Here is a 70854-nt window from a genome sequence, read left to right on the forward strand (position 1 = left end):
CTCGAGGAGTTTACAGTCTAGTGGGAGGAGACATCAAGTAGGGCAGAAAAAGGACAACTGACCGGAGACCCCGCTAGAGAGATGGAGCCTTTAGCAGAGCTGAACACCTTGACCCCACTCCCCACTGACTTTATTTAATCAATCAATGGAATCTATTGATTAAGAGCAATAATGACAGCTGTGGTATTTGTTAAGCTCTTATTATGTGCCGGGCACCGTACTAAGGGCTGGGCAGATACAAGCAAATCAGGTTTGACCCAGTTCCTGTCCCACATGGGGCTCATAATCTTAACCCCCATTTTACAGATGAGGACGATGAGGCCCAGAGGTGAAATGACTTGCTCGAGGTCACTCAGCAGACACGTGGCAGAGTCGGGATTAGAACCCAGATGCTTCTGACTCCCAGGCCCATGCTCTATCTACTAGGCCATGCTGCTTCTCATGTTCCCTGTCTACAAGGAGTTTATAGTCTTGAGGAGGATCTTGCAGTCTAGAGGGAATGTAAAAAAAGCCTCCTCCCTCAGACCAGAGCTTGCGGGACTTCCAGCTGGTAATAATCAATCCGTGGTATTTATTGAGTGCTTACTGTGTGCAGAGCACTCTACTAAGCACTTGGGAGAGTACAAAACAACAAAACTAGCAGACATGTTCCCTGACCTAACGAGCAGGGGAGACAGATATTAATATAAATCATTTACAATATACAATTTAGTAGTTATCATTACCTCTTTACATTACAGAAGCGTCATGGACCAGTGGAAAGAGTAGGGACCTGGGAATCAGAGGTCTTGGGTTCTAATCCCAGCTCTACCACGTGTCTGCTATGTGACCTTGGGCAAGTCATTTAACTTTTCTATGTCTCTCATTCCTCATCTGTCAAATGAAATACCTGTTTTCCCTCCCCCTTAGATTGTAGGACAAGGACTGTGTCCTACCTGATTATTTTATTGCTACCTGACACTTAGTGAAGTGTTTGACCCATATTATGCGCTTAACAGACACCACTATCATTATTATTAATAACCTGGCCTGTTTGGCACCCAATATTGTTTCCTGTAGCCGCTGGCCCAGAGTCCTATCCTCTGGGATGAACACCATGCTTGAAAACCTGCTTTCTCCCCTTCTCTCCTATAAAATTAATTCATTCATTCAGTCGTATTTATTGAGACCTTACTGTGTGCAGAGCACTGTACTAAGCGCTTGGGAGAGTACAAGATGACAATAAACAGACACATTCCCTACCCACAATGAGCTCACAGTCTAAGGGGAAGACAGACATTAATAGAAGTAAATTACAGCTTTGAAAATAAGTGCCGGGGGGCTGTGACGGGGGATGAAGGGAGCAAGTCAGGGTGATGCAGAAGGGAGTGGGAGAAGAGGAAAGGGGGAACTTAGTCAGGGAAGACCTCTTTGGGAAATGAAAACGAAGCAATTCCACCAGGCACACCAGGAAACGGGGGCATGAGGCAAAGCTAATTTGTGGCTATGAGGTGTGAATGGAAAAGTGCCTAGGACTGAAAATTCCATTTCAAGTTGTCTTAACACCATTATTATTATTATAGTCAGCTAGGCATGTCATAATTTCATCTGGGTACTAAGCTTGCTGGACCCCTTGCCCAAGTTTTTGTTTTTTTCGAAACACAACTCTGACAGGAGAGTGGGGTTGGGGCCGCGGGGAAACGAGCTCCATGATGGCAGAGAGACCGGCCCCAACTTGCTCAAGGTCCCAGATGCAGCAAAAGAATAGAGGGGTCTGGCCTGTGGATTTGATCCGGATTATCTTTCCTACCTTATTGCCTTCGTCCAGAGTTGGGCAGAGCTGACATCCTATCTGGGCTTGTTAAATGTTCTAGTTGCCAAATGTTCTAGTCGCCAAATGTCTGACTTCTCCTCTTTGTTATTTTATTGAATTAACCCCGCAACTTTCAAAAGGAAAACCTGAGCATATAGTGCCCTAGGGAACCCCTACACGGGAGGTAGCTGTTTCCTGATCCTAGGGGCAGAGGCGCCATTGATGAAGCAGGTGATGCCAGCTGCCCGGTGTAAAATGCAGGCCCTTTCCACTGGGAACAGGGATTTGGAATGATGGTGGGAAAGGACCACTGTGAAGGGAATGCTTTAGCCTGAGGAGCTGGGTGAAAGGTAGCAGAGAAGCAGTATGGTTCAGTGGATAGACCAGGGGACCGGGAGTCGGAAGGACCTGGGTTCTAATGACCATCTGCCTCTTCTCCGCCATTTCATTCATTCATTCATTCAATAGTATTTATTGAGCGCTTACTATGTGCAGAGCACTGTACTAAGCGCTTGGAATGTACAATTGGGCAACAGGTAGAGACGATCCCTGCCCCCATTTCTGCTGTGTGACCTTGGGCAAGTCACCTAATTTCCCTTTTGCCTCAGTTACCTCATCTGTAAAATGGGGATTAAGATTGTGAGCTTTACGTTGGACCGGAGCTGTTTCCAACGTGATTAGCTTGTGTCTATCCCAGGGATTAGTGTCTGGCACATAGTAAGGGCTTAATGAATACCCTTAAAAAAAAGGTTGTAGACTCTAATAAGAAAAATGATGATATTTGTTAATCTATGTGCCAAGCACTGTACTAAGCACTGGGATAGATGCAAAATAATCAGTTCTGTCACTATCCCTGTCCTCATGAGTGTTCACAGGCTAAGGAAGAGGGCGAAGGTAATAATAATGTTGGCATTTGTTAAGCACTTACTATGTGCACAGCACTGTTCTAAGCGCTGGGGTAGATACAGGGTAGTCAGGTTGTCCCACGTGGGGCACACAGTAAGTCCCCATTTTACAGATGAGGTAACTGAGACCCAGAGAAGTTAAGTGACTTGCCCACAGTCAGCTGACAAGTATTGAAGCTCCACTTTACGGATGAGAAAACTGAGGCACAGAGAAGTGAATTTTCCCAAGGTCACTTAGGAGTTAAGTGGGAGAGCCGGGATTAGAACCCAGATTCTCTGACTCCCAAGCCCGGACCCTGTCCACATTGCTTCGAACTCTGCTGTAGGACCGTGTTATAATAATCCCAGCAAGATCTGAAGGGGAAGGCAAATTTCAGGGGACACGTCAGATAGAGAAACACCTTGTCCAGTGGATAGAGCATGGGCCTGGGAATCAGAAAGACCCGGGTTCTCGTCCCAGCTCCACCACCTGTCTGCCGTGTGACCTTAGGCAAGTCACTCACTTCTCTGAGCCTCAGTTACCTCATCTGTAAAATGGGGATTAAGACCACGAACACCATGTGGGACAGGGACTTCATCCATCCTGATTCGCTTTTATCTACCCCAGTACTTGACACATAGTAAGCGATTAACACCAGTACTATTATTATTATTAATATTGTAGGCTTGGCAGGTCATAATCTCCACCAAGTACCAAGCATGCTGGATCCCTGGCCCAACTCTTTTTGGAAAACAAGACTCTGAAAGGAAACAGGGGTGGAGGCAGGGGGGATTCCAGATCCGTACTAGGAAGCAGACTGGCCCCAACTTGCCCAAGGTCCCCCAGCAAGTGAGTAGCGCAGCTGGGATTTGAACCCAGATTCTCATGGAGAAAATGGACAACACGAAGTCTTGGGTTAGCTTTCTCCCTTTCCCTTGTCTTCTTGGGGTGGCCTGAAAGCGAGTCCTGAAGGGGTGTGGGTATCAGCTGGTTCTGAGCAGCATCCCTCAGACCAGAGACCATGGAACCTATTCGGGGGAAGCAGCAAGGCCTAGTGGAAAGAACCCGGTTCCGGGATTCAGAGAACCTTGGTTCTGATCTCTGCTCTGCCACATGTCTTTCTGTGTGACCTTGGTTTTAGCTTCTCTGTGCTTCAGTTACCTCATCCATAAAATGGGCTTAAGACTGTGAGCTCCACATGGGACATGGGCTGGGCCCAAACTGATTACCTTGAATCTACCCCAGTGCTTAGGACAGTGCTTGACATAGTAAGCACTTAACAAATACTACCATTTCTGTTGTTATTAACAAATACCGTTTTTTTTAAAAAGGGGGAACGAAGCAGGTGTTGCTTCTAGGGCCCTGAAAGAGTCATGCAGCTTCCAGTGGCCACTTCCTCACATCCAGGGGTGAACCTAGCTCAATAGCCAACACCTGGGGAGCTGACCCTATGTGACCCTGTGACATCTATCCTGCAGAAAGTGCCTGCCACTCCTGAAACAGGGGTAACTGCCGTGCAAAGCTGGGCAATCGAGCTGTGCAGACTCTGGATTTGTGGGAATGTTTCACTGAATAATAATAATTGTGGTATTTATTTGTTAAGGATTTACCACGTGCCAGCCACTGTACTCAGTGCTGGGGGTGGGGGAATTCAAGCAAATTGGGTTAGACACAGTTCCCGTCCCACAGTGAGCTCACAGTCTTAATCCCCATTTTACAGATGAGGTAACCGAGGCATAGAGAAGCAAAATGACTTGCCCGAGGTCACACGGAAGACAAGTGGTGGAGCCGGGATTAGAACCCATGACCTTCTGACTCCCAGGCCATGGGCCATGCCACTTCTCTATGAGAGATCTGCTTTTTGCTGCCCCTGGGCTCTGCCCTCTGGGACCTAAGAGTCTAAGATAGTCCAGAAATCAGAATCTAAAGCTGTATCCGTACAAACCTCACCTGCACGGAGTTTACAGTGTTGATTTTTTCTTCCTTTGAATTCAGTTTGAGCTAGTTTGTTATCAAGTGTGGTGGGTATCTTGGGGAAGGATATTATGGTCATCATCACCACCATTATCACCCTCATCCTCCCCATTATCTGTATTAACAGATACAGATAGGGAAGCAGCGTGGCTCAGTGGAAAGAGCCCGGGCTTCGGAGTCAGAGGTCATGGGTTCGACTCCCGGCTCTGCCACTTGTCAGCTGTGTGACTTTGGGCAAGTCACTTCACTTCTCTGGGCCTCAGTTACCTCATCTGTAAAATGGGGATTAACCGTGAGCCTCACGTGGGACGACCCGATGACCCTGTATCTCCCCCAGCGCTTAGAACGGTGCTCTGCACATAGTAAGCGCTTAACAAATACCAACATTATTAGCAAGGCCTGGTAATCAGTAAATATAAAGAACAATGGACTGCAATTGACCGTGTTTATGTTTGAGGCCAGCCTTTCGGGAACCTCGCCTGGGTGGAGGTCAAGCTGCCCAATCCCTAAAGCCGATTGGGTAGTCGGGGGTCTAATCCCACGTGAATAAGGACATTCAGGGAGGCGCCTCCCTTGTTTAGAAGGGCATGAAGATCCAGCCCTGCAGGGTAGCTTGCACACAAACAACCTCTAATCAAGCAAAGCACCACTACAATGGTGTTTGTATTTACGGCCCAAGTGAAGCCACAGAGAGTCAAGGCCAAGCCATGACACCATGAGTCACTGAGGTCTCTCCCACCCGCGGTAGCCAGTTTTTGTTTTTATTTGTTAAGCACTCAGTCCGTGCCAGGCACTGTTCTAAGCGCTGGAGTAGATAGAAAGTATTTGCTATATTTGCAAATATTAAAACAATATTTGCTATTGTTTTAATGAGATGTTCTTGTCTGTCCGTCTCCCCCGATTAGACCGTGAGCCCGTCAAAGGGCAGGGACTGTCTCTATCTGTTACCGATTTGTACATTCCAAGCGCTTAGAACAGTGCTCTACACATAGTAAGTGCTCCATAAATACTACTGAATGAATGAAAGTAATCGTTTTGGACACAGTCCCGTCCCACACGGGGCTCACAGTCTTAATCCCCATTTTACAGCTAAGGGAACTGGGGTAGAGAAGTGAAGTGACTTGCTCAAGGTCACACAGCAGACAAGCGGCAGAGCCGGCATTAGAACCCAGGTCCTTCTGACTTTCAGGCCCGTGCTCTATCCACTAGACCACGTAGCTCTTCAGTTGAACCTGCCCCCACATGTGATGCCCATGGGGATTCTTTGGTTGGAAACTTTTACCAACGAGGGCATCACCCTAGCAGGTACTGTCACTGGCCAATGCAGTCCATTACTTTCAGAGGTCATGGGTTCGAATCCGGGCTCTGCCACTTGTCAGCTGTGTGACTGTGGGCAAGTCACTTCACTTCTCTGGGCCTCAGTTACCTCACCTGTAAAATGGGGATTAAGACTGTGAGCCCCACGTGGGACAACCTGATTCCCCTGTGTCTTCCCCAGCGCTTAGAACAGTGCTCTGCACATAGTAAGCGCTTAACAAATACCAACATTATTATTACTTGGGAACGTACTGAGTGCCACCTTCTCCACCCTACCTCAGGGGCCTGACATCGCATGCCTTTTTTATGGTATTGGTTAGGCGTTTACTATGCACCAGCCAGTGAATTAAGCACCGGGGAAAATACAAGCTAATCAGGCTGGACACAGTCTGTGTCCCACATGGGGCTCGCAGTCTTAATCTCCATTTTACAGAGGAGGGAACTGAGGCACATAGATGTTAAATGACTTGCCCTAGGTCACACAGGAGACAACGGTGGAGTCAGGATTAGAACCCAGGGTCTTCCGACTCCCCGGTCCGGGCTCTATCCACTAGGCCATGCTGCTTCAAGTCCAGGGAGTGTCAATCAATCCATCTTTCGGTGGTATCTATTGAGCACTGTACAGAGCACTGTACTCAGAGCTAGGGAGAGTACAACACAAAAGAGTTGGAAGACGTGGTCCCGCCTCTCAAGGAGCTCACCAAACTCATAGAAGAGCCCCACCTTCGAACCGTCACAGACTCTGTCACAGCTCTTCTGAGGAAAAGGTTCCAGAGTTTCCTTCGGTCATTTTTTTATGGTATGGGTTAAGCACTTACTATGTGTCAAACACTGTTTTAAACACTGGGGTAGATACACGCGAATTAAGCTCGACCGAGTCCCTGTCCCACACGGGGCTCAGAGTCTACATAGGAGGGAGAACAGGAGAACTGAGCCACAGAGAGGTGAAGTGACGTGTGCAAGGTCACAGAGCAAACAGTCGACCGAATCAGAATTAGACTGACTCCCAGGCCTGTGCTCTTTCCACTAGGCCATGCCTCTTCTTACAGTTGGGAAATACTTCTTTGGGTCTATCTGAAATCCTTCATGCTGTAGTTAATACCTGACTATTTTTTTGGATACTTGATGAGTAGCAGGGTTAGTTGAAATACTGTTATTCATTTCTCTTCTCCAAGCTGAGTAATCCCAGGTCCTTTACCTTTTGGTCCTGCTGGCACCATCTAAAACTGAATATATCTTCCCTTTCCAATCCACGCCAGCCTCTAACTTTTCCATCATAGCAGCGACTTCATCTTCCCTGTCTCTGAAGCCTGCAACCTTGGCATTATTCTGGATTCATCTCTCTTTCTTTCTCAAATCTCACATTCAATCTGTCTCTAGATATTGTTGATTTTTTTTTGTCCACATTTCCTGAAACCACCCTTTCCTCCTCCATCCAAATGGTCACCACCCTGGTCCAGACAAGTAATATCCCGGCTAGACTCCTCTCTCCAGTCCACACTTTACTCTGCTGCCTGGATCATCTTTTTAAAACCTAGTCCTGCATGAATCTTCCAACTCCTCTGGAGCCCTCGGTGATTCGCCATTCCTCTCCACATCACGCAGAAACTCCTGTTGCTTTCAAAGAATTACATCACATCTCTCCCTCTCACTTATCCACTCTTTTCTCCTAATGAACCCCAGCTCACACTCTCCATTCTTTCCAAGATCTCCTTCTTACTGTACCTCTTGAGTCTCCCTACTTGGTCCCTTCCTTCTATCATTGCCTCCTTCTTCAAATCTACCAGACCTCAGCTCTCCCCATCTTCAAAGCCTTTCTGAAATTCCATCTGTTTCATGGGATCTTCCCCAATGAATTTTTCTTCTCTCCAAGTGTTATCCTCCCAAATGTTATGATCTCAAAACTTTTAGTTGCACTTTTGTCGGTATCTAATTACACATTCCACAATTTAAACAATCTTTCTCCCAACCGCACCTTATTTTGGGTCTGTCTCCCCCGTTAGTTGAAAACTCCTTTAGAGCGGTGATCATGCTTTAGACTTTTACTGTACTTTCTCCCAAGTGCTTAGTTTAGTGTTCCGTACAGAGTAGTTCTCAATAAATCCTCTCGATCCATCGATTGATCATGAATCTGATTTCCCAGCCCTTTCATCAGCTCTTTAGGTATCGTGGCAGTCAAACAGGCTTTCAGAGAAGGGAACAGGGTCTCAACAAGCAGATTTTGCAGCGATCAGATCCAGTGGGGAGTGGGAAGGGGGGAATGATGCCATTCAGATGATGGGGTGGGAACTGCATGAAGTGGGCAGATCAAAAACCAGTGTACTGTACTCTCCAAGTGCTTAGAACAGTGCTCGGCACACAGTAAACCCTTGAGAAATACCACCGATTGATGACGTTGGTAGAATCCAAATATTAAAAGACGTCCCATAGCCTTTCATTTTCAAGGGTGTCAATCCAATCTCAAGATCGTGGGCTATTTGCAGCACTGCTGAGTTCTCCCCGACTCCCTGGAAGGTGCTAAAGTGCTGGAGAGGGGTCCAGAACAAACTGTCCATGAAAGCCTCCGGAAGGAACTCTGAAGTTTTCTGGGAAACTCCGGGCAGGGCCGAGGTCATGAATGTGTCTCCGGGAAGGCACTGGGAAGAGTGATACATTGTGGTCAGTGATGTGAGCGCATATATGTCCTTCATGCTCAAAAACCCCCACATCAGCAATTGTGAAATTCACCCATGAGTGCATGTAAGACTGAAGCAGCCAACGTGGGAGCCTCAGTCCCAACCGCACTGGGCAAATTATGACTCCATCGGGCAGATCAGGCTTGTTGTTTGCAACTTCTGGGGCTGTTTTTATTCTATCATAATAATAATTATAACAATTATGGTATCTGTTAAGTGTTTACCATGTGTCAGGCACTCAGTCAGTCAATTGTATTTACTGAACATTTACTGGATGTAGAGCACTGGAGTATTTGGAAGAGTACAATCTAACAATAAGCAAATACATTCCCTGCCCACAGTGAGCTTGCCGTCTAGAAGGGGAGACAGACATTGATATAAATAATAAATAGGCACTGTACTCTGCACTGGGAGAGATATCGGATTGGACGCAGTCCCTGTCCCACATGGGGTTTATAGTTAATCCCCATTTTACAGATGAGGTAACGGAGGCACAGAAAAGTGAAGTGACTTGTTCAAGGTCACTCAGCAGACAAGTGGTGGAGCCAGGATTAGAACACAGGTCCCCCATGTGTCCCACATAGGGCTCACTGTCTAAGCAGGAGGGAGAACAGGCACTGAATCCCCATTTTGCAGATGAGGGAACTGAGGCACAGGGAAGTGAAGCTCGTTGTAGACCGGGAATGTGTCTGTTTACTGTTATATCGTACTCTCCCAAGACCTTAGTACAGTGCTCTGCACACAGTGAGCACTCAATAAATACGATTGAATGAATAAATGAATGAATGACTTACTCCAGGTCACCCAACAGGTACACGGCGGAGCCGGGATTAGAACCCAGGACCTCTGACTCCCAGGTGAGTGTCCTTTCCACTGGGCCACGATGCTCCCTTAGTGGAAGGAGCCCTTCCTGTGGGCCGCTAGGTGCTCTGAGCCCCAGGTGTCCTTCCCTTTTCCATTCTGTTCCCTGGACATCAGGATTGGAGGGAGCCACCTGACTGGGTTGGGTAACAGCTGCAGGAAGGAGCAAAAGTCCCTGGAAACCCCAGAAAGGGGAAGAACCAAAGTTCTCTTAGTCACAGCGATCCTTGACGAGAGCTAGGACAGCATAAAGGCGGCCGGGACGGGGCCGGCCTAGCTGTATAAAGACGCTGGTCCCCACCACGGCGGCCACGAGGGACTCCGGGCCCGGGGAAGAGAGACCCACCCAGGTGAGAAGGCCCTTTTCTCTTTATCCATCTCTCTGTCTCCCTCTCAGGAGAGCTTGAAGGAGGAGGGAGGTGCTCCCTAGGACCTGAGAGGTTATTTCAAATCATTCTCCATCTTGGGGACCGCAGGGACTCACTCTCTCCATCTGGCGACTGCTCTCTTGACAAGTAGCGTAGCATAGCGGATATAGAGAAGCAGCGTGGAAGCAGCGTGGCTCAGTGGAAAGAGCACGGGCTTTGGAGTCGGAGGTCATGGGTTCGAATCCCGGCTCGGCCACTTGTCAGCTGTGTGACTGTGGGCAAGTCACTTCACTTCTCTGGGCCTCAGTTACCTCATCTGTAAAATGGGGATTAAGACTGTGAGCCCCAAGTGGGACGACCTGATTCCCCTGTGCCTACCCCAGCGCTTAGAACAGTGCTCTGCACATAGTAAGCGCTTAACAAATACCAACATTATTATTATTAGTGGAAAGAGCCTGGGCTTGGGAGTCGGAGGTCGTGGGTTCTAATCCCGGCTCCTCCACTTGTCAGCTGTGTGACTTTGGGCAAATCACTTAACTTCTCCGTGCCTCAGTTACCTCATCTGGAAAATGAGGATTAAGATTGTGAGCCCCACGTGGGACAACCTGATAACTTTGTATCTATCCCAGCGCTTAGAACAGGGCTCGGCACATAGTAAGCGCTTAACAAATACCGTCATTATTATTATAGCATGGACCTGGGAGTAAGAAAGACCTGGGTTCTAATCCTCAGTCCACCACGTGTCTGCCGTGTCACGCTGGGAATGTCACTTCCCTTCACTGTGTCTCAGTTACCTCATCTGTAAAATGGGGATTAAGACTGTGAGACCCATGTGGGACGGGGACTGTGCCCAACCCGATACCCAAGGTGCATCTACCCCAGCGCTCAGTACAGTGCCTGGCACATAGTGAGTACTTAACAAATGCCATAAAAAAATCCTAACTCGGATTAAGAGATTGCAGCATGCAAGGGGATGAGGAGGCTCAGGAGGATGAGGGAAGGGTCAGCAGAAAGAAAATCCTCCCCTACCTTCTCAATTCTGACCCCGAGACTTTTTTTAACAGTCTTTGTTAAGCGCTTACTTTATACCAGGTACTGAACTAAACTCCAGCAGCCCGCAGCTCTTCCCATCTTCAGAGCCCTTTGAAATCACATGTCCAGGAAGCTTTCCTCAATTAATTCTTATTCTCTCCTATTCTCCCAATTAATTCCTTATTAATTCACTGAACTCTTCAGTATTTCTGTACTACCCAAGTACTTGTGCACTCATAACCTCCTGTAGCACATAAGTACGTATTTTACTTAATCTACTAAAGCACTAACTCATTTACATAACACTTTTCCCCTCTTCCTCCAATTTGTAAATAATAATAACGATGGCATCTGTTAAGCACTTATTATGCGTCAAGCCTCCTCTCAGGGTCGCACCTGGTGAGTTTCCAGTACTTTACCCATCTCGATTCCGGGAGGGAGACTCAAGCCAAGGTATAGCCATTCCATTCCTGGTTTGAGCAATGGCTAGAGAGCAGAAAGCAATCTGCTACAAGTCAAAACTCAACTATGCTGGGCAGCAGCGGCAGGGGAAAGTTTGAGGGCAAAGACTCGAGTTTACCGTGCGGAAGGCGGTAAATCTCTTTCGCATTTTTACCAAGAAAACTCTATGGATACGCACACTACCAGAATGATTGCAGGTAGAGGTGGGGTGATCTGGGAGAGATGTGTCCATGGCGTCGCCATGGCTCGGAGATGACTCGACAGCATAAGACATGTCAAGCACTGTTCTAAACGCTGGGGTAGATACAAGCTATTCATGGTTTCAGTGTCTGTCTCCCCCTCTAAATTTTAAACTGTTCCACAAAGCTATGTCCTAAGTCTTCTCTTCTTGCCGTACCCCATCTTCCTCAGGGAACTCATCCATTCACATGGCTGTGTTCAACCCAATTGGCTTGTATCCAACCCAGCGCTTAGAACAGTGCAGAAACACTCTGGGCATGTCAGTCCCCTTCTTAAAAACCTCCAGTGGTTGCCTATCAACCTCCGCACAAAACAAAAACTTCTCACTCTAGGCTTCGAGGCTCTCCATCACCTTGCACCCTCCTACCTCTCCTCCCTTTTCTCTTTCCACCGCCCACCCCACACGCTCCGCTCCTCCGCCGCCCACCTCCTCACTGTCCCCCGTTCTCGCCTGTCCCGCCATCCTGGAATGCCCTCCCTCCTCACCTCCGCCCACCTCCTCACTGTCCCCCGTTCTCGCCTGTCCCGCCGTCCTGGAATGCCCTCCCTCCTCACCTCCGCCAAACTCATTCTCTTCCCCTCTTCAAAGACCTACTGAGAGCTCACCTCCTCCAAGAGGCCTTCCCAGACTAAGCTCCCCCTTTTCCCTCTGCTGCCTCTGCTCCCCTTCTACCCCCGCTTCACCTCCCTTCAGCTAAGCCCTCTTTTCCCCCCTTTCCCTCTGCTCCTCCCCGCCCCCTCAGCACTGTACTCGTCCACTCAACTGTATATATTTTCATTACCTTATTAATTTTGTTAATGAGATGTACATCACCTTGATTCTATTTACTTGCTATTGTTTTAATGAGATGTTCATCCCCTTGATTCTATTTATTGCCATTGTTCTTGTCTGCCCCTCTCCCCCGATTAGACCGTGAGCCCGTCAAAGGGCAGGGACCGTCTCTATCTGTTACCGATTTGTACATTCCAAGCGCTTAGTACAGTGTTCTGTACATAGTAAGCCCTCAATAAATACTATTGAATGAATGAATGAATGAATGAACAGTGCCTGGCACCTAATAAGTGCTTAACAAATACCATAATAATTATTATTATTATGGCTTTGACTATGACCTCTAGAGAGATGATCTCCAAATCTCCCTCCCCATCCCCTACATCTCAACTAACGTACATCTCTGCATTTCCTCTTGCCTCCCAGCCTTAATCCTTTCAGATGTCCAAAACCTCAAATTTAGTTTGCCTAAAACTGAATGACTCATCTTCCCTCCTAAACCTCTCCTCCTTCCAACTTCCCCAACCCTATCTATGAGACCACCATCCTTCCCATTCCAGAAGACACCAAACTCAATGTCATTCGCCTCTCCTCGTGATCCTTAATTCTCCCATTCGAGCTACTTCTACATCCTACCAGTTCTTATTACGCAGCATATCCCACATCTGCCCAGTCCTCGCCACCCAGAAGGCTACCACTCTGATCCAAGTTCTTGTCATATCGTGACTGGACAGTTGTACCGGCTTCCTTAACTGTTTTCCTTACGTCCAGCTTCTCCCCGCTCCAATCCAGTCTCTAAATTGCTGCACGGATCAACTTCTTGAAACGTAGCTCATCGTGCATCTCCCCTCTCCTCAATCCTTCCAATGGACGGCATTTCCTCTTTGGACCTCTTTGTTTATTTGTAGACTCCCGTGGCTCAGTGGAAAGACTCCGGGTTTGGGAGTCACAGGTCATGGGTTCAAATCCCGGCTCTGCCACTTATCAGCTGGGTGACCGTGGGCAAGTCACTTAACTTCTCTGTGTCTCAGTTCCCTCATCTGTCAAATGGGGATTAACTGTGAGCCTCATGTGGGGCAACCTGATTAGGCTGTATCTACCCCGGCGCTTAGAACAGTGCTCTGCACGTAGTAAGCGCTTAACAAATACCAACATTATTATTATTATTATGTATACATGTATAGCAGGTAGTGCTCGATAAATACGAACGACTGACTAAATATTTTTATGAGTCTCTCCATAAGCTCTTTGTGGGAAGGGAACACAACTCAGGCTTCAGTTGTGCTTTCCACTCGGTGGGTTCTCAATAAACACCTATATTATTACTTCTACAATTTCTGCTACTATTCATTCATTCAATCGTATTTATTGAATGCTTACTATATGCTGAGCACTGTACTAAGCGTGTGGAATGTCCAATTCGACAACAGATAGAGACAATCCCTGCTCAATGACTGGCTGACAGCGTGGCACGGTGGAAAGAGCCTGGGCTTCGGAGTCAGAGGTCATGGATTCGACTCCCGGCTCTGCCACTTGTCAGCTGTGCGACTGTGGGCAAGTCACTTCACTTCTCGGTGCCTCAGTTACCTCGTCTGTAAAATGGGGATTAACTGTGAGCCTCACGTGGGACGACCTGATTACCTTATATCTACTCCAGCACTTAGAACAGTGCTCTGCACTTTGTAAGCTCTTAACAAATACCAACATTATTATTATTATTAATAAACAACAGGCTCACAGTCTAAACTACTAGGACTATCTATTGTGGTACTTTTAAAGCATGTACCATGCGCCAGGCACTCTACTAAGCACTAGGGTAGATATAAGCAAATCGGGTTGGGCACAGTCCCTGTCCCATGTGGGACTCACAGTCTTCAGCCTCCGTTTTACAGATGAGGTAACTGAGGCCCAGAGAAGTGAAGTGACTTGCCCAAGGTCACACAAAAGAGAAGCGGTGGAGCCGGGATTAAAACCCAGATCCTTCTGACTCCCAGGCCTGTGGCCTATCCAGTATTAATTCATTAATTCATTCATATTTATTGAGCGCTTACTGTTGCAGAACACTGTACTAAGTGCTTGGGAAGTACAGTTAGGCAACAGAGACAATCCCCACCCAACAACGGGCTCAGAGTCTAGAAGGGGGAGACAGACGACAAAACAAGTAGACAGGCATCAATACCATCAAAGTAGATAAATAGAATTATAGATATATATTCATTCATTCATTCAATAGTATTTATTGAGCGCTTACTATGTGCAGAGCACTGTACTAAGCGCTTGGACTGTACAAATCGGTAACAGATAGAGACAGTCCCTGCCCTTCGACGGGCTTACGGTCTAATCGGGGGAGACGGACGGACAAGAACAATAGCAATAAATAGAATCAAGGGGATATAAATAAAATCAAGGGGATAAATAGAATGGAGTAATAAATATGTACAAATATACACAAGTGCTGTGGAGGGGAGGAAAGGGGTAGAGCGGAGGGAGGGAGCAGGGGTGATGGGGAGGGGAGGAGGAGCAGAGATAAGAGGGGACTCAGTCTGGGAAGGCCTCCTGGAGAAGGTGAGCTCTCAGTAGGGCTTTGAAGAGGGAAAGAGAACTAGTTTGGCGGAGTTGAGGAGGGAGGGCGTTCCAGCTCAGAGGTAGGACGTGGGCCAGCGGTTGAGTGAGGAGGTTAGTGCCAGAGGAGTGGCGTGGGTGGCTTGGGCTATAGAAGGAGTTAAGGGAGATGAGGAAGGAGGGGGCCAGGTGTTGGAGAGCTCTGAAGCCAAGAATGAGGAGTTTTTGTTTCACGCGAAGGTTGATAGGCAACCACTGGAGATTTTTGAGGAGGGGAGTGACATGTACAGAGCGTTTCTGTAGAAAGATCATCCAGGCAGCAGAGTGAAGTATAGGCCATGCTGCTTCTCTCTTAGTACTACTAAGCTCCTCGAGGGCGGCTATCGTGCCTAGTAATTCTACTGTGCTCCCACGAAAGCTTAATACGGTGCTCTCCACACTCTAAGCTCTCATCAAAGCCAGTGACTGACTGGTTTAAAAATCCCATCTCCTCCAGCTTCCAACCTCGCAGCACTCCACACCCTCCAGCCTGTGTTCCCCAAGCCTGCAGGGCCCTGCATTTGTTAAGCGCTTACTATGTGCCAAGCACTGTATTGAGCATCGATTTTAGATACAAGATGATCAGGTTGGACACAGTCCTTGTCCAGAAACACACAGAGAATTCGATCATTCCATCGTATTCATTAAGTGCTTACTGTGCGCAGAGCACTGTACTAAGCGTAGAGAATCCTGGTACCAGCTCACTGATCAGGGGCCATAGCCGCAGAACTAGAGAGTCACTTTTCTACCCCTTCCATCCTCCATTTCTGTTTCTCTACCTGCCTGAGCCCTCATTTCCTCTTCTCCCACTCTCTTCCGTGTCGCTCCGATTCTCCCCCTTTATTCACCCCTCCCTCAGTCCCAGAGCACTTACGTACATATCCGTAATTTACTTATTTATATTATTTTCTGTTTCCCCCTCTAGACTGTGAGCTCATTATGGCCAAGGAGCACACCTACCAACTCTGTTATATTATTATGCCCTACTTTCCCAAGCATTTAGTACAGTGCTCCGCTCTCAACAAATGTGACTGATTGACTGATTCTTCCCAGGCTCAATCTGAGGATGGAGGTTTTGCAGGTGTGGGTCATGCTGTTTGCCATTTGTAAGTGTTGCCAATCTCAGGGTTCTCTGTACAGTGGGGGGGGTGGGAGGCGTCTCTCCCCGAGGAGGCTCCCTGCTGATACTAGGAGCCGTCGAACCCATAACTCAGGGACACTTTTTACCTCTGGGCTCCCCTTCCTCCCCGCCCTCTCCCCCAACATGAGAAGGATCATCCTCTGATCTCCCTTCCTTCTCTCTCTCCCCAGTCCAGTCTATTCTTCACTCCGCTGCCCGGCTCATCTTCCCGCAGAAACGTTCTGGGCATGTCACTCCCCTTCTTAAAAACCTCCAGTGGTGGCCTATCGACCTCCGCATGAAACAAAAACTTCTCACTCTAGGCTTTGAGGCTGTCCATCCCCTTGCCCCCTCCTACCTCTCCTCCCTTCTCTCTTTCCACCTCCCACCCCGCATGCTCCGCTCCTCTGCCGCCCACCTCCTCACTGACCCCCGTTCTCGCCTGTCCCGCCGTCGACCCCCGGGCCACGTCCTCCCGTGGTCCTGGAATGCCCTCCCTCCTCACATCCGCCAAACTATTTCTCTTCTCCTCTTCAAAGCCCTATTTAAAGCTCACCTCCTCCAAGAGGCCTTTCCAGACTGAGTTCCCCTTTTCCCTCTGCTCCCTCTGCTCCCCCTCTACCCCCCTTCACCTCTCCTCAGCTAAACCCTCTTTTCCCCCCCTTTCCCTCTGCTCCTCCCCCTCTCCCTTCCCCTCCCCTCAGCACCGTACTCGTCCGCTCAACTGTATATATTTTCATTACCTTATTTATTTTGTTAATGAGATGTACATCACCCTGATTCTATTTATTTGCTATTGTTTTAATGAGATGTTCATCCCCTTGATTCTATTTATTGCTATTGTTTTTGTCTGTCCCCCCCCAATTAGACCGTAAGCCCGTCAAAGGGCAGGGACTGTCTCTATCTGTTACCGATCTGTACATTCCAAGCGTTTAGTACAGTGCTCTGCACATAGTAAGCGCTCGATAAATACTATTGAATGAATGAATGAACCAACCAAGAACCAGGCCCTTCCCCTCAACCCCCAACTGCCCAGACAATAATCGTAGTAAAAACCAAACGTTTCTGTCAGCTTTGCTGTTAAGAGATTAAAGCTGTTAACTGTTGTAGTATATGCTCCCAAGTGCTTAGTACAGTACTCTGCACACAGCAAGCGCTCATTAAATATGATTGAATGAATGAACGAATAAGTAATATCTCATTTATTCATTCACTTGTATTTTTTGAGCACTTACTGTGTGCAGAGCACTGAACTAAGTGCTTAGAATGTCCAGTTTGGAAAAAGATAGAGACAATTCCCGTCCAACAACGGGCTCACAATCTAATCTTTGACACATCCCTGAGAGACAGGGAGAGGCAAGAAATTTTTATCCCCTCTTTCTAGAAGGAGAAATGGCAGTCCACAGAGGTCTGTTGGTTTGCCCAAGGGCCAATGGCATCGGGGCTAGGCCTGAAAAAGGACCGAGTACCCAACCTACTTCTCGGGAAGCGTGCGTTCTCTCGGGATCGGCATTCCCAGTTCACTTTGTCGTTTCTCAGGTGTGATCCCAGGCCAGGGGAATGTGCTGCAGCTTCAGAAAATGATCCGTCAAACCACGGGAAAGAACCCCATCATCCAGTATAGTTTCTACGGATGCTACTGTGGAATTGGGGGGAAAGGTGAACCGAAAGATGCAACGGACAGGTAACCCTCTCTCCTTCCTGACCCCTCGAGTTGGGGAAAATCCACTTTGCCCACTCCAGTCCGGGCTGGCTGCTTTCTGGACTTGGGTTGGGTCGATTTGGGTTGCGTTTGGGTTGGGGTTTCTGTTAAGGGTGGGTTTTGAATTCAGGTTCGGATTTGGATTGGGGTTCAGATTAGGGTCAGGGTTAAAGGTTAGGGTTGAGACTTGGGTTCGGGACCAGGTCAGTCTGTGTTCACTGGTCCTCGAGTTAGAAGGAACCGGCCGATTCTCAGACCTTCCTCGAATGTGAGCCCGTTGTGGGGTAGGGATTGTCTCTATCTGTTGCCGAATTGTACGTTCCAAGCGCTTAGTACTGTGCTCTGCACACAGTAAGCGCTCAATAAATAGGATTGAATAAACGAATGAGAATACTTGTGGGAGTAGAAAGACTTTGACGTCCCAGAAGGCCATTTCCTTGTTCGGAGGGACCTACAGTACAGACTTTGGGGGCAGCACAGACAGGAAAATCACCTTCCGCGACACAGACCTCTATACCTGTCACCAGAGCCCCTAAACAACAACAATAATAATGATGGTATTTGTTAAATGCTTACTATGTGCCAAACACTGTTCTGAGCACTGGGGGTCAATACAAGGTAATCAGGTTGTCCCAGGTGGGGCTCACAGTCTTAATCTTCATTTTACAGATGAGAGGCCTGAGGCACAGAGAAGTTAAGTGGCTATCCCAAAGTCACACAGCTGATAAGTGGAGGAGACAGGATTAGAACTCACGACCCCGGACTCCCAAGCCTGTGCCCTTTCTACTAAGCCACGCTGCTCTCTCAATCAATAAGTCAATCTTATTTCTTAAGCACTTACTGTGTGCAGAGCACTGAACTAAACTACTAAGTACAGTGCCCTGCACACAATAAGCACTTAATAAATATTATTACTACTACTAAACTTCTATTCCTACTCCTACTCTCACTGCAGCTCCTAATAATAATAATAATAAATGTGGTATTTGTTAAGTACTTACTGTGTGGTAGTCACTGTTCAAAGCACTGGGGTAGGTACAAGGTAATCGGGTTGGACGCAGTCCCTGTCCCACATGGGGCTCACAGTCTCAATCCCCATTTTACAGATGTGGTAACTGAGGCCCAGAGAAGTGAAGTGACTTGCCCAAGGTCACATGTCAGACACGTGGCAGAGCTAGGATTAGAAGAGAAGCAGCATGCCTTAGTGGAAAAAGCACAGGCTCGGGAGTCAGAGGTTGCGGGTTCTAATCCCAGCTCTGCCACTTGTCAGCTGTGTGACTTTGGGCAAGTCACTTCACTTGTCTGTGCCTCAGTTACCTCATCTGTAAAATGGGGATTAAGAATGTGAGCCCCACGTGGGACAACCTGATTACCTTGTATCTACCTCAGTGCTTAAAATGGTGCTTGGCACATAGTAAGTGTTTAACAAATACCAGCATTATTATGACCTTCTGACTCCCAGGCCCCTGGCCTATCCATTATTCTAAGTTCTTCCTTAAGTGCCAGGCACTGTACTAAGCGCAGGGCTAGGTGCAAGTTTATCAGGTTGCACACAGTCCCTGTCCCACAACGGGCTCACAGTTTCAATCCCCTTTTTACAGATGAGGTAACTGAGGCACAGGGAAGTGAAGTGACTTTCCTCTGGGGTCACACAGCAGAGAAGTGGGAGAGCAGGGATTAGAACCCATGACCTTCTGACTCCCAGGCTTGGGCCGTATCCACTACGCAGTGCTACTCCTTCTACTCCTATCCTCTAAACCATTTGCTCATTGTGGGCAGGGAACGTGTCTCTCAACTCCGTTGTACTGTAAGAATAATAATGATGATGGTGTTTGTTAAGTGCTTACAATGTGCCAACCACTATTCTAAGCGCTGGGGTAGATCCAAGGTAATCAGGTTGTCCTACATGGGGCTTAATTCCCATTTTATAGATGAGGGGACTGAGGCACAGAGAAGCGAGGTGACCTGCCTAAGGTCACAGAGAAGACGAGTGGCGGAGCCGGGATTAGAACCCACGACCTCTGACTCCCAAGCCCGTGCTCTTCCCACTAGGCCGTGCGGCTTCTCCCAACCGCTTAGTGCGATCACCTGCACACAGTGAGGGCTCAATAAATCCCACTGACTGATTGATTACTACAACTAACTACGATGTTTGTTAAGCACCTGCTACGTGCTAGACACGGTACTAAGCGCTGGACCGTCTTCTACCGCATTACAACTACCACTACTAAGAGCTTGGAAGAAAATAATATAATAGAAGCCGTATTCTTGATCCCTGCCTTCATGGAGCTGACAATCTAGTGGATGGAGACAGACATTAAAATAAATCACGGGTAGGGGAAGCACAGCCAGCAACCAAAGCACCTGGCCACAGTTACCAACCCACAAAAAGGTCTGGGCAGACCCAAGGAGGCTCCTTTCATTCAATCGTATTTATTGAGCGCTTACTATGTGCAGAGCACTGTACTAAGCGCTTGGAATGGACAATTCAGCAACAGATAGAGACAATCCCTGCCCAACGAGGGGCTCACAGTCCTTCTTCCGTGTTGGGTGTCGGCCCCCTCTCTTCCAACACGAGGGCTCTACCTCTCCTCGCTAGTATAGTGGTAAATAACCCCTCTTGTCACACAGGAGACTGGGGTTCGATTCCCCCAGTGGGAGGCAAAATTTTTAATAATAATAATGATGGCATTTGTTAAGCGCTTACTATGTGCGCTGTTCTAAGCACTGAGGGGAACACTAGGTAATCAGGTTGTCCCACATGGGGCTAACAGTCCTAATCCCCATTTTACAGATGAGGTAACTGAGGCCCGGAGAAGCGAAGTGACTTGCCCAAAGTCACACAGCTGACAAGTGGCGGAGCCGGTACCCGTGACCTCTGACTCCCAAGTCTGTGCTCTTTCCACTTCGCTTCTCTGTGCCTCAGTTACCTCATCTGTAAAATGGGGACTTGAGACGGGGACCCCCACGTGGGACAACCTGATTACCTTGTGTCTATCCCAGTGTTTAGAACAGTGCTTGGCACATAGTAAGCACATAACAAATAGAGAAGCAGCGTGGCTTAGTGGAAAGAGCACGGGCTTGGGAGTCAGAGGTGGTGGGTTTTAGTCCTGCCTCTGCCACGTGTCAGCTGTGTGACTTTGGGCAAGCCACTAAACTTCTCTGTGCCCCAGTTAGCTCAACTGTAAAACGGGGATGAAGACTGTGAGCCCCACGTGGGACAACCTGATTACCTTGTATCTACCTCAGTGCTTAGAACAGTGCTTGGCACATAGTAAATACTTAACAAATACCATCATCATCATTATTATTAAATACAGTCATTATCATTATTATTATTATGGAGCAGCAGGATGGGAGCCCATCTCCCCTCTTCCCTGACCCCCTATAGGTGCTGCCAGGCCCATGACTGCTGTTACGGTGGACTCATCTCGCACCGCTGCTGGACCTTCTGGGACCGCTACAGATACAGCTACACTCGCGGGGTGATTCGGTGTGGTGAGTCGCCTTCCTCTCTTCCTACCCAGAGCAGTAGCCCCGGCCCATCTCTTTCATCCGTTCAATCGTATTTATTGAGCGCTTACTATGTGCAGAGCACTGTACTAAGCGCTTGGAATGTACAATTTGGCAACAGATAGAGACAAACCCTGCCCACCGACAGGCTCACAGTCTAATCGGGGGAGACAGACGGACAAAAACAAGACAACTTAATAGCAATAAATAGAATCGGGGATGTACACTTCATTAACAAAATAAATAGGGCAATAAAATATATACAAATGAGCACAGTGCTGTCTCCATTGCCCCCCGCATCCCTTTTCCTCCCTCCTTCCGGATTCTCCGGCTTCCCCGATCATCGCCTCCCTCCCCTTTGGAAGGTCTCCCCGAAGGGTCAACCTCAGCTTCCACCCATTTCTGGGAGGGCTGCAGGGGCGGGCTGGGGCTAGTTCTCGAAACTGGGTTCTAATCCTCTGGACTGTAAGCTTACTGTGGGCAGGGAATGTGTCCATTAATTGTTATATTGGAGTCTCCCAAACGCTTAGTACCGTGCTCTGAAAAGAGTAAGCACTCAATAAATATAATTAAATGAATGGATGAATCCCAGTTCCGTCACTTGTCTGCTGGGCGACCTTCGTCAAGTCACTTCACTTCTCTGGGTCTCAGAAACCTCATCTGCAAAATGGGGATTAAGACCATGAGTCCCTTATGGGACGTGAACTGCTTCCAACCTGATTAGCCTGCATTTACTATGTGCCCGGCACATAGTGAGCGTGTGTCTGTTATTGTTATAGTGTACTCTCCCAAGTGCTTAGTACAGTGCCCAGCGTATAGGAAGCCCTCAATAAATATGATTGAGTGAATGAATTAAATGCCATAAAATAACAACAACAACAAATAACTTACCGGGCTCGGATGAGGCAGTCATGGTTTTGGGCCGGTTTCGGCAGGGAGTCAAATCACGTCTCCGAGGCCTCAGGTCCTGTCGGAATGGCTTCCAGATTCCAGAGTTTCTTCCCCCGGCTTCCATCCGGCAGGCATGTCGCCTGGGCCTGTGGGAGCTGGAGCTCCCCAAAACAGAGACCCCAGGGCTCAGGGATGGCTATCAGCAAAGGGAAACAATTCTAATTCCAGCTTTTTTTATGGGATGGGAGGGACTGAGCCTGATCCTTGAGGATTAGACCAGAAACCTTGGAAACGGGAGATCTTATTTTTGCTAAGCTCCTGCGGAGCAGGGATGGGTCTTTTCTTCTGTTGAGCTGTCCCAGTAATGGTAATATTGCTGTTGGTGTAATAATAATGTTATTTTTTAAGTGCTTGCTGAATATCAAGCCCTGTTCTAAGCCCTGGGGTCGATACAAGTTTATCAGGTTGGTTAAAGGTTTATCAGGTTGGGGAAGCAGCGTGGCTCAGTGGAAAGAGCCTGGGCTTCAGAGTCAGGGGTCATGGGTTCGACTCCCGGCTCTGCCACTTGTCAGCTGTGTGACTGTGGGCAAGTCACTTCACTTCTCTGGGCCTCAGTTACCTCATCTGTAAAATGGGGATTAACTGTGAGCCTCACGTGGGACGACCTGATTACCCTGTATCTCCCCCAGCGCTTAGAACGGTGCTCGGCACATAGTAAGCGCTTAACAAATACCAACATTATTATTACTATAAAGTCCAAGTCTCGCATGGGGCACACAGTCTCAATCCCCATTTTACAGATGAGGTAACTGAGGTAACTTGCCCAAGGTTGCACAGCAGGCAAGTGTCAGAGCTGGGGTGAGAAACCAGGTCCTTCTGATTCCCAGGACCGTGATCTATTCACTGGACCGTACTGTGTGGCGGAAAAAAAGTGCGGCTCTGAGAATCAGGAGACCCAGGTTCTAATAATGAAATAATAATCACGACACTTGTTAAGTGCTCACTTTGTGCCAAGCTCTGTTCAAAGCACTGGTGTAGATACAAGATCATCAGGTCAGATGCAGTCTCTGTCTCATTTTGGGCTCTGATTTTAAGAAGGATGGAGGCCAGGTTTTGAATCCTCATTTTACAGTTGAGGAAAATGAGGCCAGGGGAAATTAAGTGACTCGGCTAAGGTCACACAGCAGGCATGTGAAAGAGTAGACTTTTTTTATGGTAATTTGTTAAGTGCAAAGTCACCCTACTAAGTGCTGGGGTAGATTCAAGCCAATCAGGTTGGATACAGTCCCTATCCCACAGTCTTCATCCCCATTTTACAGGTAACTGAGGCATAGAGAAGTGAAGTGTCTTGCCTGAGATCACACAGCAGACAAGTGGCAAAACTGGGATTAGAACCCAAGTCCTTCTAAATGCCAGGCCAGTTCTCCTTCCACTTGGTCATGCTGCTCTTTATACAGTTTCTGGTTCCTGAAGGATGGAGACTTATCTGTCATTCTCGAAGGGAGACTCTATGATTGCTCTCCCAATCAGTACGGGGATGGGAATGCTACTGTTTGATTAACGCTGACCTGCTGTGTGACCTTGGGTAAATCTCTTAACCTTTCTGTACTTCAATCTTCCCAACTGACACATGAAAGCCTCATCTTTACCATGTCGCCTGCTTATTGAGGCACAGAGGGAAGAATATTTTGGAGGGAATGTCCTTGGAGTGTTCTGAGATCTTCACGGAGCTACAGATAAATATGGGAATAATCCAGACTGTGAGCTCATTGTGGAGCGGGAATGTTGTCGTACTCTCCCAAGCACTTAGTACAGTCTCTGCACACAGTAAGCGCTCAGACTGAATGAATGAATGAGTAAATCGACGGTATTAATTGAGGGCTTGCGGCTAAAGAGAACTGTATCATAGAAGTTGGAGGACTACAGTTTTTTAAATTATTATTATTATATTTCTTTCACCCTAAGTGGCAAGCACTGTTCTAAGCACTGGGAAGAGACAAGGCAATCGGGTTGGACACAGTCCACATCTCATTTAGCGTGGCTCAGTGGAAAGAGCACGGGCTTTGGAATCAGAGGTCATGAGTTCGAATCCCAGCTCTGCCACTTGTCAGCTTTGTGACTGTGGGCAAGTCATTTAACTTCTCTGTGCCTCAGTTCCCTCATCTGTAAAATGGAGATTAAGACTGTGAGCCCCACGTGGGACAACCTGATTCCCCTGTGTCTACCCCAGCGCTTAGAACAGTGCTCTGCACATAGTAAGCGCTTAACAAATACCAACATTATTTAGGGCTCATAGTCCTAGAAGAAGAGAGAACGGCTTTTTAATATCTATTTTACAGTTGGGTAAACCGAGATGCAGTAAAATTCAGTGATTTGCCTAAGGTCACAGAGAAGGCAAAGGGCAGAGCTGGGATTAGAATCCAGGTCCTCTGACTCCCAGGCCCGTGTCTTTTCCACTAGGCCAAGCTCTTCTCCCTGCTCTCAAGAAGCTTACAATCAAAGAGTCAGACAGACACAGGACATTCACAGATAGATGGAGTAGGAGACAACACTACAGTTGTTGATAACAAGTATATGGAAGGATAAAAAGATAAATAAGTTTTAGTTCATGTAAATCAAGAATATGCATAAGCACTTTCGGCAGTTGTGCAAATATAGCTGCTAGTGGAGGCTCCTGGTTGGATAAGACCTGGGAAGGCCTGTTGGAGGAGGTGGGATTTCACTGCTTGGAGAAGCAGTGTGGTCTAGTGGATAGAGTACAGGCCTGGGAGTCAGGAGGATCTGGGTTCTAATTCTGGCTCCGTCATTTGTCTGCTGTGTGACCTTGGTCAAATCACTTCACTTCTACGTGCCTCAATTACCGCATCTGTAAAACGGGAATTAAGACTGTGAGCCCTGTGCGGGACAGGGACTGTGCTCATCCTGATCAGCTTGTATCCATCCCAGTGCTTAGACTAGTGCTTGGCTCGTAGTAAGTGCTTAACAAATACCGTAGAAAAAAATCATTTGTATATATTGAGCGCTTACTGTGTGCAGAGCATTGTACCGAGCACTTGGGAGAGTGCAATCTAGCAGAGATGGTAGACACGTTCCCTGCCCACAGTGAGTTTACAGTCTACAGGGGAGCAGAAGGGCTTTGAAGATGGAGAGAGCTCTGGCCTGGTGGATTGGAAGGAGGAGGGAATTCCAGGCGGAGGTGGGAAAGTTGAGAATGGGGCCCAATGAGAAAGCACCCACCAGTTCCCCAAATCTTTCAAAGAGGGAGCTGAGGCTTAGGGTTCTAATAATAATAATTATTATTATAGTATTTGTTAAGTGCTTACTATATGTCAGGCATGAGGGTGGATACAAGCGAATCAGGTTGGACACAGTTCCTGTCCCGCGTGGGGCTCACCATCTCAAACTTCATTTTACAGAGGAGTAACTGAGGCACAGAAAAGTAAAGTGAGGTCACACAGCAGAGAAGCGATGGAGCCAGGATTAGAACCCATGGTCTTCGAATAATAATAATAATAATGTTGGTATTTGTTAAGTGCTTACTGCGTGCAGAGCACTGTTCTAAGCGCTGAGGTAATCATAATAATGTTGGTATTTGTTAAGCGCTTACTATGTGCAGAGCACTGTTCTAAGCGCTGGGGGAGATACAGGGGAATCAGGTCGTCCCACGTGAGGCTCACAGTTAATCCCCATTTTACAGATGAGGTAACTGAGGCCCAGAGAAGTGAAGTGACTTGCCCACAGTCACACAGCTGACAAGTGGCAGAGCCGGGAGTCGAACCCATGACCTCTGACTCCGAAGCCCAGGCTCTTTCCACTGAGCCACGCTGCTTCGAATCCCAGGTCCAACCTCTATCCACTGTGCTATGAGTTCTGAAGGGAAAGGGGAAAGAGAGGCCGTGACGGAAACCACCTCCCACCTTCTCTGAGGAATCTTAGCTGTGAATCACTCAGTGACCTGTCTGGGAATTTGCTTTTTGCGCGGGTAGGTGCTGGGAGCTGGTGTGAGAAAAACCTCTGTGAGTGTGACAAGGCTTTGGCTCTCTGCCTGCAGCGCAACCTCCGTACTTACCAGCCAAAATTACGCTTTTACTCGCAACTCTCTTGCAAAGGAAGGACTATGCGTTGCTAAGGGAAGGCTTTCCCTCCCCACCTGCACACTTCTCCACACCTGCATGAAAAAGAATCGGATCCAGAAACCAGTTCTGCACCGGGAACACCACCTTTCAAGGAGGTTATTTCTCCCTCTCTTCCACTCCCACTTCATGGTGACACCTGGAGTAGACTGTAAGCTCACTGTAGACAGGGAACATATCTACCAACTCTATTTTACTGTACTCTTCCAAGCTTTAACTGTAGACTCTAAACTCTATTCTAGACTGTAAGCTTGTTATGGGCAGGGAATGTGTTTATTGTTCCACTGTCTCCTCCCAAGCACTTAGTACCGCGCTCTGCACACGGTTAGCACTCAATATATACGATTGACGGACTGACTGACTCTTACTAAGGTGCTCTGCACGCAGTAAGTGTTTAATAAATACCACTGAATGATTGATTTAAATGATTAAGCAGGAGATCTGCAGGATCCGGGGGCTCGGAGCAGAAATGCTATAGCGTGGCTCAGTGGAAAGAGCCTGGGCTTCGGAGTCAGAGGTCATGAGTTCGACTCCCGGATCTGCCACTTGTCAGCTGTGTGACTGTGGGCGAGTCACTTAACTTCTCTGGGCCTCAGTTACCTCATCTTTAAAATGGGGATTGAGACGGTGAGCCTCTTGTGGGACAACCTGATTACCCTGTATCTACCCCGGCGCTTAGAACAGTGCTCTGCACAAAGTAAGAGCTTAACAAATACCAACGTTATCATTAATTACATTTGTTAAGTTCATACTAAGTGTCAAACACTGTTCTGAGCACTGGAGTAGACACAAGTTAATTAGGTTGGACACAGTCCCTGCCCTGCATGGGGCTCACGGTCTAAGTACAGGAGGAGAACTGAGGCACGGAGAAGTTAATGAACCTGCCCAAGGTCACACAGCAAGTGATTGGTGGAGCTGGGATTAGAACCCAGGTCCTCTGACTTCCTGGCCAATGCTCTTTCCATTAGGCTATGCTGCTTCTCTGTTATTCTCCCTTTTTTTATGGTGTCTGCTAAGCGTTTACTATGCGTCAGGCACTTTGCTAAGGGCTGGGGGTAGATACAAGCTGGACACAATCCCTGTCCTACACAGTCTTAATCATTCTACAGATAAGCTAACTGAGGCCCAGAAAAGTTAAATGACTTGCCCAAGGACCTACAGTAGACAAGCTGCAGAACCAGGAATCTCCACTATGCTTCTATCCAAACTGAGCAGACCGAGCTGAGCCCGAGGTTGTCTGTGAAGTTTGGGACTAATGTTCCCCTCAATATCATCACACCATCCTCAGATGTCATCATATCTATTCCCCTGCCTCCACAAGGGGTTACACCTAGAATACCCAGACAGATAGGGGGAAAAGTCTTCCCTAGTCATAAGGTTAGTCATGAAGAGCAGCATGGCCTAGTGGAAAGAGCAGAGGCCTGGGAGTAAGAGGACCTGGGTTCTAATCCCGGCTCCGCCACGTACCTGCTGTCACCTGTGCCTGGGTTCCATCATCTGTAAAATAGGGAATTCGATACCTGTTCTCCTTCCAGCTTAGACCATGAGCCCTCGATGGGACAGGGATTGTATCGGACCTGATCATCTTGTATCTTCCCCAGTGCTTAGAACAGCGCTTGGCACATAGTAAGCGCTTAACAGATTCCACAGTCATCGTCATCATCATCACAAGGCTGGCCAAAGGAGATTCCAAGCCCTCTTTCCATGATGTGTTGGGAAAACAGAATATTTCGAAGTGCCCGCCATTTACCAATTGCCTCTTTTTATGAATTCCAAATAAAAATAGCAAAATCCAAGTGGCTCTGAGTCTGGTTTCAACTGGTTTCAGTGGGGTGGAATGAGTTTTTTGAGAGAAGAGGATGAAATGGGGATGGGAGCGGGGAAGGTGAGCATCTCTGTCAGCTTCCCATCTAGCCCGGGCTTCGGAGTCAGAGGTCATGGGTTCGACTCCAGGCTCTGCCACTTGACAGCTGTGTGACCGTGGGCAAGTCACTTCACTTCTCTGTGCCTCAGTTACCTCATCTGTAAAATGGGGATTAACCCTGAGCCTCACGTGGGACAACCTGATTACCCCGTATCTCCCCCAGCGCTTAGAACAGTGCTCTGCACATAGTTAAATATGCGCTTAAATACCAACATTATTATTATCTAGATGATGCCCGAGTCCAGGGTTCGATTAGCACCGGCAGGAGCAGAGGAGGACTGGGGTTGTTCTGGGGACGGGGGAGTGGAAAGGGAAGAGAAGCAGGTCTGGTGCCGGGGAGGGGGGCTGGGGGTCAGAGTTCCAGGATGTTCAGGGTTGAACAGTCTGGGGGTGGTGGGAGGAAGGAGAGTTCCGGGGGTCAGGCCACCTCTAGCCCCCTGGGTTTGGGCTTAACCTTACCCTGCAGGAGCTCAGTCAGTAGCCCCAGCCCCAGTCTCTGTAGATAACGCCTAGATTGTCCCCTCCCTTCCACTTCAGGAGGGAGGGGGAAACATCCCTCACCAGACAATGGAGGATTATCTCTCCCCTGGGCGTTTCACCTTCTTACCTTGTCCCATCTTTGCTCAAACAGGATGAAATTTTAATTAGGAAACACCAAATCCTTTCTTTGAGTTCATCACCCCCAACTAATTACCACCTCCAAAGATTACTCACTCCCCTCCCCTTCTCCCTTTTCCTGCGCTTCTTTCTCCCCCAACTTTTCAAATCATCATTCCTAGTTTTCCAGTCTCCCCATCACTTCTGTTCTAAATAATTGTGGTATTTGATAACAGCAGCAACAATAATATCTGTTAAGCGCTATGTACCAGGTACTGAACTAAGTCCTGGGGTAGATATAAAATAATCAAGTTGGACACAAGCTGCTCAGGTCCTCTCCTCTCCTTCCTCGCCTCCTTCCATCCCTCCCTTCTTCTCTCCTTCCTCCTCTCCCTCCAACCCTCCATCCCTCCCCTTCCTTCCCTCTCTCCATGGGGCTCCCGATCTGGTGCTGAGGCATGATTAGAACCCAGATCCTCTGACTTTAAGGCCTGTGCTCTTCCCACTAGGTGATGCTGCTTCTGGGTTTGGCTGGGCCCCCCCGTTCCTTCTTTGGAAACCTCAAGACTCTACACTGAGAAGCAGTGTGGCTCAGTGGAAAGAGCCCGGGCTTGGGAGTCAGAGGTCATGGGTTCCAATCCCGGCTCCGCCGCTTGTCAGCTGTGTGACTGTGGGCAAGTCACTTCACTTCTCTGGGCCTCAGTTCCCTCATCTGTAAAATGGGGATGAAGACTGTGAGCCTCACGGGGGACAACCTAATTATCCTGCATCTACCCCAGCGCTTAGAACAGTGCTCTGCACATAGCAAGCGCTTAACAAATACCAACATTATTATTATAATTTACACCGTAAGCTTGTTAGAGGCAGGGAGCGGGTCTGTTAATTCTGTTGTACTGTAGTCTCCCAGGTGCTTAGTACAGTGCTCTGTGCCTAATTGAGCACTTAATAAACACCATCGATCGATTGACTCCTCGGGGCTGAAAATGGGGTATTAGCCGGGGGCAGGGACAGGCATCGAAGTTCCAACTGGCTTCCCGGATGGGTGACCGCTGACCACCTTGCCAGTGTCTAAGGAAGGTGGAGAGGCTGAAATTTGAAGTCCCGGGCGGGGGATCTCAGCAGCCTGGGTGGGGAGAGGAGGGAGGGAGGCCTGGAGTGGCTCAAAAGATTCTTCGAGTCCAGGATTCCTTCTTCTCGGAACCCCCTGCCTCGTCATGTGCCTTTGTTACGCGCCCCCCAGGCCGGACACTGTCAGACCCCCGACCACGCTGTTCGCTGCAGGGGGTGGGGGTCTCTCTCTCTCTCCTGGGGAATGAGGCTGGGATCCTGTTAGATCCGAGAGGGGGTGAATTGGGGGCTCCGCTGCTCGACCTGATTTTCTCCTCTCTGCAAACATGCCAGGAGGCAAGCGTCCACCCACCGGACTCCTGGGGCCAAAAGCTCCGGGAAAGGAGAGCCCTCCCGTCGGGGGGAGAGCAGGACTTGGGACCCCCGCAAGAGGGAGATCAGGCCTTGGGAAGCCCCCAACCGGAGGGAGAGCAGGACTGGGACCCCCGGCAGAGGGAGAGCAGGGTTGGGATCCACCCCCCTCCGAAGGAAAAGCTGGGCTGGGAATCCCCCACAAGTGGGAGAGCAGGGTTAGGACCCCCTCCGGTGGGAGAGCAGGGCCCGGGACCCCCGCTGCAGGGAGAGCAGGGCTGGATCTCTTCCCCTCAGGGGGTCAGTCCTGCAGATACAAGACCCCGGTCTCCTGTCCATCTCACCCCATCCCCCTTGGCCATAAAAGCCATCAGGGACCAAAGCGACTTGGAGAGAGGCTCGTTGCTCCAGGCCCCGCTAGCACTGAAGCTGCTCAGGCCCTCTCCTCTCCTTCCTCACCTCCCTCCCTCCCTTCTCCTCCCTCCATTCCTCCCCTCTTCTCCCCTTCCTCCTCTCCCTCCAACCCTCCATCCCTCCCCTTCCTTCCCTCTCTCCATCCCTCCCCTCTCCTCCCCTCCCTCCCTTCCTTCCTGTCCCCCGTGCCCCCCCCCCCCCCCCCGGGCAGCCCAGCCTGGACTTAGAGTGGGATCCCAACGGCTCTGCATTGGGTTCTTCTCCCAGGTCCAGTCCCAAAATGAGGTTACGGTGGGCGCTGGCGGTGCTGATGGCCTGCTGCTGTGAGTGCCGGGAGCCGGGCGGGGGGTGGCCGGAGGAGGACTGGGGGGTTTGGGGGATCGGGGAGAAGGTGGCCCGGTTCTGACCGGCCTCCACTTCTGTTGCTCTGTGGTCGGCTGGGCCCAATCTGAAGGGAGTCTTGGGGCTAAAGGTCAGGCTGGGGATGCCAGTCCCGCAGGCCCCAATCCAGGCTGGTCAGGTCCCCCCCACGATGAGGGAACCCCAGAAAACCCAGGCCTAAGAACCCCAACGGTTATACTGTGGGGCAGCTGGGCAGTTCTGACCAGAAAGTCAGAGGTTCTAAGCCTGGCTCCACCACTTGTCAGCGGTGTGACCTTGGGCAAGTCGCCTCACTTCTCCCGACCTCCGTTACCTCGTCTGTAAAAAATGGGGATTAAGAGTGTGAGCCCCATGAGGGACAGGGACTGTGTCCAACCCGATTAGTTCGTAGTCTACCCCACTGCTTAGAACAGTGCTTGGCACCTAGGAAGCACTTAAGTATTATAATTAGTAGAGAAGCAGCGGGGCTTAGTGGAAAGAGCACACTCTTGGGAGTGAGAGGACGTGGGTTCTAATCCCGGCTCCGCCACTCGTCTGCTGTGCGGTCTTGGGCAAGCCATTTAACTTCTCTGTGCCTCAGTTACCTCAACTAAAATGGGGATTAAGACTGTGAGCCCTATGTGGGACAACCCCATTACCTCATATCTACCCCCGTGCTTAGCACATAGGAGGTGCTTAACTGCTACAATTATTATTATGACCATTCATTCAGTCTTTTGAGCGCTTACCGTGTGCAGAGCACTGTACTAAGCACTTGGAAAGTACAATTTGGCAACAGAAGAGACCGTGGGGACTGTAGGTGGGGAGTGAGGGGTGCCGGTGGAGGAGGGGGAGGGGGTTTTTACCCTCACCGAGTGGTGGGTGAGGGGCTTCGGCCGAGATTGTGTCTTGCTTTCTGCTGACTCCCCTCTGCTGGCCGGCAGGTGTGATCCGGGCCCTGGGCAGCCTCTATGAGTTCCAGAAGATGATCAAACAAGCCACTGGGAAAGGGGCCTTCCCCCATTACTTCGCCTACGGCTGCCACTGTGGCTGGGGGGGCCGAGGCCAGCCCGTAGATGCCACAGACTGGTAACGCTCTCTTCGGGGGAAGGGGCAAAGGGGCAGCTTTGAACGTCGGGGTGGATAATGAACGCTGACCAGGCACCGGGAAGGTTTGACTAACCTGCCCCACGGCAGGGGAATCAAGTAAATGCTATCAGCTGTGGTGGGATTCCACTGCTTAGAGAAGCAGCATGGCCTAATGGATAGAGCAGGGGCCTGGGAGTCAGAAGGACCTGGGTTCTAATGCCAGCTCGGCTACTTGTCAGCTGTGTGATCTTAGGCAAGTCACTTACCTTCTCTGTGCTTCAGTTCCGTCATCTGTAAAATGGGGATTAAAACTGGGAGTCCCTTATGGGACAGGGACTATGTCCAACCTGATTAGCGGTGTTTAGAACAGTGCCTATCACATAGTAAGCATTTAACAAATACCGTTTAAAAAAAAAAACCGAAACAGCATGGCCTAATGGAAAAAACATGGACCTGGGAGTTAGAGGACCTGGGTTCTAATCCCATCTCTGCCACTTGTCTGCTGTTTGACCTTGGGCAAGTCACTTAACTTTTCTGTGCCTCACTTACCTCATCTGTAAAATGGGGACTAAGACGGTGAGCCACTTGTGGGACAGAGACTGTGTCCAAATAACCAATTTGGTAGACACGTTCCCCGCCCACAAAGACCTTACAGTCTAGAGGGGAAGACAGATGCTAAAATACATTTTGGAGATGGACATCAGTGCTTTGGGGCTGAAGGTGGGGTGAATATCAAGTGTTTGCTGGATAAAGATCCAAGTGCAAAGGTGATGAAGACGGGAGAGGGAGTAGGGGACATGAGAGGTTAATCAAGGAAGACCTCTTAGAGGAGATGTGATTCTAATAAGGCTTTGAAGGTGGGGAGAGTGATCACCTGTCAGCTCTGAAGGTGGAGGGAGTTCCTGATATGAGGGAGGGTGTGGGCAAGGCGTCAGCAGCGGGATAGACGACATCGAGGTACAGTAAGTACCTCCATCTTCCTTCCTCCCCTCAGGTGCTGCCACAAACATGATTGTTGCTACTGGAGGTTGAGGGTTCACCACCAGTGTTCGGCAAAATTTAAACCGTACAAGTACAGCTTTGTGGAGGGGAAGTTCCACTGTGGTGAGTTCATTGCATTCACTCAGTCCTATTTATTGAGTCCTTACTATGTGCAGAGCACTGGACTAAGCGCTTGGGAGAGTACAGTGTAACAGTAAACATTTACATTGCCTGGCCTCAGTGAGCTTACAGTCTAGAGGGGGAGGCAGACATTAATACACGTAAATAAATGACAGATAATGGCCAAAAGTGCTGTGGGGCTGGGAGCGGGGATGAATAAAGGGAGCGAGTCACGGCTACATAGACGGGAGTGGGAGAAGAGGAAAGGGGGGCTTAGTCTGAGAAGGCCTCTTGGAGGAGATGGGCCTTCCATAAAGTTTTGAAGGCCAGGTAGGGGGCTAAGGCTTCACTTCCTCCTGACTTCATGGGGCTGGGCCAGAACTTCAGCGGGAAGACAACGGAGCATCAGCAGGCATTGATTAGGACTGATTAACTATATTTACTGAGTGCTTACTGTGTGCGAGACACTGTACTAAGTGCTTAGAAGAGAACAGTATAACAGAGTCAACAGACACATTCGTCCCTAGTCTAGAGGAGAAGCAGGGGGGCTTCCCCCACCCTCCAGTCCCCTACCCCAGGCCTGAATCCCAAGTAGAACAAAAACAGAATCCAGTGTCTCTTGATTATTTCTGATCTACTCCAGCACCTAATACAGTGGTTGGCACATAGTAAGCACTTACCATAATTATTAGTGTTAAATGCTTGCTAATTGTCAAGGACCTATTCCACAAATGCTGGAGTAGATACAAGTTTATCAGGTTGGACAGAGTTCCTATCCAACATGTTGCTCACAATATTATTATGATTATTATTATATTGTAATTATTGATTTCTCAGCTGAGCTCTCATACAATAACAATAATGATGGCATTTGTTAAGAGCTTACTAGGTGCCGAGCACTATTCTAAGCGCTGGGGTAGATACAAGGTAATCAGGCTGTCCCGCGTGGGGCTCATAGTCTTAATCTTCATTTTATAGATCAGGTAACTGAGACACAGAGAAGTCAAGTGACTTGTCCAAGGTCACACAGCTAATCAGTGGCAGAGCTGGGATTAGAACCCACGACCTCTGACTCCCAAGCCCGTGCTCTTTCTACTAAGCCACATTCTCATCAGTGTGAAAGTTGGAAAGGGGCACCTCCAGCCAGCACTGAGGCAAATGCATAGTGCCACTGTTTCTTCAGATGGTTAGCGCTTTGTACAGTGTCTGGCACACAGTAAGTGCTTAAATACCATGATTATTATTATTATTGTAATTGTGTTATTGTCATTTACAGTGACACAATCTTACCCCATCTGAAGGGTTTTGGGGCTAGAGTTCATTCATTCATTCATTCAATAGTATTTATTGAGCGCTTACTATGTGCAGAGCACTGTACTAAGCGCTTGGGATGAACAAGTCGGCAACAGATAGAGACAGTCCCTGCCGTTTGACGGGCTTACGGTCTAATCGGGGGAGACGGACAGACGAGAACAATGGCACTAAACAGCGTCAAGAGGAAGAACATCTCGTAAAAACAATGGCAACTAAATAGAATCGAGGCGATGTACAATTCATAGAGTTCTGGTTCCTGTGTTGATCTAGTCAGACTCGCTTCTCCTTCTATAAATCCTCAAGGCTGAGACCTGCATCCACTGCTCTGCAAGCCCCATGTGGGACAGGGACTGTCTCAATCAATCGTATTAATTGAGCACTTACCGTATGCAGAGCACTGTACTAAGCACTTGGGAGAGTACAATACAACAGAGTTGGTAGGCACGATCCCTGCTGTCAATGAGCTTACAGATTAGAGGGTGTCCGACCTGATTTTCTCGTACCTACCCCAGCGCTTAGTACAGTGGTTGGTGCATAATAAACAAACACATATTACAATTATAATAATTATGAGAAGCAGTGTGGCCTAGTGGATCGAATATGGGCCTGGAAATCAGAAGGTGATGGGTTCTAATCGGGGCTCTGCCATTTGCTGCGTGACCTTAGGCAAGTCACTTTACTTCTCTGGGCCTCTTACCTCATCTGTAAAATGGGGATTGAGACCGTGAGCTCCGTGTGGGACAGGGACTGTGTTCAACCTGAGAAACTTGAATCTTCCCCCCGTGCTTAGTACAGTGCCTGGCACATAGTAAGTGCTTAACAAATACCACAGTTTTTATTATTGTTAATATTATTATTATTTTCATACCTCCCAGAGAGGTCAGGAGGGAAAAAGCAGACCAGTTCCGGGGGGGCTCAACACTGCCGAAAAGGTGAATGGGAAGGGGAAGTGGGAATGAAATGGCAGCTGGGGCCAATGAAGAGGGGACTTGCGGAGAGCCAACTCCAGGCCAATTCTTGTCAGAGGTAGCCGAGATGCCGGAATCTTCCGTCACTCAGTGGTATTTATTGAGCGCTTACTGCGTGCAGAGCACTGTACTAAGTGCTTGGGAGAGCTCCCAAGAACAGAAGCTGAGCCCCGTGCTTCTCCCCATGGATGAGCAGGTCCGGGAAACTGGTGTGAAACCCATATCTGCCAGTGTGACATGGATGCCTCCCTCTGCTTCCGGCACCATCTGGACTCCTACAAAGGGCGGTACCGCTTCCACTGGAAGCCTGGCTGCGGGCGCAACACGCCAAGCTGCCAGAACGACACCCTGGCTCAGCCCCAGAAAGTCCGCATGGCGCTGAGCCAGACCAGTCAACGGCTCTGACCGGGGGGCCGAAGGATGGACTCCGGGAACTCAACCTCTTCCTCCTTCTCCCCGAAGTGCAACAACCTGGCAGAGGAGTTGCAGAGACAGAACGCAAGCCGTGCTTTCTTCCACCCGGGCGCCCACCCTTATGAAGGACCGGGGTGGTACTGGGGTGCGATGCCAACCTGTCCTCCTGTCTCTCTATGCCGTTTATCTGACTATCATCTAACTCTGTATACCCCTCTATAGGTTTATCTGTCTTTATCTCAACCTAGAGCTTCCTGACTGTCCCCCTTTCTATTATCCAGCAGGGCCCCATCCCCAAAGCCTTCTGGACTATCCCTCTCTCCGTTTCGCTTGCCGGCCTTCTCTGAATTTCCTTGGTTTCACAATAAACTGGTCCTTATCAGCGGAACTCAGATGTATGTATTTTTTCCCCCTCTATTTGCCATGAGCTGCAGGGCAGATCACCAACTGAGGATATATTTCTGGGAAAGGAATTTGATATCAAAGGACCTTTGGAAGAGGAAAGTGTGTGTGTTTGTGTGTAGTAAGGGTTTTAGGGGCACCGTGTTTTTCCAAGATATATAGATATCTTGTCTTGGAAAAACATATATATAGATATCTATATAGATATCTATATATATATATATTTGCAGGTAAGTCCGTATATGCTGTGGGATGTTCTTCCTTTTTGTTGCACAAATATTTTACTGTTACAATGACTCATTTTCAAAGGAAAGCACCCCGGTCTTTTATACAATATTTCTTCCTTATTCAAGCTATGTTTAATCAAATTTGCTGAGGAGTCATCACTCTTTTGTTATCTGGCTTTGCTTTATGAACATAATCTTCCTGGTACTACCTCGGTACTGAGCAAAAGCACCATTAGAACAACAGGGGAGGGGATCGGGGAGAAATTCATGAAGATACAAATACACAAATTAGAACAGGGACAGGTTAATCCTTAACTTTACATTCAATATCTGTTGGTTGCTTTTGACTTTCCTCTTGACAATATTATCCCTTTACCTTCCACAGTGCAGTGAAAAGACCAAGTCTTTTCCTAACTCCAACCCACACGATTATTTTACTTCTATATGAAGGTACTTTTTTTGTTCAGGGGAGGGACACTGAGAACAAACTTCATTACCTGTGCCTACTCCAACCCAGAACTTGAAGTTTTTCCAGGGCCAACCCTACCTAACAAAGGTGCTGTTTAGATATCTTTATTTACACAATTCCCATGCTCAACAAAGTACACTGAGAGGATAGGACTAAGATGCTCTCCTTAGATACCTTAAGTTCTTTATATGCTTGAAAATAATTACAATTATACATTGGCTTAAGCAACGTGGTTTAGGGATAGAGTACAGGCCTGGGAGTGAGAAGGCCTGGGTTTTAATCCCAGATCTGCCACTTGCCTGCTGTGTGACCTCGGACAAGTCACTTCACATCTCTGTGCCTCAGTTCACTCATCTGTAAAATGGGGATTGACAGTGAGCCCCATGAGGGACAGGGACTGTGTCCAACCTGATTTGCTTGTATCCACCCCAGTGCTCAGTACAGTGTTTGGCACATAGTAGGTGCTTAACAAATACCACAAGTATGATTATTGTTATTATTCATTCATTCAATAGTATTTATTGAGCGCTTACTATGTGCAGAGCACTGTACTAAGCGCTTGGAATGTACAAATCGGTAACGGATAGAGACAATCCCTGCCCTTTGACGGGCTTACATATTATGATCATTATTATGTTGCAAGAGAAGCAGTGTGGCTTACCGGAAAGAGCATGGGCTTGAGAGTCAGAGGTTGTGGGTTCTAATCCCTGCTCCGCCACTTGTCGGCTGTGTGACTTTGGGCAAGTCACTTCTCTGTGCCTCAGTTACTTCATCTGTAAAATGGAGATTAAGACTGTGAGTCCCATGTGGGACAACCTGATTATTTTGTATCTCCCCCAGTGCTTAGAACAGTGCCTGGCACATAGTAAGCCCTTAACAAATGCCATTTTTATTTCATTTCATTTATTTATTATTCAGCTCCAGAAATGTGTTCAGCCATGAGAAGAGAAACCAAAGTCTATCTCCTACCTCCTTCAGTCCCACACCCACCAATTCTTCATTTTCTCCTCCCTGACTGTAGATAACCTATTTCCTGTGACTCTCAAGTCTTCCCGTTTTGTCATAGTTTTGCTTTTGGTCCTTGAAAAATCATCTTCCATCAGGTTTCAGACACAGGGAAACCTGCCTGTGAGTTCAGCTGCTAGTAAACCGAGACTTTTTTTTTTTACCCTGGCTTTTTCCTCTCTCAGATCCTGAGCCCCTTGAAGGTCAGGACCTTGTCCGATTCCTACCTCTGTATACTTTTCCAGTCCTTAGTACAGTGTATTGCATATAATAATCACTTAATAAATAGTATTACTGCCATTACAACCTTCAGAAATGTCCACGTTTTAACCGCAGATCCTCCCGGTTCTGAGCTGAGAATCTGGAATTCCCTGTCCTCTCCAGGGATATTTTTCTTCTTTCTTCCCCTCTAGGAGGGAAGAGGAGGGAAAAGGGGTTGGCAGATGTAATAGCAGAATCTTCACTCTGGGAATAGGAGTCATGCCTTTTATACCCGCCCAAGAATTGAGTATAAAGTTCTGCATATAGTGATTGCTCCATAAAGACCATTAATTGAGGAGCAGCATGGCTTACTGGAAAGACGTGCTTGGGAGTCTGGGCTCTAATCCTGACTCCACCCCTTGTTTACTGTGACCTTGGACAAGTCACTTCACTTCTCTGTGTTTCAGTTCCCTCATTTTCATAATGTGGATTCGATACCTGCCTTTTCCCCTACTCGGGCTGTGAACCCCATGTGGGACCTTATTATCTAGTGTCTACTCCAGTGTGACCCTTCTCAGGATCACGCCTGCAGAGTTTCCAGTACTCTACCAGTCTTGGCTGCGGGAGGGAGAGTCAAGCAGAGGCCTATCCATTCCATTCCTAGCTTGGGAGGTGGTGAGCGGGTGGAAGGCACGAGTCAAAACTCAAAACTATTCAGCTGGGCAGCAGCTGAATAGGACAGAGTCAAGGGCAGAGGCTCAAGTTGACTGCGCTGAATAAGTCAGTGGTAAACCACTTCCTTATTTTTACCAAGAAAACTCTATGGCTACGCTACCAGAATATTGCAGATTGAGGTGGGGCATTCTGGGAGAGAAGTATCCATGGACTCCATATGGGTTGGGGACGACTTGACATCATAAGACAAGACTCCAGTGTGAGAAGCAGAATGGCATAGTGGATAGCACTTGGACCTGGGAATGACTAGGTCATGTGTTCTAATTAATAATAATAATGTTGGTATTTGTTAAGCGCTTACTATGTGCCGAGCACTGTTCTAAGCGCTGGGGTAAACACAGGGGAATGAGGTTGTCCCACGTGGGGCTCACAATCTTAATCCCCATTTTACAGATGAGGTAACTGAGGCACCGAGAAGTTAAGTGACTTGCCCAAAGTCACACAGCTGACATGAGGCCGAGCAGGGATTCGAAACCATGACCTCTGACTCCAAAGCCCGTGCTCTTTCCACTGAGCCACGCTGCTTCTCCACCTGATTCTCCACCTCTTGTCTGCTGTGTGACCTTGGGCGAGTCAGTTCACTTCTCTGTGCCTCCTTTGACTCATCTGTAAAATGGGCATTGAGACTGTAAGCCCCATGTGGGACAGGGACTGTTGTCCAACCTGATTTGTTTGTATCCACCCCAGAGCTTAATACGGTGCCTGGCAACATAGTTAATGCTCAACAAATAGCACAGTCATTACAGTGCTTGATAGTAAGCGCTTAATAGATATCACAATTATTATTAATTGATCTCAGCTCAGACTTCGGGGCCATCGATACGATGGGGAATAGTTTTTCAAATCCCTGAGTCACGGCAGGTAACACTGGAACTCTCCAACTGAGAAATCCCCCCCCAAATGGTGGGGAGGGCAGAGGGCATAGAACCTTCAATTAATGGAATGTCCTGAGGCAGACAGGCAGTGTCCAGGCCTGGCTCAGACCCAGCTGGACTCTCCAGACTTTCCACCTAGAAAACCCCTGGATGCCATCCAGAGCTGCCCCAGGTGCCACCTGTCTCTGGCAAATAGGAGAGTCCCCCAAGGGTTCTTGTACATCTCTTTATGTTCTTTGGTTTCTATCATTGTTTTCAAAGTCTTTGCGTTTGGCCTCGCAAGGATTCTTTCCTGGGTAGCTCTCCAAAACTCGACCCCAGGGCTCCACATTTGGGGGGTCCAGTACGGTGCTCTGCTCATAGTAGAGTTCAAGAAATACCTCTGATACGGACAGGCTGACTCAATATTTGGCTGATTTCCTCTTGCTGGTCTTATTTAGAGGGTTCCTGGATCTCGGGTGTGTGTGTGTGCGTTTCTGGTTTGTTCCCCCCTCCCATTCTCCACCACTGCCTACGCCTCACTATTTCTCCTTGTATCTCTTCCTGTCTTTCTCCCTGCCTCTTCTTCTGTCCAGCTAACTGTCCCTTTCTCCACCTACCTCTCTCTTTTCCTTTGTGTTTTTTGCTCCATCTTATTCATTGTCCATTCTGTTTCCCTTTCCTGTCCTTTATCTCTCACCCCATTCATGGGTCCCTAACCCTACCTCCCGAACAGAAAATCCCCATCGTACCCCACTTTGAGCCCCAGAAAATTTGGTCATGTTGTTCACCCTCCACGTAAGAACTCTCAGATGATCATTTCCTTTGCAACAAACCCTACTTGCCTCACCCCTCTTCCTTTACCCCTGCATCACAACTGACCACCTGACATACTCTCCCCTCCTTCAAAGCCTTATTGAAGGCACATCTCCTCCAAGAGGCCTTCCCTGACTAAGTCCTCCTTTCCTCTTCTCCCACTCCTTTCTGTGTTGCCTTGACTTGCTTCTTTTATAATAATAATGACGGCATTTAAGCGCTTACTATGTGCAAAGCACTGTTCTAAACGCTGGAGAGGATACAAGGTGATCAGGTTGTTCCACACGAGGCTCACGGTCTTAATCCCCATTTTACAGATGAGGTCACTGAGGCACAGAGAAGTTAAGTGACTTGCCCAAAGTCACACAGCTGTTAAGCGGCAGAGCTGGGATTTGAACCCATGACCTCTGACTCCCAAGCCCAGGTTCTTGTCTTTGAGCCACGCTGCTTTATTCAACCTCCCTCCCAGCCCCATAGCACTTAGGTGCATATCTGTAATTTTATTTATTTCCATTAATGTCTGTATACCCCTTAGACTGTAAGCTCATTATGGGCAGGGAATTCGTCTATAATCTTGTTATATTGTACCCACCCAAGCACTTAGTACAGTGCTCGCACACACTAAGAGTTCAATAAATACAGTTATTAATTGATTGAATATCTTCTCCCTCCACTAGTGGCTCTCTAATTTCTAACAGGCCATGGAGTGAGATAATAATAATAATGTTGGTATTTGTTAAGCGCTTGCTATGTGCAGAGCACTGTTCTAAGCGCTGGGGTAGACACAGGGGAATCAGGTTGTCCCACGTGGGGCTCACAGTCTTAATCCCCATTTTACAGATGAGGTAACTGAGGCACAGAGAAGTTAAGTGACTTGCCCACAGTCACACAGCTGACAAGTGGCAGAGCTGGGATTCGAACCCATGACCCCCGACTCCAAAGCCCGTGCTCTTTCCACTGAGCCACCTGTCCTCTTTGGGTCTTTTGGGAGGTCTTACAGTAAGATGGGGACTGGGTCTCAGTGAGGTGATTTTATTGCCTCACAAGGACAAGCCCGAGGGAGAAGGGTGAATTTCCCTCCGGGGGGAATTTGAAGAGGAAAGTGACACACTGCGTCCCTTGGCTCAGCCCTCATTCTCTCCTGACTCGGGCCAGCCTTGCTGAAGGCCCCACCCCTCCCCACTCTGCCCCGGGGGGGGGGGGGGAAGAGGGTAGAATGCAAAGCATGGCCCAGTGGATAGTGCAAGGGCCTGAAAGTCACAAAAACCTGGGTTCGTTCAATAGTATTTATTGTGCGCTTACTATGTGCAGAGCACTGTACTAAGCGCTTGGAATGTACAATTCAGCAACAGATAGAGACAATCCCTGCCCATCGATGGGCTTACATCTAGTCTCAGCTCTGCCACTTGCCTGCTGTGTGATCTTGGGCAAGTCACTTCACTTCTCCAGGCCTCAGTTCCCTCATCTGTAAAATGGGGATTAAGACTGTGAGCTCCACGTGGGACTGTGTCCAACCTGATTAGCTTATATCTACTCCAGTGCTTGACACATAGTAAGTGCTTAAAAATACCATCATTGACGACATTAATAATAATTATGGTATTTGTGAAGCGTTTACTAGGTGCCAGGCTTACTAAGTGCTGGGATGGATACAAGCAAATTGAGTTGGACACAGACCCTGTCCTAAATGAGGCTCACACTCTTGATCCCCATTTTACAGATGAGGTAACCAAGACACGGAGAAGTGAAGTGACTTGCCCAAGGTCACGCGGTAGACAGATGGCGAAGCTGGGATTAGAACTCAGATCCTCTGACTCCCGGGTCCATGTTTTTTCCACTAGGCCATGTTGCTTCAGGGTATTTTTTTAAATGGTATTGTGGTGGAGTCAGGATTAGAACTAATGACTTTCTGCCTCCAGGCCCGTGCTCTATCCACTACGCCTTGCCGTTTATTACTGTTAGGGAGGTAAGAAATAGATCACCCCACTCAGGACCACACGGGAGAGTTTTCAGTACCCTACCAGTCTCAGCTATGGGAGGGAGAGTCAAGCAGAGGCCTACCCATTCCATTCCTAGCTTGGCCAGTGGCGAGCGAGTGGAAGGCGATCTGCTACAAGTCAAAACTCACCTGTGCTGGGCAGCGGAGGCACGGGAGAGAGTCGAGGGCGGAGACTCAGTTTTACTGCGCGGAAGGAGGCAACGGTAAACCCTTTCCGTATTTCTACCAAGAAAACTCTATGGATACAAAACCAGAATGTTTACAGACGAGGTGGGGCGTTCTGGGAGAGATATCTCCACGGAGTCGCTACGGGTCGCGTTAAGACTTGACGGCACTGGACAAGCCAAGACAGGAAATAGATCACAGAAGGAAACAACGGAGAGAAGAAGACGGGGCCGGTCTGGACCTGGAGGTGCTGAGAGGTGGCATGCCGTCCTTCGTCCTAGCCGTCGTCATCCTCGGGGAGGCCCCTGGACCGGGGTCTTGTGGGGAAGTCATCTTACGGCAGGTGACGGAGCCGGCTCCGTACTAATAGTTGTACCGGTGGGTTTTGATACGGTACCCTCTCTTCTCCAGCCTGAAGTAGCAACAGTCATGGGTCACACAGCAGCTGCAGTGGACGGAGAACAGAGTCTGACCCTTGGCCATCCCTCAGAGGAGAGAGAAGACTATCCCAAACGCCCAGCCCTGACAGGCTCTAGTCTCCCCCCGGCTCCGGCCCCTCCGGTCTCTGCAGGCCTGCTCTCTGGGGCCGGCGGGGGCTGTGCCCGGTGCAGCCTCGCCGGCTCCTCCTCATCCCTCCCCGCATCTGAACAGGGCCCTGTGAGGACCAGCCGTTCACCAGTCTGGGGCGTCTTTGGGCGTTCCTTTGCCGCCTCCGCCTCAGTGGCAGACTAGGTGGAGTAATCGGGAATGGCGTCCCTCCCGGTGAGCTGCTTATAATCATCTTCTGGAAGTCCAGCAGGCTCCCCTGGGCCACGGACATGCCTTGCACATAGCCTCACCCCTTTCAGGAGAATCTGTGTCTCTGCTATGGGCTCCTCTGCCCCACATCATCCCTCAAAAGGAAAGAGAAAGAGTCCTGAGCAGCTGGTTAACATGGCACTCCAGGAGGAAGAGGGGATGCCTAGGGTGGGGAAAGGGAGGGACAAGAAGGGTCAGACCCCGGCAGACCCCCGTCCCCAACCCACCCCCACACACCCTCCCGAGGGATCCTGGCCAGAATCTGCAGGACTCCAATAGTGGGGAGTGGGAGAGGGCAGGGAAGACCTTAGAGGGTGTGGAATGGATTTGGTAAGTGTGGGTGGAGCTGGTGGAAGTCCGTGGCCCTTCTGATTTGGATTAGTATTATATAATAATAACTGTGGTATTTTTTAAGCGCTTACTATGTGCTGGGCTCTGTACTAAGAGCTGGGGTGGATACAAGCAAATCGGGTTGGTCACAGTCCCTGTCCCACGTTGGGACTTCCCTTGGGGTGTACGTTGTAACCTAGCAGCTCTAATTACACTCCTAACTTCTGGGGTTAATTCAGGAGCCCAGGATATATTTCAATTGAAGTCTATTTCAATCTGGGAAGCAGCATGGCCTAGTGGAAAGAGCCCAGGCCTGGAGTCAGGAGACTTGAGGTTTATTTCTGGCTCCACCATTTGCCTCCTTAGGCAAGTCACTTCTCTATGCTTCAGTTCCTCGTCGGGGGATAAGATACCAGTTATCGCTCCCTCTTAGACTTGAACCTTATGTGGGACGGGGATTGTATCTGATCTGATCGTATTGTACCGATCCCAGTGCTTGCCACATAGTGCTCAACAATGCTTGCCACGTAGTGCTCAACAAATACCACTATTATTATTATTACTGCCCTCAATTATCTCCCCATCTCAAGGGGAAAGACTTTTTAAATGTGAAATATCAGGATAATTGAGACAAAATGTACATTTTCAGCCTCATTTTCCCAGGTGGTTTGTGTGGGAAGGCCAATGGGGAGGATCTTAGTGGAAAGAGCATGGGTTTGGGAGTCAGAGGTTGTGGGTTCTAATCCCACCATTTATCAGCTGTGTGACTTTTGCCAAGTCACCTAACTTCTCTGTTGCTTCAGTTACCTCATCTGTAAAATGGGGATTAAGACTGTGAGCCCCACATGGGACAACTTGATTACCTTGTTTCTGCCCCAGCGCTTAGAACAGTGCTTGGCACATAGTAAGCACTTAATTGTCGTTATTATTATTATTTCTGGCTCCCCACAGCTCCACATCCAGAGTGGGTGCTTACAAACGAGCCCCAGGGACAAGGGAGGGCTCAGTCCCAAAAGGAGAGGGCACCAGCACCACCATGAGGGTGAGAGTCTCCACGTCTGAGAGCTGGACTGTTGCCTCTCCCGGCCTAGATGTCCCAGAGAATGCGGGTGGACACAGTCCCGGGGGATGGTATCCCATCCTAGTCCATCAATCAATCAATCAATCATATCTGTAGAGCCCCTACCAGTATGTAGAGCACTGTTTAGAGCCTCGGCACTTGATCCGATCAGCGTTTACTCCTTTCTGGCAGGGGTCAGTGGTAGGGAGAGGGTCCGGAGAGGCGGAGGTGTCCAGATCCACACTTATCGAAGACAGCCGGGACGGCAAGGTTGGTGAGAGTTTTCATGATGACAGGTTCTGGAGAAGAAACAAAATGAACACAAATGGAGTCTCAGGGTAAACGTCCTCGCAGTGGATACCAAAACCTACGTATGGAGTCAAGATCCAAGGTCCAACCTGGCCCTTCCTGTTGTCTCCTCGGACGGCCACGCCTTCTGGGTCTGGAGACGCAGATAGTGGCCCTGTGGAAGCCTCCGGCGGGAGCAGAGTCCCCGAGTGCCGGGACCCTGGCGTCTGAGGTTGCTTATCTCTATTTTTATTAATGTCTGTCTCCCCCTTTAGACTGTAAGCTCACTCTGGGTAGGAAATGTGCCCGTTTATTGCTATTTTGTATTCTCTTAGGCTCTTAGTACGGTGTTCTGCACACAGAAAGCACTCAATAAATACGATCGAATGATTGAATGAATGCTCAGTAAGGGAATAGCACAGCTATGAAGCTTGGTGTGGTGAGCGGGGAGTTGTTATAAGGTCTTGGGTTCTAATCCCAGCTCTGCCATTAGTCTGTTATGTCGCTTTGGGGAAGTCACTGCCCTTCTCTGTGCTTCAGATATCTCCTCTGTAAAATGGGGCTTAGGACTGTGAGCTCCATATGGGACAGGGGCTGTGTCCAACACCATATGCTTGTATCCACCCCAGTGATGAGTACAGTGGCTGGCACCTAGTAAGCGCTTAACACATGCCACAATTATTATTATTATTGTGTGTGCATTTATGCCAAAGTTGAAGTGATCGTGTGGAAATGGGTCACACAGGCCCATATGTCAAGAGCACACTCGATTGCACATGCACACACAGACACACACACACTCGGTGAGGAGCAGGAATCTTTGTCTTCACCCACTGAGCAAAGAGAAATTTGCCAGCCCTCAAGATCTGGGAAAAGTGACATTAGTGTGAGAAAATGGGGACCCTGTCGCTGGCCCCCACCTGGGGCTCTGGGGTCTCCTTCGAAGTATTCGTTCATTCATTAGTATTTATTGAGCGCTTATTATGTGCAGAGCACTGTACTAAGCACTTGGAATGTCCAATTTGGCAACAGATAGACGCATGAAGACATAACTCTCCCAACTGGTGGATCAACAGGCCAGCCCTGCCCTCTCGCTTCGTGTGCTTTGTAATGTGAGTTTGTTGATATTAAACAGCAGCCCGCAGGCAGGTGCAGCGTCACTAGGAAGCTTGGCTACGATAGAGCCTCCTCCATGCCAACTCCCTAGAGAAATATCATCAGCTCCAACTCAAATTTCAACCCGGAAAGGACACTGCCTCACACCCCAACCTGATCCAACTGTCCATCAGTCTCTCCAGGAGCTGTGGTCAAGTTGTCTTCTGGGGACCAATGAACTGCACTTATTCTTCCTCGTAGGGGGTGAGAACTCAGAGCTGAGGACGTAAGGATCCCAGCCAGGTCTGGCTTCAGAGCAAGTAAGGTAAATGATCACCGCAGCCTGATCCACAACAGGAGCAGCGTAACAACGCCAACCCTCCCAAGATGGCCATCACTTGGGACATTCAATAACAATAATAATAATAATGATGACGATGATATCTGTTAAGCACTTACTATGCGCCAAGCACTTTTCGAAGCCCTGAGGTAGATGCAAGATTATCAGGTTGTCCCATACGGGGCTCACAATCTTAATCCCCATTTTACAGATGAGGTAACTGAGGCACAGAGAAGTTTAGTGACTTTGCCCAAAGTCACACAGCTGACAAGTGGCAGAGCTGGGGTTAGAACCCACGAGCTCTGAGTCCCAAACCCGTGCTCTTTCCAGATGGCGCCCGAATCAGACCTCCTTGAAAAGGCCTTCCAATATGCCTAGAGTCAGCACTGCTCCGGACTCTTTCTCTGTGCATGTGTGAAAGTCCTTTTTAGTTCTATTTTTGGAGAAGCAGTGTGGTCTAGTGGATAGAACACTGACCTGGGAGTCAGAAGGACATGGGCTCGCATCCCGGCGCCATCACTTGTCAGCTGTGTGACCTTGTGCAAATCACTTAACTTCTCTATGCCTCGTCCACATAGTGGGGAGTAAGACTGTGAGCTTCATGTGGGACATGGAATATGTCCAACTTGATTAGTTTTGATCTACCCCAGCACTTCTTAGTGTGCCTGGCTCATAATAAGCACTTAACAAATTAAAAAAATGTGAATCCTCTGCTTCTCCTCTCTCAGAAATATAAGAACCTTTTAAGAACTTTGACATTTTTTCGCTTATGTGTCTCCCCTCAAAGTGATTCGTGGGACCCAGAGCTTCTCTTCACCTGGGGGCTGGGCTGGGCTTCCGGGGGGGTTAAGTTGGGCGTCTGAGACAGGGGTACACAGGGTGCCCAGGGTGGGGTCTCTGGGGTGCACAGAGCTGCAATTCAGAGTCCAACCTACCTGAACTCCCCCAACCCACCCGCACAAAGGCAGCTAAGAAGATAGAAAGGCAGATAGGCCATTCAGAGCCCTGAGATAGTTCGCACCCTTCTATTCTCTTCATTCTATTGCATACTTCCAAGCAGCATGAGAAGCAGCGTGGCCTGGTGGAGAGAGCATGGGCCTGAAAGTCCTAAGAACCTGGTTTCTAGTCTTGGCTCTGCCACTTGCATGCTGTGTGATCTTAGTCAAGTCATTTAACTTCTCTGTGCCTCAGTTACCTCATCTGTAGAATGGGATTAAGACTAAGAGACTCATGTGGGACATGGACTGTGTCCAACCTGATTATCTTGTACTTACCCCTGCCCTTAGAATGAGTACCATTTAAAAAATATTTGATATAGTGCTCTGCACCCAGTAAGCTCTCAATAAAGGAGTTTGACTGATTGATTTATTGAAACTTAGACCAGTGACTGATGTTTCTCCATTCTTTCCTTCTTTGTTTCAGTAATTTTTATGAATTGCCATTGGTTCCCTCTGTTTCCCTATCCTAGGGCACTGAAAAATGATCCCTAATTCTTTTTTTAGAAAAGCAGAGTGGGCTTGTGGAAAGAGTTTGGGCCTGGGAGTCAGAGGACTTGGTTTCTAATCCCAGCTCTGCCTCCCTTCTGCTATGCAACCCTGGGCAAGTGGCTTCACTTTTCTATAAAATGGGGACTAAGACTGTGGGCCCTATGGGGAACAGGGACCGTGTCCAAGACATTTATCTTGTATTTAATTCGGCACTTAGTACAGTGTCTGGCACAAAGATGGGGTTAACAATTGAAAAAAAAGTCTATCATACACACAGGTCAAGTAAATTCACCTGGAGGAAGCCAATCAGACCAGGGGTGCTTCAACGTAATAATTATAATAATTATATTTGTTAAGCGCTTACTATGTGCCGAGCACTGTTCTAAGCACTGGGGTAGATACAAGGTAATTAGATTGTCCCACGTGGGGCTCACAGTCTTAATCCCCATTTTACAGATGAGGTAACTGAGGCACAGAGAAGCTAAGTGGCTTGCCCAGGGTCACTTAGCGGACAAGTGGCGGAGCTGGGATTAGAACCCACGTCCTCTGACTCCCAAGGCCGTGCTCTTTCCATTAAACATCATGTGATCAGTAGGGGGTGCCACATGGCCACTTATTTGTAATCACTAAAAATATAAATGATTTGATTCTTTCTGCCTCAAATTCCCCTCCTTTAACTTATTAGTGTTACCTGTGTTTAATAGTACTTGAAACCACTTTCAAATACTGTAAGAATAGCGTAATTCTATAACGCTAACGCTTATCATCCTGGTGTGGTGCCTGGAGCCCTGACCCCTGAAGGTGCTAGAGGAGGCGGAGAGGAGAGAAGACAGCACAGAGGCTCACAGAGGCTGGAGATTTTTTGGCAATGAATTCCATCATCAATCCTATTCTCGGGGTGGGGAAAGGAATCTGCTTGGATAATACAACTCCCAGCGGGGTCACAGCCGGGTTACATGCGCTGTCAGGGAATGGCTGGATTTGGAGACGCAGATTCAGAGCAGGAGGAGAGATTGGAATTCCATCATTACATCCATTCCCCTACCCTCCCCCCACCCCCAATATGTTTCCCTCCTTCACCCCGACAACTCCTGCGACTCATCAACAGCTCTGGCTGCTTTCCCTGGAGCAATCAGCTATAATAATAATACTAACAATAATGTTGGTATTTGTTAAGCGCTTACTATGTGCAGAGCACTGTTCTAAGCGCTGGGGGAGATACAGGGTAATCAGGTTGTCCCATGTGAGGCTCACAGTTAATTCCCATTTTACAGATGAGGTAACTGAGACACAGAGAAGTGAAGTGACTCGCCCACAGTCACACGGCTGACGAGTGGCAGAGCCGGGAGTCGAACTCATGACTCTGACTCCCAAGCCCACACTCTTTCCAAAAGCGTTCACTATGTGCCGAGCACTGTTCTAAGCTATGGCGTAGTGGATAAGCACGGGCCTGACAGTCACGAGGTCAAGGGTTCTAATCCTGATTCCATCACTTGTCTGCTGTGTGACCTTAGGGGAGGCACTTCACTTTTCTGGGCCTCAGTTCCCTCATCTTTAAATGGAGATTGGGACTCACAGTCCAAGCTGATTTGCTTGAATCTACCCCAGCGCTTAGTACAATGCCTGGCACTAAGTGCTTGACAAATAGCATGATTATTATTATCTGTTTGCCTTCCCTCCCTGAGATGGGGCCTGGTGGGTGGGCATGGAGCTAGGTGGTCCTGACTTTAAAACTGAGATGGAGCCCTGAGATGGAGGTTAGAAGGCAAACACTTGAAGTCAAATTCTAATAATAATTATAATAATAATATTTGTTAAACATTTACTCTGTACCAAGCACTGTACTAAGTGCCGGGGCAGATACAACATAACTAGTTCCCACATGGGACTCCCAATCTAAGGAGGAAGGAGAAGAGGTATCATATCCCCATTTTTCAGATGAAGGAACTGAAGCACAGAGAAGTGATTTGAGTTGCTCAAGGTCACCCAGCAGATAAGTAGAGGAGCCAGGATTAGAACCCATATCCTTTGACTCCCAGGCCCATGTCCTTTCCGGTAGGCCACATTGCTTCCTGAGGACCTATGTAGGAGAATTTTCTGGACTCTGATCCACAAGAAGCCTGGAAGTCTGCTCCTCTAGCCACTGCCCTGTCCCTGCTCTGTGACTCTGGCCCTCAGTTTCCTCAGTGGTAAAATAGGGATTAAATACCTGATCTCCCTCACCCTTAGACTATGAGCTCCATGCAGGACAGTGACTGCGTCTGATCTGATTATCCTCTATTATCCCCGGCACTTGGTACAATAGTAAGTGCTTAATAAACATCACGATTATCATTATCATCCCTATTGTGTAGGACAACCTGATTACCCTGTATCTACCCCAGCGCTTAGAACAGTGCTCTGCACATAGTAAGCGCTTAACAAATACCAACATTATCATCTTTTATTGTGGCATCTGCTAAAGACTTACTATGTGCCAAGTACTGTACTAAGTGCTGGGATCAATACAACGGGCTTGTACCAGTCTCAGTTCCACTTGGAATAATAATATGGCTTTTCTTAAGCACTTACTATGTACCAGGCACCGTTCTAAATGCTGGGGTAGGTGTAAGATAATAGGGTTGGACACAGTCCCTGTCCCACATAGGGCTCACAATCTGAATCCCCTTTTGACAGATGGGGTAACTGAGGCCACAAGAAGTGAAGTGACTTGCCCAAGATCACACAGCAGACAACAGTGGAGCTGGGATTAGAATCCATGACTTTCTGACTCCCAGGTCCACCCCCTACTCACTAGTCCATGCTGTTTCTAAGAGGGAGAACAGACACTTAATCCCCATTTTACAGATGAGAAAACTGGCTCAGTGGAAAGAGCCCAGGCTTGGGAGTCACAGAGGTCATGGGTTCGAATCCCAGCTCTGCCACTTGTCAGCTGTGTGACTGTGGGCAAGTCACTTAACTTCTCTGTGCCTCAGTTACCTCATCTGTAAAATGGGGATTAACCGTGAGCCTCACATGGGACAACCTGATTACCGTGTATCTACCCCAGCGCTTAGAACAGTGCTCTGCATATAATAAGCGCTTAACAAAACAAAAACATTATTATTATTATTAAAACTGAGGCACTGCAAAGTGACTCTCTCAAGGTCACACAGCAGACAAGTGGTGGAGCTAAGTCTAATCAATCAATTAATGCTTACCATGTGCAGAGCACTGCACTAAACATTTCGGATAGTCCAATACGATAGAGTTGGTAGTCACAATCCCTGCTCACAAATGTCCGTCTCTCTCTGCTTCTACAGGGAGAAGAGATGTTAAAATAAGCTTGTCTTGTCTTATGCTGTCGAGTCATCTCCGACCCATAGCGACGCCATGGATACATCTCCCCCAGAATGCCCCGCCTCTGCCCGCAATTGTTAGTAATGATGATGGCGGTATTTGTTAAGCGCTTACTATGTGCCAAGCACCGTTCTAAGCGCTAGGGCGATACAAGGTGATCAGGTCATCCCACGTGGGGCTCACAGTCTTCATCCCCATTTGACAGATGAGGTAACTGAGGCCCAGAGAAGTTAAGTGACTCGCCCAAAGTCACAGCTGGCAAGTGGCGGAGCCAGGATTCAAACCCATGACCTCTGACTCCCAAGCCCGGGCTCTTTCCATTGAGCCACGCTGCTTCTCCATGTAGAGCAAAGCGTGTATCATAGTGTGTATCTGCTAGTGTATCCATAGAGTTTCCTCGGAATAATATGGAAGTGGTTTACCACTGCCTCCTTCCACGCAGTCAACTTGATTCTTCACCCTTGACTCTCTCCCATTACGCTGCTGCCCAGAGCGGCTGAGTTTCGACTTGTAGAAGATTGCCATATAAAGGCCATGATCTTTCTGTGGTGCTCAGACCTAGCGGAAAGAGTTTGGGTTTTTACTGTTTCCATTTCCTTTTGTGTCTGTCACCTATCCCTTCTTCCCTCCTCATTCTTAGATTGTAAGCCCCTTGGGGGTCAGGAGCCTGATCTAATCTTCAGCTAAAGTTTTCTCAGTGCTTAGTACTATGTGGGCAAGTCACTTAACTTCTCTGTGCCTCAGTTACCTCGTCTGTAAAATGGGGATTAAGACTGTGAGCCCCACGTGGGACAACCTGATTCCCCTGTGTCTACCCCAGCGCTTAGAACAGTGCTCTGCACATAGTAAGTGTTTAACAGATACCAACATTATTACGTTCTCCATTCTGTAAGCACATAATAATAATAATAATAATTGTGTTACTTGTTAACCGCTTACTGCGTGCCAGACACCGTACCAACTTCTGGGGTGGATGCAAGCAAATTAGGTCGGACACAGTCCCTGTCCCTCGTGAGGCTCACTGTCTCAATCCCCGTTTTACAGATGAGGTAACTGAGAGAAGTGAAAGGACTTGCCCAAGGTACCACAACAGACAAGAGTCAGAGCCGGGATTAGAACCCATGATCTTCTGACTCCTAGGCCCATGCTCTATCCACTACGCCAAGCTGCTTCTCTATAATAAATATCATTACTGAAATTCTACTACTAAGAGCGTTTTGGGGTTTTTCTTATAGTGTTCGTTAAGTCCTTACTATGTACCAGGCGTTGTGATAAGCGCTGGGGTAGTTACAAGATAATCAGGATGGATACTGTCCATGTTCCACATGGGGCTCACAGTTTGAATCCCCATTTTACAGATGAGGGAACTGGAGCACAGAAAACTTGCCCAAGGTCACACAGCAGACAAGTGGCAGGGCAGGATTAGAACCCATCACCTTCTGATTCAGGAAGAGGTGGATCCCCCTGGAAACCACGCAGCATTGGCTCGCGTGATCCAGATAGATTCAGAGTCTGCGGCCGCCACATTATATAAACAGGACAAACACCGAGGGTCATGGACCGGAGACCATCTCTTGTTAGTTGGGTATGTTGTCCTAGACTGAGGCAGGATGGCAATAGGGTGACAAGATCAGTAATAATAATAATTGATCTTGTTAAGCGCTTATTACATGCCAGACACTATACTAAGCACTGCCAGGGATACAAGCAAAGAGGGTTGAACACAGTCCCTGCCCCACACGGGGCTCACAGTTTTAATCCCCATTTTACAGATGAACTGGAGCACAGAGAAGTGAAATGACTTGCCCTAGGTCACACAGCAGACAAGTGGCAGAGCTGGGAGTAGAACCCATGACCTTCCGACTCCCAGGCCCAGGCTCTAGCCACTGGGTCGTGCTGCTGTGGGTATCCACGGCCACTCAACCAGTGGTATTTACTGAGCGCTTGCTGCGCAGAGCACTGTACTAAGCTTTTGGGAGCATGCAGTAGAGTTGGTAGACATCAGTTAGGTGGCCATCAAACGCCAATCAATCAATTTTACTGTGTGCTTACTGGGTGCAGAGCACTGTACTAAGGGCTTGGGAGAGTACAATCTAAGAGAGTACACTCATTCCCTGCCCACCACGAGCTTACATTCTAACGGGGGAGACAGACATTAATATAAACTACAGATATGTAAATAAGTGCTGTGGGGCTGAGGTTCCGGGGAATAAATCCAAGTGCAAAGTTGACGCAGGAAGGATTGAGAGAAAAAGAAAGGAGGGTTTAGTCAGCGAAGGCCTACGGGGGGAGATGCACTTTTAAAAAGGCAGAATTCCATTCCAAAACAAATACCTCTTGTCATTCTGGGCTCAAGCTTTCAGCTGAAGCACAAATACCGTGACCAAGAGAATGCAGGAGTCCCGTGAAAAAAAGGGTCTCCATATTTCCTATCGCATGTGCGTGAGCTTGCTCAGAAAAGCATGCTGGGTTTACTAATGGGCTACTGCATTTGTAAACTCTCCTTCGAGGTATTTAGAACAAAGCTACTTTTGTTTTTGCTCTTAAGAGTCGTATGGATTCAGGGCCATGCAGACTTGATACTATTGTATTGTACTCTCCCAAGCGCCTAGTGCAGAGCTCGGCGGCGCACAGTACGTACTCAATAAAGACCGACTGATTGGTCGATTAGCCACTGACAATTGTTTTTTGTTTTTTTAAAGAAGGGAGCTGAGCTTCAGGGAATGCATCGGTAGACTGATCCCCTGTCTGATGAATCCATTCATTCAGTCATATTTATTGAGCACTTACTGTGTACAAAGCACTGTACTAAGCACTTGGGGGAGTACAACAACAGACGTTCCCTGTCCAAAGTGAGCTCGCAGTCTAGAGGGGGAGACAGACATTAAAATAAATAAATGTTACAGGTACATACATATGTGCTGTGGGGCTGGGAGGGAGGATGAATGAAGGGGGTGAATCAGGGCAAAGCAGAAGGGGGTGGGAGAAGAGGAGAGGAGGGCTTAGTCAGGGAAGGCTTCTTGGAGGAGATCTGCCTTTAATAGTGGGGGAGAGCAGTTATCTGTGTGAAGCAGCATGGCTCAGTGGAAAGAGCGCAGGCTTGGGAATCAGAGGTCATGGGTTTAAATCCCAGCTCCGCCACTTGGCAGCTGTGTGACTGTGGGCGAGTCACTTAATTTCGCTGTGCCTCAGTTACCTCATCTGTAAAACGGCAATTAAGAATGTGAGCCTCACGTGGGACAACCTGATTACCCTGTAAATCTATCCCAGCGCTTAGAACAGTGCTCTGCACATTGTAAGCGCTTAATACCAACATTATTATTATTATATCCAGGCCAGAAGCAGGATATGGGTGAGAAGTTGGCGGCTAGGAAGACGAGATTGAGGCCCAGTGAGAAGGTTGGCATTAGAATCCACCCATAGACATATGCAATGGTGGCCTAGTGGAAAGAAACCGGGCCTGGGAGTCAGAGGACCTGAGTTCTACTCCCGGCTCTGCCAGTACCTGCTTTGTGACCTTGGGCAAGTCACTTGATTTCTCCATGCCTCAGTTCCTTCATCTGCAAAGTGGGGATTCAATCACTGTTCTCCCTCCTAGACTATAAGCTCACTATGGGTAGGGAATGTGCTTGTTATATTGTACTCTCCCAAGTACTTAGTATAATGGCCTACACACAGTAAGCACTCAATAAATACAACTGACTCCTCCTTGGACTGGGAGCCCCATGTGGGACCAGATTATCTTGTATCTTCCCCACTGCTTAGTACAGTGCTTGACACATACTACAGATATTAATAAAATATTAATATTATTAGAATGAGGTGCTTTACGTGACCCTCCCACGGCTATACTTGCATGTCTGAGACCCTGAGTTCTACCTATCCACTTTCTTCTCATTCATTCACTCATTTGTTCATTCATTCATCCGTATTTATTGAGTACTTACTGGGCGCCGAATACTGTACTAAGGCCTGGGGAAAATTAAATACAATAATGAACAAATTTTCCCCTCACAATGAGCTTAATTCTTTTATTCCATAACCCATTTTGGGTTTGGGTAATATATTAAGCAAAACAATTAGCATACATGACCCTGCTTTTAAGAAGTTTACAATCTAGGGATTCTTTCAACTCTCCCTCTTTGTTCCTCTCAAGTTAGTCTACTCATCATGCCTCCTATTTATCTACTTATTGCCTCTTTTATCACTTCTTGCCATTGCCCTCCCTCCCCTTGTCAGACCACAGGTCTCCCCTTTTCAGTGTCTCGTGTCTTATGCTGCGGAGTCATCTCCACCCCCTAGTGACACCACGGACACATCTCTGCCTGAATGTTTCTTGGTAAAAACACAGAAGCAGTTTACCATTGTCTCCTTCCACGCAGTAAACTTGAGTCTCCGCCCTTCACTCTTTCTTATACTGTTGCTTCCCAGCCCTGGGGAGTCTTGACTTATCGCAGATTGCTTTCCATTCCCTAGCCACTTGCAAGCTAGGAATGGATATGCCTTTGCTTGACTTTCCCTCCCCTAATCGAGACTACTAGAGTATTAGAAACTCTTCTGGTATGGATTCTGAGAAGGTGCACCTTTTCAAAGCGCTTCTTAAATCCTATCTCTCCCAGGAGGCCTTCTCCAATCAATTTCTAATCTCTTCTGCTGATGCACATCCCTCCACTGCCAATTAGCCCACCTGCACTACATTTGCAACCTGACAACCTCTAGTGGTGTTTTAGACAAATTTTATATACCCTGTGATGTAGGGCTTAACTCCTGCATACCCACTTTTCCTTCTTCTTCTATGTATAGATTATTTTAGTGTCCAGCTCCTTGAGGGCAGAAGTCTTGTTGGCTATTTCCATTTATTATTATTTTAAGTGCTTATCATGTGTCAAGCACTGGGGAAGATACAAGTAATCAGGTTAGACACAGTCCCAGTCCAACGTGGTGCTCACTAAGTAGGAGTTGAGGAAACTGAGGCACAGGGAAGTGAAGTGACTTGCCCAAGGTCACACAGCAAGCAATTGGCAGAGCTGAAATTAGAACCCAGATCCTCTGACCCCCAGGCCCGTGCTCTTTCCACTAGGCAATGCTGCTTCTTGTAATAATAATAATTATGGTATTTGTTTAGCACTTACTAAGTGCTAAGCACTGTTCTAAGTGCTGGGATAGATACAAGGTAATCAGGGGGTCCCACTTGGGGCTCACCATCTTAATCCTCATTTTACAGATGAGGTAATTGAGGTACAGAGCAGTTAAGTGGCTTGCCTAAAGTCACACAGCAGATAGGGAGGAGCTGGGATTAGAACCCACATCTTCTGACTCCCAAACCGGTGCTCTTTCCACTTAGCCACGCTACTTCTTGTCTCTCCCAAGCTGGTAACCACAGTGCTCCATACACAGTGGACACTCAATAAATAGGATTTTTTTTTGCATTTATAAGTGGCCTGGGCCCTTCATCTGAGGTTCTCTGCTTCCTGTTAATACCTGCTTATCTATTGTTGATGCTGACACAGTCCATTGTTTCTCCTATAGAGAAGCAGCGTGGCGCAGTGGAGAGAGCACGGGCTTTGGAGTCAGGGCTCGTGAGTTCGAATCCCAGCTCTGCCACTTGTCAGCTGTGTGACTGTGGGCAAGTCACTTAACTTCTCTGTGCCTCAGTTCCCTCATCTGTAAAATGGGGATTAAGACAGTGAGCCCCACGTGGGACAACCTGATTCCCCTGTGTCTACCCCAGCGCTTAGAACAGTGCTCTGCACATAGTAAGCGCTTAACAAATACTAACATTATTATTATTATTATTACCTGGCCACTTACCTATCTTTCCACTATCACACTTGTGCTTGCCACCTGACCCTGGTATCTGCTTGTTAGCATCTTGTTTTCACTTTCCATCTGCTTTGCCCTCACTCTGGAAAGCCCATGCTCAGCTGCATTATGGCTGGGCAGCTGACTGGCTAGCCCTTTTTTTTAAAATGGTATTTGTAAAGCCTTTACTATGTACCAGGCACTAAGCACTGGGGTAAATACAAGATAATTTGGTCGGTCACAGTCTATGTCCCCAATGGGGCTCGTAGTCTTAATCCCCATTTTACAGACAAGGTTACTGAGGTGCAGAGAAGTTAAGGGACTTGTCCAAGGTCACGCAGCAGACAAGTGGCAGAGTTGGAATTAGAACCCATGTCATCTGACTCCCAGACCTGTTTCTATCCACTAGACCTCGCTGCTGCTTTGATCTGTCCTTGGGTTTCCAGAGCACTACCTGTCACCCTCGGCAACAATCTAGCTAGCCCTAGGCCAATCTGCTAGAGGTATGGATGGTCTCCCTTTAGGGAGTCCCCAACTCCACATCTAGATGGGTGAGACATTTGGAGAGCTTCCAGCAGACCTAGCGGCTATTATGGGCCTGAGTCGTTATAGGGCCTGCAAGCTCCTGGAACGGCCAAACTCCACACGTCTGGACCCCAGAGCAGCCACAGCCAAGGCCATGCCCCCCCAGAACCTAACCATACCCCCGCTCCCCCTCATTTGTGCCACCCGACTGAGTACACAACTGGGACACCCGGCTGATCCTGCGATTAGTCACCTAGGAAAAGCTGGGCTGAGGATTTCCCGCTCGCTCCACACTACTCATTCATTCATTCATATTTATCGAGCACTTACTATGTGCAGAGCACTGTACTAAGCACTTAGGAGAGTACAATACAACAATAAACAGACACTCTCTGCCCACAGTGAGCTTAGAGGCCAAAGGGGGAGACAGGAATTAATATAAATAAATATATTACAGATCATTACATAAGTTCTGTGGGGCTGGAAGGGGGAGGTGAAGGAAGGGAGCAAGTCAGGGCAACCAACGCAGAAGGGAGTGAGAGAAGAGGAAAGGAGGGCTCATTCAGAAAATTCCTCTTGGAGGAAATGTGCCTTCGATAAAGCAGGATTACATCCAAGTAGAGATGTCTTGCAGGTAGGCGGAAACGCGAGACTGGAGGGAGAGAGAAAGATCAGGGCCGGAGATGTAGATTTGGGAATCGTCCTCATAGAGGTGGTAGTTGAAGCCATGGGAGCAAATGAGTTGTCCAAGGGAGTGGGTGTAGATGGAGAATAGCAGAGGACCCAGAACTGAACCTTGAGGGACACCAACAGTTAGAGGCCTTACTGTCCACTTACTCGCCCAGTCGACATCATCTCCTCCTTCACTCTCTCTCGGGGGCACCTCATCTTCTCCCACTCTGCAGGACTCCCACTCTTTGAAGCCCATCTGTTCCTATTACCCACTCCAATTGCAGGTTGCTCTCATCTGCCACCTCCCAGGTCCCACCTCCAACAAACGTTTAGGACCTGTCACCCCACGCTTTAAAAAACTCCAGTGGTTGCCCATCTACCTCCGCATCAAACCAAAACTCCTCACCACTGGCTTTAAAGCACTGCTGGAGATTCCTGAATTTTGATCTTCTGACTTCATTCAATCATATTTATTGAATGCTTACTGTGTGCAAAGCTCTGTACTAAGCGCTTGGGAGAGTTCAATATAACAACAGACACAACCCTGCCCACAACAAGCTCACGGTCTAGAGGACCTGACAACAGGACTCCTAAAAATGCCTCCTGTCACCCAACGTTGAGCCCCAGAAAATAAGGTTGCTTTGTTCGCCCTCCATGTTGCCCATCCACCTCTGTATTAAGCAAAAACTCCTCTCCATTGGCTTTAAAGCAGTCCGTCACCTTGCCCGCTTACCTCACTTCACTTCTCACTTCACGATTAGAATGTAAGCCTGTCAATTGGACTGTAAACCCGTCAAAGGGCAGGGACTGTCTCTATCTGTTACCGATTTGTACATTCCAAGCGCTCGGTACAGTGCTTTGCACATAGTAAGCGCTCAATAAATACTATTGAATGAATGAATGAACTTCTCTCCTTCTACAACCCAGCCCACACACTTTGATCCTTTAGTGCTCACCTTCTCACTGTGCCTCCATCTCACTGGTCTCACCTCCCAACCCTAGCCCACATCTTGTTTCTGACCTGAAACATCCTCCCTCCTCTATTCCTACAGAAAATTACTCTCCCTGCCTTTAAAGCCTTACTGAAGGTACATTTCTTCCTAGAGGCCTTTCCAGACTAAGCCCCACTTTTACTCATTTCTCACTCCCTTCTGCGTCGCCTGACTTGCTTCCTTTGCTTTTCCCCCTCCCAGCCCCAAAGCACTTATGTACATATCTGTCATTTGATTTATTTGTATTGATATCTGGCTCCACCACTCTAGACTGTGAGCTAGTGGGCAGGAAATGTCACTATTTATTGTTGTATTGTACTCTCCCAAGTGCTTAGTACAGTGCTCTGCACCCAGCAAGTGCCCAATAAATACAATTGAATGAATTGAATGAATGAACCCTCCTCCAATAAGGTACGGGTTTCCCCCCAGCACTTTCATAATAATAATAATGATAATGTTGGTATTTATTAAGCGTTTACTATGTGCCAGGCATTGTACAAAGCTCTAGGGTGGATACAAGCAAATCAAGTTGGATGCAGTCCCTGTTCCAAGTAGGACTCACAGTCTCAATTGCCATTTTCCAGATGAGGTAACTGAGGCCCAGAGAAGTGAAGTGACTTCCCCAACGCAGCACACAGCAGACAAGTGGCAGAGTCAGGATTAGAACCATGAACCTCTGGCTCCCAGGCCCATGCCCTACCCATTAGGCCATGCTGCTTTGATCTGAAAATGATGCCGAATGAGCGTGAATCCCCCCCCTCCTCACCCACCTACACACACACACACACACAAACACACACACACACACACACACAGAGACCTGGACTGCTGCTCTGTGACTTTATTTAGAGAAAGGACACTGTACAGAGAGGTAGAGGGGGAAGGGAGAAGGAAGTGGGGGTGAGGCCCAGTGGCAAGGCTGTTCCTCAGGTCCCGGCTCGGAGACCGGTCTGGGGTCTCCTGTGCTATCCCCCCACCACCTCAACCCCTAATGGCAAATCTCTTGGCTCCAAATACAATCACAGAAAGAAGGGAGTGAGACTGGACTTCAGGGGAGTCTGGTTGAAGTAGAACTCAATCCTCGGACTTCCCAATGGGGAATCGCCAATGGGAAATACTCGAGGGCGCAGATCAGGCCGGAACCTGGGGCCTATGACAGCTAGTCCTCTCAACTCCCCGGAGAGGATGTTCTCAGCACTGGGGACTTCTTCCTGAGCACTTCCAGTTTGGGAAGTATTTTAATTTGTCATTGTAGCTCTTCAGGTTGCTCCGCATACAATAGGCAGCTGTTTTGTCACAAGCACAAAGCATCTTCTCACACCAGGATCCCCCACCTGAAACACAGAGAGTCCTGTAGGAATTCATTCGTTCATTCAGTCCTATTTATTGAGCACTTACTGTGTGCAGAGCACCGTACTAAGTGCTTGAGAGACAGTTCAATGTGACAATTAACAGACACATTTCCTGCCCACAACCAGATATGCATACCCACTGAGTGCCAGGTCAGTAATAAATGCTGGAATTTGCAGAGAGAAATCTAGCAGTCGAACAGGAGAATGAGAGGAGGCAGAAAGCTAGAGTCTCAGATTTTGCTTTTTTAATGCTGTCTGTTAAGAGCTTGCTGTGCTCAGGAACTGTACTAAGTGCTGAGGGAGATACGAGATAATCAGGTTGGACACATTCCATGTCCCCCGTGGGGTTCACAGCTTTAATCCCCATTTTACAGATGAGATAACCGAGGTACAAAGAAGTTAGGTAACTTGCCCAAGGTCACACAGCAGACCAGTGGTGGAGGCATAATTAGAACCCAGGTTCTCTGGCTCCCAGGCCCGTTCTCTGTCCACTAGGCCGAATTGGAGCAGTTCACCACACACGGTCAAGAGGAATAATCTGGCATGCTTAGGAGCTTCCAAGATGGTGGCCCAAATGGTGGGAAGATTTACCTCTGCCACCTCGTGACTTCTGCTAGCCTTACCCAGAGGTCCCACCCTCTACAAGCCCTGCCCAAAGAGGTCACAGAAGAAAACAACAGAGCATAGGAGTCGGGGCCATTTGGGGCCTGGCGATCCTGAGACGCGACCCAGCTATTTACTGAACGTATCCTATGTGCAGAGCACTTTAATAAACACTTGGGAGAACCACTGCCATCCTAGTCCTCGGCGAGGGTCCCGTAAACTGAGGCCCTTGGGTGCTGGCTCGGGGATTAGCGGGCAAGCCGTCTCATGGCCTAATGGTTAGAGCGTGGGCCTGGGAGTAAGAAGGACCTGGGTTCTAATCCCGGCTCCGCCACTTGTCTGCTGGGTGACCTTGGGCAAGTGACTTCACTTTTCTGGGCCTCAGTTACCTCAGCTGAAAAATGGGGATTAAGATTGTGGCCCCCATATGGGACAGGGACTGTTTCCAACCCAATTACCTTGTATCTATTTCAGCGCTCAGTACAGTCCCTGGCATGTAATAAGTGCTTAACAAATACCACCAGCATTTATTATTATTATCTTACCACAGGTGACGGTGCCGGAGCGGTATGAGTAGTTGTATCGATCGGTTTTGATGCGGCACCCTTTCTTCTCCAGCCTGAAGTAGCAGCAGTCGTGGGCCGCACAGCAGCTGCAGCGGGGGGGAGAACAAAGTCTGACCCTTGGCCGTCCCTCAGAGGAGAGAGAAGACTGTCCCAAACGCCCAGCCCTGACAGGCTCTAGTCTCCCTCTGGCTCGGGCCCCTCCGGTCTCCGCTGGTTCGCTCTCTGGGGCCAGCGGGGGCCGTGCGCAGGGCCGTCTCACCGGCTCCTCCTCACCCCATCGGAACGAGGCCCGTGAGTAGCCGTCGCTCACCGATCTGTGGCGTCTTTGGGCGTCCCTTTTCCGCCCCAACCGCAATGGCAGCCGTAGGTAGAGTAGTTGGGCACGGCGTTCTTCCCGGTGACCTGCTTAATCATCCTCTGGAACTCCAACAGGCTCCCCTGGACCACGAACATTCCTGCGACACAGCCCCGCCCATTACAGGGGAATCTGAGTCTTTTGGGGAACCCCGAGGGGTCTCTGTTGCTGACACAGATCTCCCTTTGGGTTGAAGACTGCCATAGTTCCCTCTGCCTCATGTTTTCAGCCTCATTTTTCTAGGTGATCTTTGGGGAGAGGCCATGGGGAGGGTCTTCCCCATTCTCATTCTGAAAAGCGGCATGGCCTAGTGGATAGAGAATGGGCCTGGAAGTCAGAAGAACCTGGGTTCTAATCTCGGTTCTCTCAATAGCTTCCTGTGTGAACTTGGGCAAGTCGTTTAACGCTCTGTGCCTCGGTTCCCACAACTCTAAAATGGGGATATTGTTCTCCCACCTCCTTAGACTGCAAGTCCCCAGAGGAAAAGGGACTGTGTCCAACCTAATAAACTTGTACCTACCCCGGCAATTTACAATAGTGTTCGACACATAGTAAGCGCTTAACAAATACTATAAAATAAAATTAAAAATCTGTGTGGAGCCTTACAGAGCTCCACATCCGGTGTGGGAGCTCACAACAGAGCCCCAGGGCGTGGGAGGGCTCAGTCTCCAAAGGAGTTGGGCATCGGTGCCACCGGGAGGGAGAGAGGCCCTATGTCTGAGAGCGGGACTCTCGACTCCCCTGGTCAAGATATCCCAGAGGATGCGGGGTGGACGTGGCCCCGGGGGACAGACACCGATTCTAGGTTCACCAATCCATCGATTAATCAATCAGTAGTATTCGTGGAGCCCCTAACAGTAATAATAATGTTGGTATTTGTTAAGCGCTTACTACGTGGCGAGCACTGTTCTAAGCGCTGGGGTAGATACAGGTCGTCCCACGTGAAGCTCACAGTCTTAATCCCCATTTTACAGATGAGGTAACTGAGGCACAGAGAAGTGAAGTGACTTGCCCAGAGTCACACAGCTGACAAGTGGCAGAGCCGGGATTCGAACTCACGACCAGTGAGCAGAGTGCTTTACTAGTCTCTTAATAATAATGTTGGTATTTGTTAAGCACTTACTATGTGCAGAGCACTGTTCTAAGCGCTGGGGTAGACAGAGGGTAATCAAGTTGTCCCACTTGAGGCTCACAGTTAATCCCCATTTCACAGATGAGGTAACTGAGGCACCGAGAAGTAAAGTGACTTGCCCACAGTCACACAGCTGACAAGTGGCAGAGCTGGGATTCGAACTCATGACCAGTGAGCAGAGCACTATACCAGTCTCTTGGCACTGTACTTAACACTTGATCCGATCAGCATTTACTCCTTTCTGGCAGGGGTCAGTGTTGGGGAGGGGAGCCGGAGAGGCGGGGGTGACCAGATCTGCGCTTACCGTAGACCACCAGGACAGCGAGGATCATGAGAGTCTTCATGGTGGCAGGTTCTGGAGAAAAAACAAAAGTGAACGCAAATGTCCTTGCGATGGTTACCAAAACCTAAGCAGGGGGTCAGGGCCACTGGTCCAACCTGGCCCTTCCTGCTCTCGTCTTCTGCGGCCTCGGCAGAGGATAAGGTCCTCGCCGAAGGTTTCTGTGGGAGCAGAGGCCCTTGGGTCTGAGGCTGCTCAGTCGGGGAAGGAGAACGCAGCTGTGGGAGGCTTCGTGGTGGTTGGTTGGTTTATATATGTACATTTGTACCAATGTGTGAATGGGAGTGTGAGGAAATGGGTCACATAGGCACACACGTCAAGGGCACACTTGAGCGCATGTGTGCATACATCCCCTCCCCCTTCTCCCCCCTCTGCCGACAGAGGAATCTTTTGTCTCCACCACTGAGCAGACAAACAACCAGAGCGGAGAAACACACTTTCCAGCCCTTAAAATCTGGGACAAGGGACATATTAGTCTGAAATCTGAACAGGATAATAATAATAATAATGATGATGGTATTTTTTAAACACTTAACTATGTGCCAGGAGCCGTACTAAGCGCTGGGGTGGATACAAGCAAATTTAGTCGGACGTAGTCCCTGGCCCATGTGGGGCTCACAGTCTCAATCTCCATTTTTCAGATGAGGTAACTAAGGCAAAGAGAATGAAGTGGCTTGCCCAAGGTCAAACAGCGGACAAACAGTGGTGTCAGGATTAGAACCCATGATCTTCTGACTCCCAGGTCCGTGCTCTAGTTATAATAATAATCATGGCATTTGTTAAGCATGTACTGTGTGCCAGGCACTGTACTGAGCACTGGGGTGGATATAAGCAAATGGGGTTGGACACAGCCCCTGTCCCACTTGGGACTCACAGTCTCGATCCCCATTTTACAGATGAGGCAACTGAGGCGCGGAGAAGTGAAGTCACTTGCCCAAGGTCACACAGCGGACAAGTGGAGGAGCTAGGATTAGAACCCATGACCTTCTGACTTCCAGGCCTGTGTTCTATCCACTATGCCAGAACAGAAATACCTCTCTCTGGCCCCTACTGAGAGGTAGTGGGTTTTCCTGAGAACCATAAAGTCATAACTCTCCCAAATGGTCAACCAACAGGTCAACCCTGCCCTCTTCTTTTGAGTTCTTGGTAATGTGAGTTGGTCGATGGTAAAGAGCACCGCCCCCCCAGGCAGATGCCGTTTCACCCGGAAGCTTGGCTATGATTTAGCCTCCTCCATGCCAATTCCATAGAGAAATTTCATCAACCCCAACTCAAATATTAACCCACCCATAAAGAATATTCACTCACACCCCAATCTGACCCAGCTCCCGCCCTGATTTCTCACTTCCTCACCCTTGCAGGGATGAGATTTCTGGGCTGACGGTGGGGACATTCTGGCTTTCTATGTTTTCCCTTAAATTTAAAATTCATTCTCAGAGTTTTCCTTCATGGAACCTCTGCTCCCGGGGAAGATCCATGAGGAGCACGTCTGAGGGAAATCCTTGAGAATTAGCATTTATTTAGGAACAAACTGGGAGAAGTCACAGCCTCTCTCCTTGGTGTCCACAATATCCTTAGTACAACGCTCTGCACACAGTGAGCGTTCAACAAGTACCATTGATTGATAATGTACATGTTGCCATTTCCTAATCATAAGGGCATTTACTGGGCACCTACTGAGTGCAATGCACTGCCTAGGCTCTTGGGAAAACACAACAGAAGCCAAACATATCTTTCCTCCCGGAAGGAGCTTGCATCTAATCATGGAGACTGGCAAGTAAGTTTGCTAGCGGATACTGGGAACAATGGGAAGAAAAAAGAAAAACAAGGATCAGATAGGGAAGAGAGCAAACAGACCAGAATGAAATATCAGAATCAATAACTGAGAAGCGTGTGACTAATGGTTACAGCACGGGCCAGGGAGTCAGAGAACCTGTGCCTGAACCCGGCTCCTTCACTTGTCTGCTGCACGACCTTGGGCAAATCACTTAACTTCTCTCAATTTAACAACTGACTTGTCTCATCTGTAAAATGGAAATTAAGATTGTGGGCTCCATGGGGGGCAGGGACCGTCCCCAACCTGATTATCTTGAATCTACTACAGCGCTTTCAGTGCCTGGCACGTAATAAGTGCTTAATAAACATCATTTTCAAAAAAGGTGAATATCAAGTGGATTTGCAAATGTAATTCCCAACTATGAATTCTTTCCTGGTGTTCAGTACTGTGCTCTGCACACAGAAAGCACATATTACTACTAGAAATAATACTACTAGTTGCCTAATTGTACATTCCAAGCGCTTAGTACAGTGCTCTGCACATAATAAGCACCCAATAAATACGATTGAATGAATGAATGATACTAGAAACAGCACGGCTCAGTGGAAAGAGCTTGGGCTTGGGAGTCAGAGGTCATGGGTTCTAATCCCGGCTCCACCACTTGCCAGCTGTGTGACTTTAGGCAAGTCAGAAGTTCTCTGTGCCTCAGTTACCTCATCTGTAAAATGGGGATTAAGACTGTGAGCTCCACGTGGGTCAACCTGATCACCTTGTATCCGCTCCTCCAGCACTTAGAACAGTGCTTCCCACATAGTAAGTGCTTAACAAATACCATCATTATTATTATTATTATTATACAACTGGTGATGGTTGTACAACCTGAGATGTTGAGAATTAATCGGGAAGCCTTGACGGTGGTCAGTTGTTCTGGTCCCAGAGCTCAGATTGTCCTGGTTTTGATCATCTCAGACCTGGTGGGACCCTCCTAATTTCTCAGCCAGATACAGCCTGCTCCATTCCAACCTCTTAGAGAAAGAGTATAATTTTATAACCCAACGAGATGAGAGACCAAACCTCCTCTAATTCCCCCTTTCTTTTCTTCCTCATTTCAGGCAATCCATTCTATTTCCCTCTCACATCCTCCTTTTCCTGCCTTTTAGAGGCTACCAGAGGTTGCATGTGACATCCACATAGGTGTGGAGTCCGCTGCCATCCTCATGACCAGCAAGATATCAACTACATCAATGAGTTTGTGAGAGCACTATTATCATTTTCATTATCATTATTATTATTTTATTTGTTAAGCATCAACGATATGTCAAGCATTGTTCTAAGCTCTGGGGTAGATACAAGTTAATCAGTTTAGACACAGTCCCTGTCCCACAGGCGGCTCACAGAGGGATTATACAGTTGAGGAAACTCAAGCACAGAGAAGTTAAGTGACTTGCCCAAGGTGACCCAGCAGGCAGTTGACAGAGCCGGGATTAGAACCCAGGTCCTCTGACTCCCAGGCCCCTGCTTTTTCCACCAGGCTATGCTGTTTCTAGGGTTAGGGTTATGTTTAGGAATTAGGATTAGGGCTAAGGTTAGGATATCTGGTTAGAAAGTCCCTGAGCAATCAAACAATCAGTCAATCAAGTGGGCTATTTATTGAGCACTTACTAAGTTCAGAGCACTTACTAAGTTCTTGGGGGAGCACAATACAAGACTAGTTGAAATCCCAGAGATGATCTCTGCTGACAGGGAGTTTACTGACTAGAGGGGAAGACAGATAGGAAAATAAATTACAGATGGATTATATACATAAATGCTGTACATCTGGGGGAGGGGTTAATATCAAAGTGATTAAGGGGAACAAACCCAAGTACACAGGCTTTGCAGAAATGGGGGCTTAGGCCGGGAGTGAAAGTTTAGTCTGGGATTTTAGAAAGGCTTTGAAGATGGGGAAAGAAGGTAATCTGTTGGATATAAAGGGAGAGGGAATTCCACGCCAGCTGGAGGATGTGGGCAAATTCTCATTGCCTGGGAAATTAAACTGCTTTTGTTTGAGCCTTTAAGAGACAAACTATTCAGTCCATGTTTCCCCACTCCTCAAGAACCTTCAGTGGTTGCCCATCCTCCTCCACATCGAACAAAAACTCCTTGCCATTGGCTTTCAAGCATTCGAACACCTTGACCTCTCTGATTCCTTGCTACATCCCAGCCCAGACTTCTCTCTTCTAAACCCAACCTTCTGGATCTCATCTATCTCACTGCTTACCCTTCACTCTCGTCCAGCCTCTGTCCTGGAACTCTCACTTCATATCTATCAGACAATTACTCTCCCCTAATTCAAAGCCTTACTGAAGGCACATCTCCGCCCTCATTTCCTCTTCTCCCACTCCCTTCTCCATCACCCTTACACCTGGATTTGCCCTCTGTATTCACCCTGCACTCAACCCCACTGCATTTACATACATATCCTTAATTTAGTTATGGCATTAATGTCTTTCTCCCCCTCTAGACTGTTAGCTCTCTGTGGGCAGAAAACATGTCTTCCAGCTCTGTTACACCGTACTACCCCAAGCACTTAGTTCATCGGTCTGCGCCCAGTAAGTTCTCAGGAAATATGACTGATTGATTTTGATTTTGATTCCAGTGGATGTAATAACTGTGGCTATCTAGACCATGGGAAATCAGGGAGCCAAACAGGACTGCAACCCCTTCCTGCTCCTTGGATGGGGACCAGTCTGCCCTGGGACACGGCCTTCGCTTCCTCCTCAGACTCTGGCTGGTCTAGAGTAGCACCCACCTCGCTTCTCAGAGTGATGCCATCAACTTCCTCCTCTCTCCCTTCCTGGGTCACTCCAGGGTTTTCCCGGAGTGTGAGTCCACCTCCATCCCGCACCTCAAACCCACCATCCTCAGCCGAACTCCGGGCTCAGGACTTCCTTCTCCCCACCTGAGATCTTGGAAACTTGTCACCCCAGTCTGAGCCCAACTGCCCTCCAGGCTCAGAGGTGCCTGTGAAAAGCAAGAAAGACTCAGAGGATGGGAGCCCTCCTGGACACTCACCTCACTGGCTTCTCGAAGCTTTCTCTGCTGCGATGACTTCCAGTGACTCTGACCAGAATCTATTTGCTCTTATATAGTCTATAATCTCTCTCCAGAGACACTCCCCATATTGCACAATATTTCCTTGTTTTGATAAAGTGTTTGAATTTAAATTCCCCATTTTTCCCCATCTTGGAAGGCAGGAGAATAAAATGAGTTGACTTTCCTGTCAGCAAACCATGTAATATTCATGTTTGTGTTCCAAATAAACTCTCCACCATTTCATTCTTTTTCCATTTCATTTAATTCTTCATTCCATAAAAACAGGCAAAGTATTTGATTCAGAGCCACGGAATTCCCTAAATTTGGATCCAGCAGGCGTAGAAACTGATAATTTGTCTGGCTGAAGCCCAGAGCTGAGAGTGGGGTTTTTTTGGGTTTTTTTGAATGGCATTTTTAAAGTGCTTACTATGTACCAGGCACTATGCTAAAAACTGGAGTAGATATACACTAATCAGGTTGGACATACTCCAGGTCCCAAATGGTGTTCCCTGTCTTAATCTCCAGTTTACAGATGAGGTAACTGTGGCACAGAAAATTTAAATGACTCACCCAAGGTCACACAGCAGATAAATGGTGGGGTCAGGATTAGAACTTAAGTCCTTTTGACTCCCAGGCCCGTGTTCTAAACACTAGGCCACTCTGTTTCCTGTTTTAGAGAGTTGGAAGACATAGAAGAAAAGGGAGTCATGGTAATTTGGGATCTTTTTCTTAAATTATATTTAAGTGGCTTATTGTTTGTAAAGGACCGTTCTGAGCACTGGGGTAGGTACAAGTTAATCAGGTTGATTACAGTCCCTGTCCCATATGGGACTCACAATCTAAGCAGGAAGGAGAACATGTACTGAATCCCCATTTTTGCAGTTGAGGAAACTGAGGCACAGAGAAATTAAGTGACTTGCCCAAGGTCACACAGCTTGCAAGTGGCAGACCGGGGATTAGAACCCAGGTCCTCTGGCTCCCAGGTCCATGCCTTATCCAGGAGTCCATGCTGCTTCCCTGATTTGGCTAGGGCCAGAGATGGTTTTTTGCATCAGGCAGCCAGGAAAATGTGAGCCATAAGAAAGTTTTGATGTAGCACATGAGAGGTCAGATTTCCGCTTCTCTCTATCATTTGTCAGATCCTGAGTTTGGTCTCCTGTTCTGGGTTAGACACTCCGGGCACTCTGGCTGGGTTTTGGCCTTATGGAGTCTTTGGAAAGAGTCCAGAGCTCCATGAACGTGATGAAAAGGTTACAGAGTTAGAACCGGTAGTAGATTTAGTGGGAACCTAATGGCTTTATTCTTGGCCTCTCCTCTCAGCCCAGCTCCAAACTCTGCAGTGTAGCCACTTCTCCCCCAAAAAGAGATAATGCAGCTGTCCTTCAAGGTTCTCTCTCCCCTTCTCTCTGGGTCTCTCGGTGTTTCTGGCCTCTACTCGGTTCTATTTCTCTTTTCTGTAGGTCTGCCTACGTCACCATTTCTGCCTGCATTTGTTTGTCGTGACTGGCTGAGTCTGAATATTGGTTGCTGTGACCATATACCTACCCTTTGGGGTAATAATTAATAGTAATTGGGGTATTTGTTAAGTGTTTACAATGTGCCTTGTATTGTACTGGCATAATAGTTACATGGTCATCAGGTTGGACACAGTCCCTGTCCCATATGGGATTCACAGTCCATGTGGAGGGAGAACAGGTCATTGCATAGATGAGGAAACTGGGGCACAGAGGAGTTGAGTGACTTACCCAAGGTCACACATGAGGTAAATGGGGGAGATTAGATTAGAACCCTGGTGCTCTGTCTCCCAGGCTTGTGCTCTTTCCACTAGGCCAGTCAGTCAGTCAATCATATTTTTTGGGTGCTTAATGCATGCAGAGCACTTTAGCAAGAGCTTGGGAGATAACAAAATAATAATCAGACAGATTCCCTGCTCACAGTGAGCTTACAGTCTAGATATGGAGTTAGACATAAACATAAAAAATAAAACAGATATGGACATAAATGCTGTGGGGCTGGGTGGGGGGGATGAATAAAGGGAACAAGTCAGGGCGACACAGAAGGGAGTGGGAGAAGAGGAAAGGAGGGCTTAGTCAGAAAAGGCCTCTTGGGGGAAAT

The 70854-nt window shown here is 48.2% G+C and overlaps 3 protein-coding genes across 3 annotated transcripts; 2 read left to right on the forward strand and 1 right to left on the reverse strand.

The window, feature by feature from the left end:
* Positions 1–15965: 15965 nt before the first annotated feature.
* Positions 15966–26511, forward strand: LOC100081113 (phospholipase A2 homolog sphenotoxin basic subunit B). Its single transcript, XM_029066755.2, has 4 exons — positions 15966–16085; positions 17639–17783; positions 21193–21299; positions 26192–26511. Exons 1-4 carry the CDS (start codon positions 16046–16048, stop codon positions 26332–26334), a joined length of 435 nt encoding a protein of 144 aa, XP_028922588.1. The 5' UTR covers positions 15966–16045; the 3' UTR covers positions 26335–26511.
* A 3607-nt stretch (positions 26512–30118) lies between these two features.
* Positions 30119–36326, forward strand: LOC114812284 (phospholipase A2 homolog sphenotoxin basic subunit B-like). The gene is made up of 5 exons (XM_029066751.2): positions 30119–30263; positions 30960–31015; positions 31997–32141; positions 33136–33245; positions 35721–36326. The coding sequence occupies exons 2-5, from the start codon at positions 30973–30975 to the stop codon at positions 35927–35929; spliced, it is 507 nt and encodes a 168-aa protein (XP_028922584.1). The 5' UTR covers positions 30119–30263; positions 30960–30972; the 3' UTR covers positions 35930–36326.
* Positions 36327–60365: 24039 nt separating this feature from the next.
* Positions 60366–68754, reverse strand: PLA2G5 (phospholipase A2 group V). The gene is made up of 5 exons (XM_003431089.5): positions 68719–68754; positions 63852–63902; positions 62371–62515; positions 62040–62146; positions 60366–60873 (listed from the first exon to the last, which is right to left on the reverse strand). The coding sequence occupies exons 2-5, from the start codon at positions 63889–63891 to the stop codon at positions 60731–60733; spliced, it is 435 nt and encodes a 144-aa protein (XP_003431137.1). The 5' UTR covers positions 63892–63902; positions 68719–68754; the 3' UTR covers positions 60366–60730.
* Between the last annotated feature and the right edge of the window lie 2100 nt (positions 68755–70854).

The sequence above is a fragment of the Ornithorhynchus anatinus genome, chromosome 5 (assembly GCF_004115215.2).
Source record: "Ornithorhynchus anatinus isolate Pmale09 chromosome 5, mOrnAna1.pri.v4, whole genome shotgun sequence".
In the NCBI taxonomy this organism is placed as follows: Eukaryota; Metazoa; Chordata; class Mammalia; order Monotremata; family Ornithorhynchidae; genus Ornithorhynchus; species Ornithorhynchus anatinus.

Coding starts and splice junctions, on each gene's coding strand:
- LOC100081113 (XM_029066755.2), top strand. CDS start 16,046: ATGGAGGTTTTGCAGGTGTGGGTCATGCTGTTTGCCATTT. Junction 16,086..17,638: donor GGTCATGCTGTTTGCCATTT/GTAAGTGTTGCC, acceptor GTCGTTTCTCAG/GTGTGATCCCAGGCCAGGGG. Junction 21,300..26,191: donor TCGCGGGGTGATTCGGTGTG/GTGAGTCGCCTT, acceptor TTGCGCGGGTAG/GTGCTGGGAGCTGGTGTGAG.
- PLA2G5 (XM_003431089.5), bottom strand. CDS start 63,891: ATGAAGACTCTCATGATCCTCGCTGTCCTGGTGGTCTACG. Junction 62,147..62,370: donor CCCAAAGACGCCACAGATCG/GTGAGCGACGGC, acceptor CCCCCGCTGCAG/CTGCTGTGCGGCCCACGACT. Junction 60,874..62,039: donor CTCCGGCACCGTCACCTGTG/GTAAGATAATAA, acceptor TCTGTGTTTCAG/GTGGGGGATCCTGGTGTGAG.
- LOC114812284 (XM_029066751.2), top strand. CDS start 30,973: ATGAGGTTACGGTGGGCGCTGGCGGTGCTGATGGCCTGCTGCT. Junction 31,016..31,996: donor GGTGCTGATGGCCTGCTGCT/GTGAGTGCCGGG, acceptor GCTGGCCGGCAG/GTGTGATCCGGGCCCTGGGC. Junction 32,142..33,135: donor CCCGTAGATGCCACAGACTG/GTAACGCTCTCT, acceptor TCCTCCCCTCAG/GTGCTGCCACAAACATGATT.